Genomic DNA, 72,089 nt, shown 5'->3' with positions numbered 1-72,089 from the left:
AAACTGTTATTATATATCAATGTTAATATAATTATGTTAGCCATCAAAAGGGGCTTTTTTTAGAAATGGCTTCCTGCAAAATACTTCAAATTGAACTTGAATAAGCACTTCTCAGCAGAAAAGTGCTCTACTGGGACTCCAAAAGCAACTCTGAATTCAATTGCTCTCATAACAAACTGATGTTCCCTGCTACCTGACTTGGCTCAGCTCACTTGCAGACACTCTGGTTATTGTCATTCCTGCACTGTTCTCAAGCCCTAACAAAGACCATCCAAAATATCAGTATTGGGCAGAACTAGTAACAGAAAAATGCCAGCATTCTGCAGCTGTCAATGCAATAGAAAATAAGCTGCAGCCTTACTTTACTTCAAAGGAGTTTATTTTCTAGGTAAATCCTTTGGGTGATAAATCTTGTTGAAGAGTGTCTCCACAATGCAAAGCAGAGGCTCTCTCTGAGCTGCCCTTGGGATCCCCTAGGAAGTTGGAAATCCAGGGTAGGGGCCTGTGCTCAATGGGACTTCAGTGCTTGAATTATTCCTTGAGTTTTTCTGTTCAAGAATTCCAAGGTAAAACCAAGCTTATATGGCTTTGGTATGAAATCAGACCCTAGAAGTCTTCAAAGCAAGAACAGAATTAATCAAAATTATTTGTGATTATTTGGAGAATTCTGCTTTATGTGGCTTAAGATAACATACTGTGTGAGAAGTGGAGCTTCTGCTGTGAGTGAGCAGAATAATAAAAGGCATTTGAAGAGTCCTGCCAGCCTACTGAAGGACAAGATCCTTCCTCTTTTTTCAGCACTGACTTTTACCTCTCCAACAAGAGCTGATCTCTCCTGTGCTGCACAGTAACATGAGTTACTGACTGCCACAGAAAACTTTTACAAAGTCCCAGGTATTCATTAGGGCAATAACATTTTGAAAAGTGTAAAAACGTAGTCAGAACATAGGAAGTCTCCCTTAAATTGTGAGTATTATTTAATTCTGTTCTTAAATATTGAGTTCCTGCTGCTCTTTCAACAGCAGAAAACAAAGCTGGCAGTTTGCAAGTGCAGGAACCAATCTGAATAAACATGGGTGGGTGTCAAACCAATCTATTTACCAACAAATAACTGCTTCTTTCTAGAGAGTGAAAATTTGGTATTTCCAGAAATCACATTAGATATTTTCCTAGTATTAAATTCATATTTACACCTGAGTCCACCACTAAACACTTATATAATAAAAAAATGTCAATCCATTTTATCACATATAGAAAGTATTTAATTTTATGCTGGATGCAAAGGCAAATCTAAAGATTTTGAAAGAGTGAGTTTTTAAATATTTACTCTGAAACAAAGCATAGTAGACAGAAGCTGTGAATACATAATTAAAGGAACAGCATGCCATCCTACTAGTCTGGAAATTAACTTCCCTTCCATCAAACACCATCACTTGTTTAAAAAGAATGAAAAAACCCACAGGAGTTAATCTATTTTTTTTTTTTAATCAAAACAAAGAAAACCAATAATATACTGTTTTCTTAAATTTATACACTCAGGTCAGCTTTGTAGCTGCAGAGTAGTGCACAAATCACCCTTGCCCATTCCACACAGGTCTTAGTGAAAAGGCTGTCAAAATAAGTGGAAAATCATACACATATCTGATGATACACACTACAGATAAGAGAGTCAGGAAAACCTGATCTTCTAAAGACCTGAATTCCTAAAGTATTTTCCCAATTTAATAAAAAATAAAGCAAAAATGCAAGTTGATGTCAATCAGTTTTAGAACCACATAAGGTAAGGACACTAATTCAAAGTTGACATGCTACAGTCAAAGAAAATTAGTTCCATTTGAAGGCAATAAAAGAGTCAGTTATGAGCTAGAGATTGAACTCATTTGAGCTGAGACTCTCAGTCATATATAATTGTGCAACCACTGCATGCAGGTATTGCTTTACTGCCACAGTGCTATGGAAGAGTAATAAACACATCTGCTGGGAACTCTTAATTATAGATGACAAACCATAAATCACCAGCTTGTTGCAACATCAGAAGGCTCAAGATGTGATCCATCATGTCTGCATCCCAAGAAATGAATTAACCCTTCTGCTTTGTTTAGACCAAATAGATTTATTATATTTATTCATGAGCATGATACTACTTCAAGAAACAATTAGGGCCATGCTTGTCTTGAGTATTGCTTTTGTCCACTCCTCTACCATTGCCTGTACTGGTTTGCACTGATAATATTTGATACCCCCTCCTATGCAAGCATGAAACAGTGTAAGGTGCAAGGCAGTGGAGAAGCGAGTACTGTATCTCAAGACACGTGGAATCCTATAGGGCATTCTGTCTCTTTAAGAACAGTCCTATTCATTAACTTCCATGAACTAAAAAGAACCCACCAATATAATCCAGGCAAATAAATAAACATTCCCTGAGAAAGCACCAAGTACATATCTGTGTGCGTAAGTATCTGTATATATTCACAAACACATTTTGTCCAAGTGACTACTACTGTAATTTAGGCAAGTGGCTTTTCAGATGTTTGCTCTTAGATACTACAAACAAGTCTGAAACATAATTGGAAATTTATCTGCTTTAAGTGAACAGTGACAATCCCTGCTCTATGACAATAAGAAGAAAATCAGTTTGACAGGTGGAGGGGAGAAACATTGACAGCAGAAATCAGTTTAAATCCTGGGGCACTGGATAAGGACTTCTCTCAATTATTATATTTCACTACTCTCTAAGTGCACCCATGTTGTTTTACATTACAATGGTAATAAAAGTCAGACATGCAGGCAGGAACTTTTTAATGAAAGGAAAAACTAGCTGTGCTACAGGAACACTGTCATGGGGAACAGCAGGTGAACATATAAGTCTTTTGTGTGTCATAGGGTACTCTAACCACAGCAGGACTAAATTACTCTTCAGAAACACAATTTGATCATCATTACTGTGATCACCTACATACTATTTAATTATATAAACACAGACCTTTATAGACCATCTGAGCAGAAAAAGACAGAATTCTAGAGTAAATCTATGCAAATTAAATAGGTAACAAGGAAATGCTTTGTTTTCTCTTATAAGAAACACATTTATTATTGTTGGGGCAATCTTTAATTGTAGCAAATAGTGCTTAAGTCTTATAAATGCCTTCAGCTTTAAATGACAGTGCTTAGTCCTGTATTAATATGTTCAAGTGGTTATCTTAGCCTTGAAGACTGTGGGCCTAAGAAACATTTTCCAGAAGGTATTTATTGGCCAAACCACATCCCTGGGATGGACCCTAAGAGAAGAAAGTTTTTTTGGAAGCCTACAACCAATAAAGAGTAATTTGAGGAACAGCATGTTTACCAAACAACCACCAAAAACTCACAAAAGACCCCTACTCTGATGTAAATAAGCTTTGAGAAGTGCTTTAAATGCGCCAAAAAATTGCAGGAACGTTTAGCATATATGCACGAGTTTGGGGAAATGTAATGAATATGTATAAGTTAAAAAGATTTATGTCTAAGTTATATAGATTTCAACTATCTGTTAGGTAGCTGCTCAATGGGGATTAGGGGCAAATGTTCCCTCATACCCAATGTTGAAAATAAAAGAGATGCTGCTCTCTAATACTGAGATTACAGTGTTTGAAAGTCTCATTCCCAACTTTCAGTGACAGTATGAAGAGCATGTTTTGTCCTTCCTTTTTCAGAAGACTTTAATTGCCAGTTATGTGTAGCATTGTTCCAAATAGCACAGAGTTGTGGGTTCACGATAAACCAAAAGCCCAACAAACACAAGTATAGATAGATATATTCGGGTATTCCAACATTTTGACCAAAAAACTCCTGCTGTTTGACATAACACAGGTATAACATATTTGAACAAAGCTGCCATAGCATAAGAACACTGTGAAAAGCAAACAGCAATAACCCAACAGTTACTTACAAAACAAACAAAAAAGCTCTCTCTCAAGAGATCTGATCCTGCTATAGGTAGCAAAGAATTCTCACTGAAAAGGATCAGCAAAAATATGCAATTGAGGAAATTAATCCTCCATAAGGTATCAGGTAGGGGTTTTGGTTTCTCATACATCTTGTGAAGAAATAAGCTCCTGATTAGGTCAGTTTATAATCACTCACTAATTAAATTATAAGGTACAAATTAAGCTTTACTGCTTAATAGATTAGGTATTTCCAATACAGGGCCCAGGTCACTGCTGTCTTAAATCCAAGGCCAATGAAAAGAAAAAGGAAAAAAAAAATCAATTACAACAGCAATAACATTTACCTTCCCTCCCAGTTTCCCAGAGAACCAGAGTCTGCTGGCTAACTCACAGAACAAATACCCCCAGTGCTACACCCAGGTGCACCTGGCCTGCATCCCCAATTAAGGTTTGCCCCATCCTGTGGGAGGTAGCAGCTGACCCCTCTGCGCTCATTATCCACACCCTACCAGTTTTGAGAGGAGTGCTACGGAGGAGACAAACACCATTGTGCTGATCCTTGCACTAAGCCCAAGGAGATTGGAAGGGAGACAGGGCCTAATGCAATTGCAAAAGGCATCAACAGCTTATCCACTGCATTAAGCTCGTGTAAACAGCCAGTGTACTAAAAGCTGTTTTAACTTTCCTCAAATTGTTTGCACAATTGATCCACAATCATCTGAGTGCTCACTGAAGCTTAGCATCCTACTTTTCTCCATTGATTGCAAATGGCCTGTTTGGTTCTGTAATATGTGTTACAGTGAACATCGTGCTCAGTAGTGAGACGGAGTGGGGATCCATTCTGAATTAGGTGAAGTGCCTGGAAGAGGTGAGAGGTCTGTAGGGCCAAAGCTGAAGGAAAGGCCGCATTCCAGAGACAGCAAGGAGACAGAGAAAGAAAAACAGAAATTACCGCAAGGTCGATCTGCCCCAGACCTAGGAATTCCTCTGATAAAGAAGAACTAGTGCTAAATGTCACGCAGAATGAATATGTATGAACTTATTGTGAAACTGTATGCATATGCATTTGGGAGGGGGATAAAAGACGACCTGAGATCTTCAGAGGTACGCATGCCTTGTTGGGGGACTTGCGTCCGGCGCGTGTCGTAAAATAAACATACCGGGCTTTACAACTTTTATAAAGTTGTGAGGTTTCTTCTTTTCTCCGCAAAACAGTAGAAATGGCTGTTTGTTGGCAGTGCCTAGCTACCCTAGAAACTGTAATTCAATCACACAGGGTGTGCTGGTTCTGTGTTTTCTTCCAAACCCTGGGGGAATATATAAATGAAAAGCTTAAACTGAGCCCATGCCAGGCATCTATGAGATAGCAAGAGAGCTTGAAAACCGATATGAAACAAGAATTATGAACTTCCTACAATTAAATATCAAACTTGGAAAAAATTGTCAAATCAGCTAGAAAACCTGATAAAGAAGCCATGGATGTAAAAGCCAAAGAGAGAACTTCTCCAAACAGTGGTAAGGCCAGAGGCAGAGAACAGTCATTGTGGAAAAATATATGTCTGCTATCACCATCAATGCCTTTGCTTCATTTACTAGTTTCAAGTACTCTTCAAATACTTTAGCAAAATCCTTTTTCCTAAGAAGGCAAGAAAAATAGTAGCTGCAAGTTTGTAATTCACCTCCTGATGAGAAGCATATCCAGGTAGATAAAAGCCAAAAAGTCCTTTGAATTGGTATTTAATTGCAATTAATTTGCAAGGAAAAAACAGGTCTGTATGATTCTGTTAGTGGTGATCAGGGGAAGAAACAAGGTAAATATCAGATCTGTCTGAACTAAAATATTTTTTGAAACATTTAAACCATGTCCAAAAGAGAAACATAAAGTTTAAGAAAACCTATGTAAATTGCAGCAACAGTTTCAACACATATTTTAATACCCCTTCCAATGACATTACTTCCCCCAAATCAGTAAGCAACTGTCTAGCCTTTGAGGTAAGGTTTTTATTTGTTTTTCACAAAAAAGATTCAGTAACCATTAATTCCTCTCAGGTAAGAGGTTTCTTTATAGATAAGCCTAAGCAAGGAGTGGCCAGAATTTACTGCAATCAATGTTGTTCTTGGAAATATTTGAACTCAAACTGCTTGAGGTAAAACTTGCAGATTACTTCTAATAAACAGACATAGCACCCTAGAATGACACTAATAACAAGAAAATAGAAAAGCATGGTCTAAAAAGTTGATTCAGCAGGGTTTGGGATAGTTAGAAAGTACATTGCTACCTTGTATTTTCCCTAACAACTGCAGCGATCTGCAGAATAATGAATCCAAGTGAAAAAAGGTTTCATTTATTTCTTGACTAGCAAATGCAGAGTTTTCTTGAGCTCTTGCAAAAACGTTTTCAAAGAAAATCTCAATAAAGTGGAACATATGTTATTGTTCTTATTTCTAACAGAACAACAACCTGAAATTCTGAGTTTAAGTAAGCTTAAAAACACAATGCTTTAAAACAATCCACATGTACTTCTCATTCTTCCTTCTTCCATCTCTCACAGCTTGTTTTGTAAGGCTAAGAAAACCCTACACTCAGAGAAGACAGAAAACTTGTAAATCATTGCTAACCTGTAAGTGAGGCTATCTACAACTGCTTTCAAAAGATGCTAAATAAAGTGTCTGCCTTTTGCAAGGAACATTTCCATTTCATTGTATATGCATGTAACTTCAGAAAATGAGTAGTGCATTTACACTTTAACAAACAGCATGTGTGCTTAGGCATGGTGAGTACATGTTGCAAAATCAGATCACCAGTTTACTACTATCATTTAAAAGTAGTAAACTACTTCTATATATGTGCATATAAGCCTCCTCACTTAGGAGGAGGCAAAGACAAAAAAATCACGGCAGTAGTGATACATTTATGGTACTTACTATTTAGAGTAGGAAACTTTGGAAGACTTCAATTCCAAAGCAATTCAGGTTCCTATTCACTTCCCTAAATTAAAGTATTTTTGCAATTCTTTTTCCCTCCAGAAACAGAATTAAATTCACTAACTCAACACATTCTTCTTGAAACTGCAGACATTGGGTACACTAGTATTTCAACCTTGTTCTACTTGCATACAGCACACAATTATCTACTACAATGAGAATGACAGAACACAAGCAGAATATTCTACTGTGTGCAAACACTGAATAATACATTGTTTCACTGTTCATCCACTGTAATGATGCTTTTGAGGATGTTTATTCTTGTCTCTTTTCATCCATTCAGTGGTGTATGAATTGGTATCAGAGGACTTACAGGGGAGGCTTTAAATATCAGAGGAAATCAGGTCAGTGTCTTTCTCCTCAGAACAGCCCTGAAATCAGAGGTGTTGAGAAGTGTTGCTTGAGAGACTCAAAAAGAAATCTGCAACAGAAGGCACAGTGACAGTAGATCCTCCACAGACAGCTCCCTGACAACAAAACGAGCTATTAAATGAATAGAAACCAAATTCAGCTTTAGAAGTCCTACAGTGAAAATGGTTAGCGGGAGGGAGAATATTCTGTTAAATAATCATTACAGGCTTGCTCTAGCCTTCTGCTCTCCCTAAAACTCATTCTTTTAGCCACTGTCAAGGGAGAAAAGTAGAAGAAAAAAAAGACTTCTCAAAGACAGCCTGCTGAAAAAGACTTGGACTATAGTCAAACAATTCATTCCATGACCATGACCCTAATGTCTAAACGCACATCATCTCATTTTCATTTTCTTATTACCAGAAATTATTACTTTTGGAATAAATGCTGTGCAGGAATACAAATTCTGCCTTTAGCTAATGCATTCTAAGGCATAGACTTTTGCCTAAATATCATGACACAGATTTTTTAAAATGGAAACTTAGCTCAAAGAGTTCATTATAATTTAACGGGTATTACAGTAAAAGCTGAATAAACAAGAAACATTAGTACTGCATGATAAAATATTGTGATGTATGAACAAGATACTACTAATAAGATCAATCGGATAAAGGGGTTTTGCCTTAAGCTGTTTAATAAAATAAAAAACCCACACTATACTCTTTAGCTCAAGTCTACATAAACTGATGGAAAAAACTCAAACAAACCAAACAGGAAAGGAATAAAATCAAGCAGCAGCAATGAAGTTTATGAAGATCTGAGAGAAATGAGGAGAAAGTAAGTATTTATAAGCTCCAAGTATTATACGCTCTAAAATAAAAATTTGTGGGCTCTATGATCAGACTCTGACTAAAATCCAGCCCAAACAAGGTCTTGCAGCAAGTCCTGCACTTCCACTTTTATTATTGAGAACAGCTGAGAGTCTCACCTAAAACTTAAAAAGTGGCAATTCTGCAGTCCTTTTCCACCTCAGAAGGCAGTTCTGCCACACTTTCAAAGAAACTTCAGAGCTACCTGTGTATCTGCTCACATATCCCTTTCACTCCAATGGTTCTCCTGCATTTGAGCAGCATTGGAGGACTCTAAACTCAGCAGAAGTGCTGCCACCACAGTGACTACTTTACAAAGGCTGCAGGAGGTAACAATTTAGGATATGCAAGGCCATCAATTGATTGTCTTACATTTAGCTCCAGTAGGCCATTGTAGCTACATGCTGAGTCACAGCAGTTACTTTCCAAGCAAGTACTTTCTTAACATTCCTACACTTTCAAAAGTAACAATCTCTTTTTTAAATAACGTCATAAAAGAAAAAGTGGTTTCTTTTTCAAAAACTACTTCCAGCTGTGAGGATGTGTCCTGAATTATAAATTTACTAGGTAGCTATACCGCACAAACCAGCCCATATATATTCTTTCCCTTCTTGTTTGAAAATGCATCACCAGCTTATCTGTAGGTACCTTCCAACTTACTCACTGCTCTCCTCTTTCCCATAACTAAACCAAATTCACAAGACAGATATTTTGTGCTATGGAAAAAACTTCACCTTGCATGTAAGTCAAAGTAGAGCTTTCTCTTTGCAGCTCTTTAAGGGCTCATTGCAGCGGGCCAGGATATTTCTAATTCCTTTTAACTTATCTAAAGTATAATATTCCATTCCAATGATAAAAATCTTAGTAGATTAATATAGACCAAGTGTTCATCCAAAAAATCCCACATTCTGGAAGCTATTATTTTGACTTTAATTTTTTATTCCAATCTTGCTAATTTTAGAAATATCTCCCTAAAGCATTCCACAACTGACCTCTCATGAAAGCCTGTGAGAAATTTGCATGTTGTAACTTTGGAATTAGCAACGGATATAAATAGTACATTTCCATCACCTCTACATCTGCAGCATCCTGGCATGCCCAACTTGTCACTCAGAATGCCTTCACTTCTAATTAATTTTACTCTGACACAAAGCAAGCCAAGCCAACAGAAACTCAACTGGTCAAGTTCACAGAAGAAAAATACATGCATTTTTAAACAGCCACCATACAGCTTGGCATGTAGAAAATTTCTGAGTTTTAGAAATTTCAAATGAACTATTATAGTACTTGAATATCTGTAAGTAAAAGAAAAAGGGGGAAATATAGTACTTGAATATCTGTATATAGGCCTTGCCCTGATAAGCCCCAGTTGTTCTTGATGGGCTGCAGCTGCAATTTTTAATTGCAGTCTTTAACTGAGCTGCAGCTGTAGCTAGTGAAGATAACTGTGATAAAAGGGGGTGGGCTTGGCCAGTCAGGGAGAGCCTGGAAGGAGCCCTGACTAAGAAGCAGCAATAAGCAGAGGAGGAAGTCTGTGCTGTGAAGAACTGCCCCCAAGAAGTATAGCTGACAAGGTATGGGACTCTAGAAATATGAATACAATCAGTGGTGACCCTGATGTGATAGAAGATAGGACAGCTGAGAGCTCTGAAGAAACATGGCCTTTGAGTTGAGGAGCTGTGACAGCCAGGAGCTGTGAGAAATATGGCCTTTGAGTCATGGGGAAATGTATGTATTGTACTTGAGTATCTGTAAGTAAAAGAAAAGGGGGAAATATAGTACTAAAATATCTGTATATAAGCCTTGCCCTGATAAGTCCCAGTTGTTCTTGATGGGCTGCAGCTGTAGCTAGTGAAGATAACTGTGATAAAAGGGGGTGGGTTTGGCCAGTCAGAGAGAGCCTGGGAGGAGCCCTGACTAAGAAGCAGCAAGCAGAAGAAGAAGTTTGTGCTGTGAAGAACTGCCCCCAAGAAATATCACCAAGAGAAGGTACGGGATGTTAGAAATATGATTGCGACAGTATGGGACTCTAGAAATATAACAACAACAAACTATAACATGGGTTTCCACCTAATAAAGAAAATAACAGACTACAGATGTTTAATGGAATTAAACCAGGGAATTTTGTCAGAGAGAGGTTTTGCAAGTTCTATTATGACCTAATGACGAAAAATTGGGATCTTTTCTCATTACCCATTCAGGTGCTAGGGCGGGCTTCCTCTAGGCATTGGAGGGGGGATTAAAAGAAGGCTCTAGGGAGCAGGCAAACAGGGGCTTGGCAGTTTGCACAGGCAGGGCATGCAGGCAGGGTTGCGGTCATCCTCCTGCTACTGGGATATTTATTTTGTGTTGGCTTTTTTTGTTTGTTTCTTTTAAGGTTTCTTTTCCTTAACAGCAATGGTCCCCAAACAATCAAAAGCCATACCTAGTAAAAGTACCAACCCAAACAGAATCCCCCAGGAAGGACACATCTGTCCAGACCACTTCCTGTAAGGAGTGTTTGAGCCTGTCAGTAGTACCATGGGATGGTGCAAAGGACGCCTGCCTGCGGTGCATACAGGTGAATGACCTCCTCTGTCTGCTGGCTGAGCTTAAGGAGGATGTATTAGAGAAATAGGTAAGAGGTATTAGAAAGACTAGGAGGTATTAGGGAAAGTGAAAGGAAAATAGACTGGTGAAGTTTTGCCCTTTCAATACCTGTGAGAAGCCTACCAGGAGGCAGAGGACTCTCATACCACCTACCATCAGGCAAAAGAAGGAAACCTAGTAGATGAAGGGGAGAGAAAATGGGTCCCAAATGAGGGAGGTAATGAAAATTCCTTCTGATCCCCATCACCTATCTAGGTGCCACTTCAGAATAGGTATGAGGCCTGGATCCAGAGGGTCAGGCAGAAGACATAAAAGAAAATAAACTGCCCAGAGAGCCTCCCAGTTAGACTTGGTCTGCCAGATGGATCACTGTCTCTAGCATTAGCAAGAAGGGTTGTCAGCAGGTGACTCCCTTCTGAGGGAAACAGAGGGCCCCATATGTCAACCAGACCCATCCCACAAGGAGGTCTGCTGCCTCCCTCGGGCCCAGGTGGGATGTCACCAGGAGACTCCCTGAGCTGATTCAGCTTTCTGATTATTATCCACTGATATTCCAGGCTGGCAGTGATGAGATTTGAAAGAAGGACACTTAAAGGGACTTTAGGGCTCTGGGCCAAGTGGTTGATGGGGCAGGAGCACAGGTGATGTTCTGCTCAGTCCCTTCAGTGACAGGGACAAATGATGACAGGAACAAGAGACCCTGCATTATCAACAAGTGGCTCAAAGGTTGATGGCATCAGCAGAATTGTGGGGGTTTTGATCATTTTATGGCACCTGGCCTGGTGAAGCCAGATGGACTCCATCTATCTATCAAGGGCAAAAGGATTCTAGCCCATAAATTGGTGGGACTGACTGGGAGGGCTTTAAACTAGGTTCAGAGAGGGAAGGGGATGCAACTAGGCTCTCCATAAACAAGCCCAGGGGTCATAAGCCAGAGTCAGGGATGAAATCAGCAGCCCAGCTGAAGTGCATGTACACTAATGCACACAGCATGGGTAACAAAGAAGAGGAGGTGGAAGCCATGGTACAGCAAGAAACTATGACACAGTCACCATCATGAAAACATTGTGGCATGACTCACATAACTGGAATGCTGCAATGGATGGCTACAAGCTCTTCAGAAGAGAAAGGCAAGGGAGAAAAGGTGGAGAGATGGCTCTTTATATTAGGGAGATTCTCAATGTCATAGAAATTGTGATTAATGATGATAAAGTTGAGTGCCTATGGGTAAGAATCAGGTGGAAGGCCAACAAGACTGACATCCTGGTTGGAGTCTGTGATAGACCACCCAACCAGGAAGAAGAGGTGGATAACTTATTCTACAAGCAGCTGCAGGATGTTTCAGGATCACCAGCTCTTGTTCTTGTAGGTGACTTTAACTTGCCAAATATATGATGGGAATTCAACACAGCAGAGAAGAGACACTCTAGGAGCTTGGTAGAGTAAATGGAGGAGAGTTTCTTGTCACAGCTGGTGAGCGAGTCCATCAGGGAATGGACTACACCAGACCTGCTGTTTGCAAACAGAGTTGGGCTGATGGGAAATGTGGTGGTTGGGGGCCATGTGGCTTTCCAGAGGACAGAATTTGGCCTATTCAGGAGACTTATTTGGAGAGTACCTTGGGAAGCAGCCCGCAAAAACAAAGGAGTGCAGGAAGGATGGGTGTGCTTCAAAACAGAAGTCTTAAAGGCACAGCAAGAGACTGTCCCTATGTGCTGAAAGATGAGCTGATGGGGAAAATGACTGGCCTGTTTGGGCATGGAGCTTCTGAAGGAGCTACGGAAAAGAAAGAGGGTGTATCACCTTTGGAGGGAGGGTCAGGTGTATTAGAAAATGCATAAGGGATGCTTTTTTCCAACAATGCTAGGGCATGTTTGAAAAAACTTAGAAGAGCCAAAAGCCTAGTTAGAACTCAATCTGGCCATTTGTGTGGAGGACAATAAAAAATATTTTTATAAATACATTAATGGCAAAAGGGCAAGGACGACCTCCATCCTTTATCAGATGCAGGAGCGAATTCAGTAACTAAAGATGAGGAAAAGGCAGAGGTACTTAACACTTTCTTTGCCTCAGTATTCATCAGAAAGACAGGTTGTCCTCAGAACAACTGTCCTCCGGGGCCAGGAAATAGTGTCAGGGAGCAGAATTATCCAGGGAGGGAACAGTTATCCAGGAGGAAACAGTCAGAGATCTGCTGAGCCACTTAGATGCTCACAAATCCATGGGACCAGACGACATCCATCCTAGTGTGATGAGGGAGCTGGCAGATGAGCTTGTGAAGCCACTCTCATAATTTACCAGCAGTCCTGGCTCAGCAGGGAGGTCCCAGATGACTGTCAGGCTGGCCAGTGTTACACCCAGCCATAAGAAGGGCCAGAAGGTGTCACAGACATGTTTTATGAAAAATCCTTTCTTTAGGATTTTTTTCTCCTGGGAAGCTGAGAAGCCTCAGGAACAAAATGTAAACAATGATCATCTGCTGCTGCAAAATGCAACAGGTGCACCTGTAATTGGTCCATGTTGGTTTTCTCTAATTAATGGCCAATCACAGTCCAGCAGTCTTGGACTCTGGGTCAGACACAAGCCTTTGTTATCATTCTATTTTCTTCTTGCTTGCTTGCTAGCCCTCTGATGAAATTCTTTCAGTATAGTTTTAATAGGTCACTTTAATATAATATGTTGGGGAGGATGGAACAGGAAAGCCTTATAAATATGATTGCCTGGCAAAAGATTTTGAGAATATAGAAACTATAAGCGAGATTGAAATGAAAGCAAGTTTTGAGATCCCTTAGTTACTAAACAACTGGAAAACAATGGTGTGGCCAGCCAAAGGTAATCCCCTCTTGATGAAACAATACCCTCTGCAAGCAGGCAGGTCCAAGGGTCAGAGCAGACCCTGCAGCTTGGCAGATAGGGCCCAAAGAGTAAGATTTTGGGTTTAAAATGTAACACAGTATGGTAATGGTAGTGATTCTTATAGGTTGTATGGAAATGTTATAGGATATGCATGTTGTAGTAGATTGGTTGATGAGAATCTGAATATTCAACACTGAAGATGATTTATTGTACTGTAATAGGAACTTCGTGCTCTTTCCTCGCTCTCTTTTTGTGCGCTCTTCCTCTTCTCCCCTCTTTTTCGTGCTCTCTTCTCTCTTTTCTCACTCACTTCTTCATCTTCTCCTCTGTGCTTCTTCACCCCCTCCTTTCCACGTGCTCTCTGCTCTTAAACCTTTGTCTTTAACTCTCTTACACTTTAAGCCTCTCTTCTCTGGGGCCTGCTCTGAGCTGCAGCTGGCAGCATCCAGCAGGGCCCTGCACCCATGCCCTTTGCAATAAACCAGTAGTTCCACGACTTGGCTGCAGAGATCTCTCATCTCCGTCCATCCCGACTGTGCGTGACCCCCGTCACTCCTACAGACGCTCTTATGATAATATATATCATAAAATAATAAATCAAGCCTTCTGAAACATGGAGTCAAATCCTCATCTCTTCCCTCTTCCTGGGACCCCTGTGAACACCACTGCAAGAAGGAGGATCCAGGAAACTACAGGCCTGTCAGCCTGACCTCAGTGCCCAGCAAGATTGTGGAACACATCATCTTAAGTGCCATCACACAGCACCTAGAGGATGGCCAGGTTTCATCATCTAGTTATTAGAAATGCCTTTGCCTGAATTAAGGTGCAAGTAAAACCATACATCAATGGTAATAGTATGGGTTTTTATTTGATAGCAAATACAAGAGAAAGAGAGAAGAGAGAAAAAGCAAGAGGAAGAAATAGAAGAGGTCAGGAAGACAGAAAGAGGGTGACACAGAGCAAGGAAAATATCGCCACTCCATGGATCCCGGCTTGTGTAAGGGAGGATGGGTCACTGCCTCTAACCAGAGGTTACACCTGAAACCTCCTCCTCCATCACTGTTTCAGACCTGCATTCTATGGGCTGTGGTCTCCCCCACCCCAAAGCCAGACAGGAGAGAGTTTCTGTAGTGTTTGACTCTCTTGTGGATGCATTCCTTTCCCTCAGCCTTCTTGGTTTCTCCCCAGGCCTGAGATTGTTGATGAATGGGTTTCTCTTTATCTAATCTCAGCAGTTTGACTTACAGCCCAAAGTTCTTCAAGGAGTTTTCTGTGGTTGTAGCTTCTTTATACAGTTTTTTCTATAATGAGCAAAATTTTGTATCAATGTTTAAGGCATTAACTATTTCAGTCTCTTAGACCAGGGATCACACCCAGCCAGCATGGGTTTAGGAGGGGCAGGCTGTGCTTGAATGAACCTGATCTCCTTTTATGACCAGGTCATCTTTCTGGTCAATGGGAAATTCTGTGGATGTTGTCCACTTGGACTCCAGCAAAACCTTTGACACTGTCTCCCACAGCACACTTCTGGAAAAGCCTGGCAGCCCACAGCTTGGACAGGAGCACTCCTTGCTGGGTTCAGAACTGGCTGGGCCCAGAGAGGGGTGGTGAATAGTGCTGCATCCAGCTGGAGCTAGTCACCAGTGGTGTCCCTCAGGGATCTGTGCTGGGACCAGTTCTGTTCAATATCTTCACTGATGATCTGGATGAGAGGACTGAGTTCACCATCAGTAAATTTGCAGACGACACCAAGCTGTTGATCTGATGGAAGGTAGGAGGGCGCTGCAAAGGGACCTGGAATGGTTGGATGGATGGGCAGACTCCAAAACCACAAAGTTTAACAAGTTCAAGTGCTGATTCTTCCACCTTGGCCACAACAACCCCCTGTGGTGGGACAGTGTGGCTGGAGAGTACCCAAGCAGAAAGGGACCAGGGGGTGCAGGTGACAGCCTGCTGAACATGAGCCAGCAGTGTGTCCTGGTGGCCAAGAAGGCCAAGGGCATCCTGGGCTTTATCAGGAATAGTGTGGCCAGCAGGAGCAGGGAGGTCATTCTCTCCCTGTACTCGGCACTGGTGAGGGCACACCTTGAGTGCTGTGTCCAGTTCTGGGCCCCTCAGTTTGGGAAGGATGCTGAGACACTTGAGTGTGTCCAGAGGAGGGCAACAAGGCTGGGGAGGGGCTTGGAACACAAGTCCTATGAGGAATGGCTGAGGGAGCTGGAGGTGTTTAGCCTGGAGAAAAGGAGACTCCAGGGGTGCCCTTATCACTCTCCACAACTGCCTGAAAGGCAGATGTAGTCACGGGGGGTTGGTCCCTTCTCCAAGGGAACCACTGACACAATGAGAGGACACGGTCTTAAGCTGCACCAGGGAAAGTTTGGATTAGACCTCAGGAAAAAATTCCTCACTGAAAGAGTGATTGGGCACCAGAATCATCTACCCAGGGAGGTGGTGGAGTCACCATCCCTGGACATGTTTAGAACAAGACTGGACATAGCACTTAGTGCCATGGTTTAGTTCATGAGTAGGTGTTAGGTCACATAGGTTGGCCTTGATCTCAAAGGTCTTTTGCAACCTAGTTCATTCTGTAATTGCCAAGGAAAAGACAAAGCTTGTCATGCTCTCATTATAAAGTATGAGATTACAATCAAAGGAACAAATAGTTAAATGGCAGCTATAGTATATTGTTTTGAGCAAAACTTTATATAAAACAGGAAGTCTGTAAGAAAGCCTAGCTCTGCTAATGTTCTCATTTAAAAATGAAAGTTCTTTCCACTTTCCTCAGAGTAAAGTTTAGTATTTTCCTGAGGATACTTGGTGTTTATTCCCCACCCCAACATTGTTAATGAACCATATCTAACAAGGCCAAAGTAAGCAACTGTAGCTTTTCTATTATCAGCTGTGACTGATGGAACCTGTTATATAAACTGTTGTCTGTAGAACCTGATGCAGTAGGAATGTTGCAAATACCATGGCACTGCAGAGCCTGGTTGCAGTATAGCTTTTTTTGTTAAATCTCGGGTAAGTCTTATTTGTGAGATTTCACATCAGTTCTTCTGTAAACTGCAAAATCATCCTTCAAGTGAGATCAAATATGTTGTATTAGCAACCAAGTGAAAAAGCAAGAATGTGGAAGCAGCAGCTCTCCCCACAGGAGACACTTTGAAATGTGCTATAACCACAGATTAGAAGAAGTAATAAACACCAAATTAGGGCAGCAAACTTCTTTACTAATGCAGTGTTTTAACTGGGAAGGAGAGGAGGGAAGAAAGGGATATTGAGAAACAGGACTGGTTTCAACACTCAAAGTTTTAATTGAATATATCTGTGCCACCTTAAAACATTTATGCACTAATTACTGTATGTTTAGTATAAACTAAGAATTTTTGAAGGAAGAGGTCATGATGCCTAAATGATGAACCTGCTCAGAAATCACAACTTGTAGAATTAGCACAGCATTTTTGAGACTGAAATCCTGGTTTGAACTGGAAGATTTTGAGTCCTAAACTACAACAATTTTATTTTGCTTGGCTTGTTCAGGACAAACTTTAAGCAGACCTTCACTTCTTGCTCATACTTAGCAAGAACTTTTGTTGGTTAAATATCAAATATTCTGTGAGTCTTGGTGGCGTGAGCAAGTGAATACTATCAGAAATTGAAAGAATTGCAAAAAAAAAGTAGTTCTTACTAAAAACACTAAAGAAACTCAATTTGCATATAAATAAGATAATGCAGGAACACATATCAATATTGAGATCAAAATTCTAATTCTGCAGAAATATTCTGCTGAAACAATATCTGACAGGAAAAGTCAGAGAGCTAATGAAATAATAGGGCCTCAGAATGGAAATAATAAATAATACAGTTTTATACATTATTATGCAGCGTTGTGCAATAAGGCACTTTGTAGAAGAATTGATCATGACACTACATGAGAAAGTCATAAGCCATCAATCCGGCATCAAAATGAGAGATTATGATTGATTTGGAGAATATTCAGATGTGAGCCACATAAGTGTTCTGGGAAATGTAGTATAAAATATCCCCCAGCTGAAGTATTAATGCTGAGGTGAAAGTCATGGAAGTCATTCTGAAAATGTGAGTAATTGCCATAAAGAGGAAGATTGGCACAACCATTTTTAATCATTGCAACTACTTTTAATCTATTTGCATTCTAAAAGGTTCTGCACAAAACACTGGACTAAAATATGTACCTCTTATCAGTGAGCATTTCCTCAAGTTCACTCTTTTTCCTCAACTATTGTAACACAGGAATGACAAACAGAAGAATACATCTGTCACCTGCCTGTCAACATACCACTCCTGCAATTAGGTTCTAAAACCACAAGGTATTAAGCATTATGAGAATCTACCTCAACACAAATATTTTATTTCCTACCCATGCTAAAATACTGATTTTAATTGAAGAGAACTGTTGGCAATGCAAATAGAGGGTCACAAATACAAGCACTAAGAAGAGATCAGCTGCACTGATATCATGTACACTGTACTAAACATCAATATCTTATTTTTTTCTCCTCCAAGTCAGACTCGTTAGAATCTGTTTATCTTAACAAGGCAGCTTTTAATAGCTGAGCAGGTTTAATTAAGTTGATCTACATCTATCAAAGTATTTTTTCATTCTGACCACCCATATTTTTTAAATGTCAAGAAGAACCTGCATGGCTTTTTAACTTTGGATGGGCAAAGGAACAATTATGTTAGTCACTTTATTGTAAAGCAGTACCTTGCAAAAACAAAAAGGCAAGGTTGAAAAAGGTTAAATGAAACTCAGTAATATAAAATTCTGTCTTGACATTGCAGAAAACGGCACATTTTAAGAAGTGACAACCATCACCCCCAACTACTCCTATTTGAAAGACTTAGTATAACTCAAGTATTTCCTGTGAGGACACTGTAATATCTTGAAGGCATCAGAAGCAGTCACACAGGCAAAGTCAGGTTACAATAGAGCCTGGCCACTTGCTAGATTGACTGGATACAAGCACTGCAGTTATCACAGCCCTGAATCAGTTGCCATCTACAACCATGGGTAACAACTTTCTTAGGAGTTAACTTCATATTAGCGTTTATAAATTTCAAATAATTCAAATTGTTTGAACAAATTCAAACAATTTCCAGTCACTGGCAGTTTCATCATTCCTCTTAAAGGGATTATTTCCTCCCATGGATCCCAGAACAGTGATATACCTGAGGAAGTGGCAAAATAATTATCTGTACTCAATGTATGACATAGCAGCATATTCACTATGCTTTTAGAAGTAAACATTACTAAACAGAGCTACCTAGGCAAATAAAGCTTTCCAGAAAGTGGTAAAGGGATATTATTAATGTAAAATGAACAGGCAGTTCCTCCTCCCCTCTCTAGATTTATCCAGGTAGGAAAAAGACTACAAAGTACACTGAGAAAGATGCACTATGCAGTCACATTCTAAAACATGATGACTGCATAAGAGACTTACATGATTAGATTATCTCCTTTAGAGCAGTAATTTTTGGCTGACAGATGACTGTATTTTCATTGAGTCATCCCCCTACTCTGATGCGGTTTTTTGTTCTCTACAAATACACCTCTTCTCCACTGGCCAAAGGCAGTCTGTTTTGTGCTGCAGTTTTATCTTCATTCCCTGCAGTGCCTGACAATGGGGTTTTGAGACAATATTGTTTAAAACATTTCATGTAGCGCAGATAATTATGCGTTTGCACGAGTCTGTGTTGCCCATATTGATCCATTTATTCCAACACATACCAAAACCAGTAGGGTGCACTAACAAGATCCAACTGAGTGTGTAAGAATGTTATTATACCTCCCCTAGAATAAACATCTACTGCTGTGAACAATTCAAAGTCTTTAAATGCCATCAGCATGCAAGAAAATAGAAAATTACAAATCAATGTATACCACAGATTTAAGTGTATTTTCCAGCTGCCAAAATAAATTACTCTCATATGCACAGAGAACATCTGAAACAAATCAAGCCATGCAAATGTCTGATTGAGTGAAGTATACAGCATGCAACGACTCCCTAACACTAGAACACTGAGTGTGCCATTTTTCAGAAGCAGTGCAGCCAAACAGCTATTGTAATTTAGTAATACTACTACTAATAATATTTACAATAATATTTATAATCTATTCTTCAGAGCATTTTCTCTAGCACCATATTCATTTATCATTTTTCTATCTTATCAGAAATTTGCTGCTGAAATGTACATCTTGCTTTTTATTTCAGAAAATCATTTATTTCCTACTACCTGCTAGAATCATCTTTAAGCTATGCACTGGCATTGCATAGTACTTAAGGTTAATCTACTTACTGCAGGTTACATCCATTATGCCACATTACTGGGCTACAACATAAACGGGACAATTCTTGTCTATCATGTATAAGAAATATTGTATTATTCTGTCATATTACAGCTGTGCCTCATTTAACCTCATCACCACATAACAGATTGTCCCTTGGCTACCTTCAGATGCAGCACATCAATTTCAGAATCAGTGTAGCCTGCAGATTTAATTCCTTTTTTTTTAATTCTGGAGGAGGACTTTCTAATATCTCAGAATGCTTGCAATTTTTCAGCCTTGGGGCTGTTTTTTAAATCAAATTATTTAACATTTCATTGTGCGCTGTACAGAATAGTTAGAAGCAGACCCATGCTAACACTTTGCTTCCAGTTCCTAAATTGTATCAACAGAGTCCTATGCAAACACATTAGTTCTGTGTTGCCACAGCTATATTTTTCCTCAAACCTGTACACAGTTCTACAAATCTACACTAAAGAACCACTTTGCCAAAGGTTGCACTGCCAAAAGCTTAATACAAATTATGAAGTTTTCTAAACCCTATAATAAAAATAATGTTTGGGATTACTCTCCCAAAACTTTGCCTTTTTGAGGTTTTCAAGTGAAGCAGAACATTTTCTGAATCTATCCAGCTTCATGTGGTACAGAAAAGGGAGCAGTTCTAAGGGAAAACTAGACAAAAACATTGTTATGATACCAAAGACAAATGTCTAAGTCATTTGCAGAGCAGGGACAATGAAGAGTTTTAAAATCTATACAAATTCTTAGTTGACTAATGAACATCTGCTGGCAAAAGAAACACTCCAAAGCGATCTCTTGCTTCAAAATAGCTAAGCAATTGTTACAACCATAATAAGGAAACAACAGGAAGTGAAATACAAACCACTTTCTATGCAATCCTTAGAAGCAAAGTTCAACTCTGACCCCACTTAAACATTTTACAGCGGATCCACCCCAGCTCTTCCACCCAAAGTTTCTTTATATATCCTGTTAAAATTAATGCAGCAGGATATAGAAACACTGGGATTGGCTCAGGTATAATGAAAATAAGGAGCCTGGAATAGAATTCACTGAGGAGATGGGAGCTGCTAGAGGGTAGATGGATTGCTGTTGAAAAAGCTGTTTAGAGCACGGTACTAAGTAACAGCAAGATCACGGGTTCAATCCCTGCACAGGCCATTCACTTAAAAGTTGGACTTGATGATCCATGTGAGTCCCTTCTAACTCAGAATATTCTGTGAAATCTGTGAGGACGTTATTCAAGACAAAAATGCAGAATCCCCAGGGTCCACAATGACTGAACTAGAACTGCACACTCAATAACTGGCTCTTCAATAGCGACCCTAGGGCAGTGATAACCAAGCACATATCACCAAATAATCCTGACCTACAAACTAAAGACTGTTCATCACTGCAACCCTATGGGGAGAGCAGTTATGTAACCACATGGGGAGAGCAGATACCCAGAAAGGACATTTGCCTGACTAACCCTGGGTTTACTGCTGCAGTTTCAGGATACATTGACTAGAAAAAGGAAAATGGAAAAGGACATCGCTGCTTCGCTTTGCTCAGTTAACCCAGCAAAATTGGAGCAGCAGTTCAGCTACTTTTAGAATTCCTCTCAGCATCCATTTCCAATCATTAAACTTCACTTCTCAGGAAAAAAAGTGGTTTTCAGAGAGACCTCATAAAATTACTCTCTCACAATAATCTAATTGTGAACTGTTACAAGGAGATGCATTTCACCGTTCATTGTATTACATGACCACACTGCTTCCTACGTAGTGCTACAAAGATAAAGAAATTTTCCAATGAACACAGTGATACACCTTCTCAAAAAGTCAATGAGGGAAATGTGAACACAGAACGTAAATTATGTATTGAGTGAACTTCAGACATTTCAAATGTATGCTCACATGTTTAACTATGCTTATCACTTAAGTCCTGCTGGGATCAAACCCCTTTCCACAGATATTCTGTCAATATTCTCACCGAAAAAAAAACCAGGACCTGGGGAAAAGCAGATGATGAATTCATTCATAAAAATCTACACGAGACATATGCATAGATACTCAAAGATATTTTGTGGAAAGAACCTTTCAAGTCACTGGTTCAGTCAAAGAAATTCAACACAGATTTCTTTCATTATCAGATAAGATATGCTACCTTATAAACTTCAAGGCAGCAGAGTAAGACAAGCCACGTTACTGAAAAGCAGGCAACACAGGCATGAACTGCTTGCCCGTCAAAACCTATTTCTCCCCATAGTTACCTGAAGAAATGTGAAAGTAATGAAACTGCAGGTTTCTACTATTGTGGGGTGGAATTTTTGGATGACAATGATGATGCTAACTTGCTGCATCATCCTTACTATCCCTGGAAGAAGCAAAGCTGAAGGGACATGACTGGGGAGCTACTTGCCTGTGTCTGAAAGTGACATTCCCAGGGTGAAGTTGCTGATGCACCCTGCACCATTCTTGACCCACTTAGAATATCTCTGCCTAAAGGAAGCACTTTCCACAGCCTTATACTCTCTTAATATGCAAACTAGGAAAAGCACCACCTATAACATCAACAGGAGTTTTCTAAATCTAATGCATAAAATTAACCGATTTCAGTGTCAATTACAAAATTCCTTTTAAGCTAACTCATTAAACTCATTTACATGCTTTCATTTAATTCCCCTTCATGCTAATGTTCTTTGGTGACAGAACACAGACACACACACAGACACACTGAGGCTCAGAGAAGTTTATTGACTGTTACCCTGCATGACCACAAGCCCCAATCTGACCAAGTTATACACACCCTGCCAGAAACCTTCCTACAATGGGGTTTTCCTGGGAGTAGTGAGTCTCTGAGGGGAAGCCCTACCCTTGGCACTGGGATGCCAGGCAAGGACACTTCCTGGGACTGAATGCCTTCAACACTTCTCTTGTAGGAGTGATTTTTATACTGGATTTTTCTACCCTTTAGTGACCATTTGGGCAAAGCAAACCCAGGCACCCCCGAGTGAGAGGGGCTTGGTGAAGGGGGGATGTTGTTGCTTTTGTGTACCTCCATAGCAATCAGTGCCACAGAAGTTAAATTGAACTTCTTCACAAAAGCACCCCATCTTTTCTTTGCTCCCTATTTTATATCCTGTTCTTCTAGATGAGATAAATCTCACATGCCTGGGTGACTTCTCTTGCTGCCTCTCAAAGTTTAGGGAGTAAAATGTGAAAATGAGCATTAGTGAAAGTTTAAGTGGGGAAGTTCTGATTTATGATTTATGTCCTTTAGAGAATAGATGACTAGAAAGTTCACTATGTACCTGTTGCCAGATTGCAGCTACATATTAAATTAATGCTTCAGTTCACATATTCCTTACAAATGGCTGAAATCTGTTCTATAACCTGTCCAATTCTGCCAGTAGTAAAAATATGGTACTTAAGTGACATACTCTGTATAAACTTTACTGTTTTATAAGTTTATACTACCCTGCAATCTTCTGTCTCTCAGTTGCTGAAATCCACTGGGCAGCTACCATTGTTTTCATCAAGGACATCAGGAATTGCCCCCATGAATGCTTAAGATAGTTCCATGCTTGTGGGAAGAGATCAAACAAGATTTATGGTAGTCACTATGTGGCAAGACAATTTGCCTGACACTGATGAGGCTAAAAAAGATAAGGCAGCTCCCAGCAGCAAACCTGCCAAATAATTCAGCAGATAAATGAATCTTTCTATGATCCCTCTATGAATATCACTAGGATTATGATATGACCAAGGCAGAAGTTGATGCAAGTGTAGGAAGAAACATGTAAAGAAGTAAAAGCAGTAAAGCAAAATAAGAGAAAAGAGATAAAGATTCAAGTACAAAACTATTTTCCACTTTCAGCTGCAGCCCTTATGCATGTTGTTACACATGGTGACCTGTATCTTGCAGATTCCTGCTGCAGTTCCCAAGCTGCAAAGAGTAGCATATGTTGGCTACATTTGTTGTATCTATCCTATACCACATTCCCTGAATCCTTAACAGTAGCCCACAGCAAAGGAGACAGGTCGGTAGTAACACAATCAAATCATAGAAAGGCTCGTCAAAAACTCCATCAAATTACTCAGTAAACTGCTCATGGGCAAACTTTGTATTCTGAGAGTTATGCTGAAAATAAAAGAAATTCACCTCTCCATAAGGATTACAACAGACCAATGGGTTCCACGGGCTATCCAAAATTACTTTCTGCTTCTACTGGAACTCCATCACTCTTTTGGGACTTGTCCCATGACAAGCTCTTTACTCTAATTTGGTCCAAGAAAGTTCATGTCTAAGGTTCAAAGGCCTTAGATTTATCTCACCTGTTTCCATGAACCTCAGTGAATTCCCTGTTACTGCAGTTGTTTGCTACCTTCATGGGAAAGAAAGAGGTACCTGAAGGAAGCCAATGAGGGGGAAACATTCATTTTCCTCCAAGAGACCAGAACCTTGGAACTTGAGCTCTTCAGATGAAGTCTTAGCATGCCACGTGGGAAACACTGGTAGCAACCTGCATCTAAAAGTTATTAGGCTTTGTCTACACTATAACCCCTCCGTAATAACAAAGGTCTTTGCTTTCTCATACCAACATCTTTACAGGAAATAGCAAGAAATGAAAGTAGCAGGCAAGCATCTGCAAGACAAAGGTATTCACTGGAAAGAGTTACAAAGATGGCCAGACCATCTTATCTTAGACCATTTATTTGGGAGTCTTACAAAGCACCCTAACAGTAGAAAAAATGCATGCTTAAGCTGCAGGTGACCTTGCACAGAAACAGAGTGAATGCCATGGGCCATTCTCTATGAGCAAGGCTTGGTGTGCACATTAGTGTATGTTACACATCACATTGAAACAAGAAAAAGGGAATGAAGGGATTAGGCTGCTTTACATGAGACATGCTGGGAATGCCTAATGCTTGGTGCTTCTACAGGACTAGAAGAAAAAATCATTAAGGCAATAAAACAAGAATTATTTGCTACAATGATGTGACATAGACCTCTAGAGAGAGAACAAAACAAAACCAAACCCAAACAAGCAAACAAAAAAAAAAAACAAAAAAAAAAAAAAAAAAAAAAAAAAAAAAGGAGAGAGAAAGAAAAAAAATGGGGGTGGTAGGTAGGAGACATAGACATCTTGTAGTTTAAAATCACATTGGAGTCTTGAAAAAAAACTACTTCCAAAATCTCAGTCCTTGGAAAAAGATTTGAATTGCAGATTTAAAGAAGGCAGCAAATTATTTAGAGATAGAAAATGCTATAATTACCTGTTCATCAGTTTTCAAAAACAGATACACATATATGCTCTACCTAGGTAAGAATGTCTACATTATGACAATATAAGTTTACCTAGAGCCTGATAAAAAATATTTTATAGTTACTAATTAGGGGTAAATCAATTTCTGTTATTCTTTTCTTTAAAACAGAATAAATTACTCTTTTGAAGAGGAATCTCAGAGAAAGCCATAGTAGTTGCTACAACATTTGGATGATATGCAATGCTTTCAGTTGACTAAGTCATAAATTTGAGGTAGTCTGGTAAGTTTCTATAGAGATTTTGGCCAAAAAAGCAAGAATCAAGACTGGTTTTATGTGACTATCCAAGTATTAGTTGGAAACAAGCCATTTGCTTAAATAGAATTTTCAACAGTCAAGACAAAACTACCAACACAAATCAAAAATTTAAAGCTTCTTCTTCTTCTTCTTTTTACTGAATGTAATTCTGTCCAGTTTCACTGCAAGACAATTTATTTGAGCTCTCGCAGAGATAGGCCATTATAAAGGCCATCTACACTGGAAATCCTTACTGCTGGATTAGTAGGAATAAACATAAAGAGTTGAGCTAAAGCTCCAACCAAAACTCCAGCTTTAATAAATCCTGGAATAAATGTCCCATGCAATACAAATAGGGATGTACAGTCTGATTTGCAGATGGGGCTCTCTTTGAATTTCAAAATTTGCAGACATTTTCCTCTTTGCACTGTAATATTATAGTACACAATTTCCACAAAATTACTGCACATGCAAAATGAGGGATCAAGGCATAGCAGAAGAAATAAAGGAAAGCTCTGTGACAGTAAATTTAAATTTCACATATAAGTGCACCAAGCAGCTGAAATGGAAGTCCCCATGTAAATTAGCAATTATGCTGTACTTGCCAAGAGTGATTGTGGGGAGATGCCAGAAAAAAGCCTCTGTCTCTCAAAAGTAATAAACTTTGTGGCAGTTTTTTTACAGTTCCGCTTGCTGGCTAAGGAGAATTAGGCAGTGTATTTATCAGTAATGGATACATTTGGAATTTTTTAGAAAGAATTCAGTTTTTTAGAAAGAATTCACTGCAGGTTGGCTCTTAACAGAACAGAGCTGCATAAAACAATGCAAACTTTTTCACATACTGTTCAACAATCAACAGTTTAACTACCTCAATCCAAAAGAATACCCTAAATCCACAGACAGAGGTATCCAGCTGCATGAAAGCAGAGTTTCAATCCTTACGACAGTTATGATCCTACAGAAATATTGAAGTATAAGGGCAAGAATCCTCATGTTCCACAAATACTTACATAGTTACAAAAAATAGTGAAAATTGAAGGCGAAAATAGCTGCCTTTGGCTCATGCTTTGAATATATAAGTTGTAAACATGAAATGATGAGTTTCTAAAAAAGAGTATGCTATCAATTACTTCTACTACTTCCTAAAGACAGTGTTATTTCCAGCTCAGTCTTTACAATGTCTTCTACAACATTGAAAGCAGGTGCAAAACTTGAAATTAAAAAATTACTAAGTAATTCTAGTACACCATTACTTGTTCATTAAATGTCTCTACAGGATGGATGAACGCTAGTCTTACAAAGTTCTGTCTTTCCTCACACACAAATATTCCATTCATTACTCCACAGTAGCATTAAAACTGAAATTTTAAGATCCTTATATACATGTGTCATTAGAACAAAACATGGTGGACATGTGGTATAGTTATATGATGAGGGTTTTTTCTCAAAAATATTGTTTTATTTACTATCTCATCCAGGTAGCAAACCCAGAACAAAATTATTTAGTTACAAAGTACTTTACTTCACTTTCAAGGTTTTTGTTAAACATTTTCACTAGGTACACACGGGTGCCTCTCTTTGCACATTTCTATCAGAAAAGGCAAAGTTGCAAATCAAGGTGCTAAAAACAAATGAGAAAAAAATGAACAAAGAACCGCTGATAATCACAAGTAAGAATAGCTTTATTCATTATTTCCAGATTTTTCCAAACATGGAGAGCTTTCAGTATACTTTCTAAGGTTTTAGGGTTTTGTTAGGGTTTCTTAAATCTATAATCTTTATTTTCAGATTCTTCTAAAAAAGGGGTTTTCTGCCCTATTTCTAAGTATATTTTTTGCTGGATACAGGAAGGGATATTGATGATTCTGAGCTCTGATATGCTAAGCATTTGCATTAGCTTGAGGGGTTTGGTGGTGGTATTTTTTGTTCAATGGTTAAATAGTTTCTAACCCCTACAGATTAAACTGCTTTGTAGTATTTCAGCAAATAAACAGGGCATAACAGAGCTATTACACATTTTTCTCTACCTTGCATTTTTTGGATAACATTTCATCAAGACAGCTGAATTTAACTTTATGACTGACTCAGGACAGAAATAACAGTTAACATATATTCTAAGTGGCCTATAAGCAGAACAGAAGTACTTCTACCTACCAACAGATGATCAGTGTCTGACTCAGAAGTGCATCTCCCTTCAAAAGGTTCATCATTCTTCAAAAGGAGATTAGCAACTTAAATCCAGAAAAAATAACTCCCATTTTAGTTTTTTCAATACATTTAGAAACCTTGGTTTTCAACTTCATTATAAACCTTCCACAACTGAAGTGCATTAACAAAGTATCATTACTCCTTTTTCACCAACATTTTTAAAGGCACAGCATGAGAAAAAATTTTAAACCATTTAAGAGTCAGAGAGAATAGAATAAGCACTGCTTTGACATTCAGAATGATAAATTCCTCACCACACTCTAGTTATCCCTGTTGCCACCATTTCCCCCTCTGATTTATGATGCTTGCAAGAGACAGGCTTTAACTTTTCATACCAATGTCCTTCCAACTCACTACACACAGAGTATAAAACCCATCACTTGTTCTCATTTTAACTTCTTGAAGCACCTTTTTCTCTGTACAGTTTCTAATGCAATTATGTTTGAGTTCGATTTCAGTTATCTCAACTAACTTAGACACAGCAAATCAGCTGAGCCACAGTAGTACACAACAAAAGCAGAAAAGCAAATGCTTTTACCTAAATCTCCTCCTAATTGTTTGAATACATGGAACAGTCCGGTAAATACACCGTAGGCTACTACATAACTGTTGCCAGGCAGTACATCATTCAGATATACCTAACATATAAAACTTGATCACTTGCCTAAATTCTTAATCTGAAAGAGAATTAATCCATTTCAGCTGATGGTATCCTATTCATATACTTCTGCTAAGCACTCAATCCCTAGTATCAGGTAGCCATGTACCTGGGGGGGTGGGAAATAAAGAAAAAAAGGAAGATAGTCCTTGTTTCTAAAAGCAAGCACATGACAATGAGAACAGTTTCAACAAAACCAAAACCATACCTAAACAACCTAGTGGATGAATACAAATCAAAACATATTTGATAAACAGGGAAAGAGGCCAGACAGAGAAGAGTCAATGACTCATTCACATACATAGGGAAAGCATACAATTGCTTTCCATATTAAATCAGAGATACCAAAAAGCACATTGCAAGTGAAATGTATTATAAGAGCAATTGTGAAAAGAAGGGAAGAAAAACCAAAGCAACTGACAGGCCAGTTGGAAGAAAAATAATGTCATTACTTGCCTGTGCTACAAAGACTTCAGAATCTATAGCTGCTATTATCTTCCCACTATGGTAAGCCAACTGCAGTAAAGAGCTAGGATTCCATAGTGGCACTGGTAAAATTAAAGACGATTGTTCAGATGATGTAAACCAACAGTTCTAGCTTGTATCACTGGAAGATCACATTAAATACCCAAAAATATTAATGAATTGCTCATTGAAGATATTTTCCCTTTAGAAATACCTCCTAAAAATATTTTTTAAAAAATAAAGAAGAGAGAATACAGAAACATTTAGGTACACAGCAGACATCTAGCAAAACAAGGATAAATACCAGGATTAACATTTAGATGTAGTTCTATTAGATGACAACTCCTCTACTGCTACAACAATCTCATGAAAGCCCTTTCACTAAATCACTTTCACACTGATTCCTTTTCAATGCAATTTAAACTCATTATGTTAAATGAGCACTATTATATCTGCACTAAAATAAGCATAAGTACTGTTTTTATGCTTGCCTACCATGTAAATCACCCTCTAAAAATACCATAGTTCTGTCTGTTGCAGAGTACTTAAACATACACATTTGGAAGTTGGTAAGGGTTGCTCTATTTTTAATTGGATGAGTTGGTACCTGAAGTGCACAAGTAAAATCTTTAACTTACAAATGTTTATACTTCTCACAGAAACTGTCTTACAACTTGTATAAAGCATAAAATTACAACAAAAACATTGTTCTATCTTCAGTATGTACCACAAAATTATTAAAAACGTCTGCAAGAAAAATCTTCAGGCATTAAAAGAAAAATGTGCTGGTAAGGCTTATTGTCACAACCAGTTGTGACATGACAAGATTTCAACTGGTACCTCCATCTTTCCTGTTTGTTCTAATAATTGTCTTTTATATAACAAGAATCTTTTACTGTAGAATGGTACATGCAACTCACTCTACCACCTTTTGCACCAGGTATATAAAAGGGGACTTAGAAGACTAGGAGATGATTTTATCAAAGCATCAGTTTTTGGAACAGATGGGATCTTTCATGAAATAGACCAGTGCAGTTTACCTAATGCAAACCCCTTCCTTCCTGGAAGTTCAGTCTGTGTCCTTACTTATATAAAGAAAAGAAGACGAGAGTTGAAGAAATGGAAGCTTGAGTTAAGGCATATGTAACTTACCAGATTTGATCATACAGCTGGTGGCTACTGAATTTACTTCTGTTGTGCAAGTTAAAAGCAACTGTCAGCTGAAATCAAAGGAGTGGCATAAGCATGAGATTAAGTTTAGGTCCATCTGAGGCCTATTTCAGGACATATCCTTCACATCTTCAGAAAGGACACAATTATAGCCAGTGAATATACAGGAGAACAGCTCTGCAACATTTGGGTCCATTTTTTAACATCTTGGAACAGTTTGCTTGGGTTTGCTGAATACATGTTTATGCACAGCAGAAATAAGCCAGCAATAACCTGACAAAACTCCTCTGCCTTGTATCATCTTTTAGGTTGACAGTGCTGCTAAAGACTTACTCTCATCCTAATCAATTCAGATAGTAAACTTTCAGGCTACTAGATTAGCATGTCAGGGGTAGGGACAGCCTACTCTCCTGTTCCACTTCCAACAGCGATGCCAGCATTTTCTATAAAGCAATTCAATTGTATAAAATAATCAAATTAATCAAATAAATGTATGAAATAATCAAATTAATTAGAAATTGAAATTGCTTATTAAAGGAAGTATTTTATTTTTATTAAAAAAACACTAAACCCAGAAATATTGGAATACAATAAAAATTCAGCTGGAATGAACAGTGACAGACCTTTCAACATTTGATGGCTGCTGGGTGCCCATTGTCCCTGGTACCTTCACAGCAGGGAAGAGAACATACTTGCACATTTCAAAGGAACAATGTATCCCGAATAATTCTACATTTTTGTTTACAAGCTTAGCAGTAAGGCCAACGACTAAGAAAACTTTGGGATTGAGCCACTATTTCCTTTCTAAAACTAGTAACTCAAAAACTAAATCTAGGCAAAAACAAAAATATAGACTGGCCACTTGTCAGCACAGATCACTTTCAGTGTCTGTCATTCTGGCATTCATCACACCCAGTCCACATGTTAAAACCTTTATATCACTTCAAGGGATCCCTGTCCCCATCAGCAGTCAGTAAGAAAGAAGACAAAATGCAGCTCATCGCTCTTGTTAGTCTGCTTAATGACAAAATGCAGAAACATTTCCACTGCTTCTTTGGGTAAGGTTAACAAGGTGAACTAGAACTGTGTCAGCCTCAGCTTGTTGTCTTTGAAACTTAAATTAAGAAACAACTTTATGGCTGTAATATCTATCTACCTCTGTAGCACAGAAGACAAGTACTTACATATGAACATTGTCTGCCCAAATCAATTAATGTATATAAACAAATAAAGAGAGAATTTATTTTTAAGGAAATCACTACCATAATAAAGTCAGAGCAGGCAGCAATGTAATTGTCCTTGCTAGGTAATGACACTAGACTCACAATATCTTGTAATTTAGAAAAAACTATTTTAATACAGAAAGTATAAAATTTGATTCTAAAGTTACTCCATGGAACTGGAAAGATTGGACACATATATTCAATTTTTATATGGATTCATATTGTTAGATAAACAGTATCAGATATGCATTGTTTCCAAAACAACTGAATGTTCCAAACATTCCGTAAGAGCAGACATCAGCTCAGGTTGGCTGATAATTGGGACACTTATTCATAGGCCAATATGTAAGGCAAGTATCTAGTCTCAATCAGACAAGGTTAGAACACGGGAAAACAGAACAAACAAGAATTTAGAGAAACATCATAAACAGATTTTACACAACTTTCTTAACAAATGCCTTGACTGACACATTTTCAGATCTGGCTTCCCATCTAGCCTTTCAATCTTTTACTAAAATACATTTCAGTGAAGTTTTTCTGGAAAAAGCGTTTAACAAAATGTGTTTAACAAAACTTCTCGTTTACCAATTACACTCCACAAACCTGGAGGGAACAGCACACACACTGTTTTATTACTATGCATAAAAGTCAATGTTCTCAAAACCAGTGTTGCTTATGTAAGGTAAGGCATCTTCACAGCATGGCTCTCAAAAGAAGCAATTCCTTAACCATAGTAACAAGTGTCTATAAAGAAGTCTTCCTGAAAATAATTTCAATATAGCCAGTGAGAAACAGACTAACCATGTAATGTTCAACAGAGAGGAAAACCTCTCACTTATATCAATATGTCTCTTTGATTCCTCAATTGCCTATTAAAAAATTTAGGCAATTGCATTTGTTACTGCAAACCTTGCAGGACCAGTCTTGCTTGTTGGTGTCAATCTTAAGCATCACCAGTTTACTGTGTTTTTTGTTGTAGCAGGGTTGTTTGTTTGGTTCTCAAAACAAGGAAATTAGTGACCTAATTAGTTCAGTAGTTTGTTCCATACCAGCTATTTACCTTTTTGGTGCTTACATAAAGCACCAAACTGACTATAATATATTCCTTGGTTTCTTCCAACCATACAAACTCAACACAGACTTTACCCTCTGAATCTGCATAGTCTGCAGTATAGACATGACCCATGTAGTCATAAAGGCCGGATGACTTGGTAGACAATTCCATGCGGACTGGATCACTAAAACACCAGAAGGGCATTCCAGTTTCATCTAAGAGAGTCAGATCCATCACAAAGCAGTCCTACAAACACAAGCAGAAGAGATTATTTCCCTATGTCATGGCAAAGTAAGTAGAGGTTCAGAGAGTTTTGTACAGAGGCTAAAACCTCAAAATACAATTGATAGTGCTTCACTGACCTACTGCAACAAATACTTACTTAGAGGTTTCCTGCGGAAATCGAAACTGCAGCCTACACACATCAAATGCTGTGCTACAGAAGGTACCACTGCCAAACCAAATCAAACATTACTTCTTGAACATTTTTAAGCCTTTTACATCTATTTTTCTCAACTATTCGTTACTTTACCACTCAAAGAATGATGGTTCCTTCAATATGAGAAAGTAACCTAAGTTTAAAGTCAGCTGCTAAACTTGTGTGAATGCAGCAATGCTTGCAAAGATACTCAGGGACCACCCAAGGCAGTGCACACACAATCACCCTTCCAAGCCAGCTGTATACAGTACTCTCTTTTTGGGAACTGAAGGCTCACAGCTTCAGTTCTCAAAAAGGTAATATAAAGAATCTTGATGTAATTCCTCTGCTTACAAATTCTTGAAAATATTTCTTTACAAGATTACACAACTAGATAATTTAAAAATGTTAATGCCAATTCCTTGGTCTTGGCAAACTGATAGTTTCACATATCCCTTGGAAGCATAGGAGTGATGTGTCATTGTTAGTATCAGCTGTTCCTTATTCTCATGAGTTCTGAATCATTAAATGAATCAAATTATCTTAATTATGTTGTATCTGTGCTCCAAAAGCGTAAACAAACCAACACCACATATTCCATGCCAAAAAAATTCATTTGGAATGCTTTATTTCTCTGTACTACATAGTTGTGCTTCTGTTGCTCTAACATTGCTTTCACTAATACTTACTTCAATCAAACAACACAAGGGCAGATGGCACAAACATGAGGCAATATGATACACATAGTTTCCCTAAACTTTCTACTGTAGACTATGCTGAAAATACAAAATTCAAACTGAACCTAATGATGGTGTAATAAACTTATATGAGCTACAGAATCACTGGAAACATGAAAGAATCACTGTTTTCTGGTCTGACAGCTTGCATATGAAAAGCTAATTATAAATAGTAAAGTGGGATGGCGTTGGGATGGTGGGGTCTTCCCATGCATTTCTGTCCTGGTTCTGGTCAGGATCTGGTTAATTTCTGCAGTATCCAGGAGGGAGCATGGCTAAGAGGCTGGTTTTTCTACACCGCCTCACCCCATTTCCAGGGCCAAGGAAAGAGCTTTCTTCTCCTTAGGGGTATTGCGCCATGGTCAGGTTGTGCTCCATGGTGAGCATTTGCACATGAATCACTCCCCTCTCTTGTACATTCTTGTTGTTAATATTGTTGCTGTTACTCTCAGTTTTCTTATCTCATTGCTGCTCTTATCTCAACCTTGATCTTTACCTTTTGGGCCTCCACCTCTCCACTCCAGCACAACACAGGGGAGAGGAAGGGGAAAGCAAGCCAGTGGAGTGTGATTTGGAGTGGTTACAGTAAGAACACTTAATTGGAAAATACCATTCCTATGACAATTTCCAACTATCTGTACTTTGGCAATTAATTTTTTGTAAAAAACCTAGAAGTGCCAAGGAAGTTTTTAGGTTTTTTTTGTTTCTTTAAAGTATTATCTAAAATTCAAATAAATTCAAAGTAATGGAATGTCCTACTTTTGTGGCTGATGTTATCTGGCCTTCACATGCTTCAAGAATTTTAGAGACTTTTGGTAAAAACTACACTGAATTCGACCCACAGCTACCTGCTGACATATTCCATCTCTCATCACAAAATGAGGTTTAAAAAAAACACTGTACTCTTTATTTTGTCCTAGAAATAAACATTAAATATAATTTATGCTGTAAGCACATAGAAAAATGATTAAAATTGAAAAAACTAAAGACTACAGCCATAGCTCTCTGTTTCCTCTGACAGATAATGTAAATTCTTATGTACTACTCAGGATTTTTTTCATTAAAAAAAAAAGACTCTGCCAAGCAGCTGTTAATCCTATAAAATCATAGAATTATTTGGGTTAGAAAGGGCCTTTATAAGTCATCTAATTCCAACTCTCCTGCCTCCCCATGCTCAGCATGGAGTGTCCAGTTTAAATCTACTCTCTTTCAGTTTAAAAACATTGTTCCTTGTTTTGTCACTACATGCCTTGGTAAAAAAAGTCTCATCAAACAGTATTCCATTCCAAATTTATACAGGATTGGCAGAAACAACATTTTTATTAATTCTGAAGGTTTTTTCCAAAAGAAGTGCCGAAATTGAAATCAAATGTTGAACTAGATGATTTTTCAGTAGTGCTTAAATCATATTTATCAGAATCTTCACAGCTTCTGAAATATTCGTGCTGATAAAGTATATTTAAAAATATGTGCCCTCACCACTATTGCAAAAGCTACAGAACCACTCTGAAACTTTGTTTGAAATAATTCTTTTAGGAATTTTATCCAATAGAATGTGTGAGCATTCCTCTAAAATAAAGAGTTAATGTAGCTGACTGATGTACCTGACTGGAGCTGGTGCTGACTGTGTGGATGTGGATGTAGTTTCCTGTGTCCACTGGAATTTTAATACTCCCCAGCAGTTCCTAACTTTCCCTGCACATACAGCACAGAACTGCAGAGTATTTCCCCAGAGGTTCAAGGCTTATTGCTCACAAAAAAAACCCCAATCAACCAACCAAAAAAATCAAACCAAAAGAAATAAAAAACACAAAACAAAAAATAACACTCTCACACCAAATTAAAAAAAAATCCTCACAAAAAGTACATCTGCAGTACATTTTTTTGTCCAGCATTTCCATGGGCTGGTCAGTCACAGCATCTTTGCTGAGAGGAAAGCAATTACACACAGATAATGGGTCTATCATGCAATCCAGAGTCTATGAGAGAAAGGAGAAAACTCTTTTCCTGAAAATTCACTTTTTTTTTGAATATTGGAATAGAGGTTTTGTCTGGTTACAGACAGCTTCTACAAAACAAAAGGTTGTTTAAAAATTAGCCTATTTAAGATGCACAAACACAACTCTGTTTTGAGGTAAGCATTTCCAGAAACAAAGAATATTTCTGACCTTTACATTGCCTTTAAATACATCTGTTTCCCAGCATATGCCAAGTGTCCCAATAATAGGCAAGTGCTTCCTGTTATCCTTTAAGTTTACAACTACGAGCCTCACGTAGCCATTTTCAATGTCACCTGAAAATATAAACAATATACAACATTACAGCAGCATAAATCAAACTGAGCTCAAGTACACTGTAAATGTTCCCTTATCTCCTTTCCATGTCTTTTTCTTCCCACTCACCAATAAGAAACCCTGGCATACACCAACAGCTAAACATCAAGCACTTTATAGAGGAATCAAATTGCAGTTTGGAGCTTTGATTCTGTGATTCACAGTAGAAACTGCAGGTAAAAAAATCTTTTGTATTTTTTTACTACAAAAATAGGAATGCTACCTAAAGAACTTACACAAGGATGCAAGGAGTAAATTTCACACCCAGCATTTCAATTTCATGCCACCAGTGCCTCCATAACTTCTCATTCCCCAGAAGTCAAGCTCAACACTATCACACAAAATAAAACAATGAGATACCTCCCCAACCTTGTTTTTTTCAAGTTATTTAAATCTCTTATGTCTGACTGGAAACTCAAATAACCCAATACAAAAGGCACACAGATAACTATTCCTCCTTAGAAAGGATAATGCATCATTTGAATTGACATGAAGTATGATTTGATTTGAATCAAGTTTTTAAATTATTGATTTTTTCATTTTTTAAATAGCTTTCCAAGGCCCCTGGGGTTTTTTGGCAGAATAACTATGATTTGTGATTTTTTTTATTACTACATATAACCATATTTCTTTGGAATCTCTTCCTCTCCTCTCAAAAGAGATTGGCATTTTTTTTTAATTTTTTTTTCTTTTGCTGTCAGAGAAGGAAAGTTAACCAGGGAATCCAACAGTCTAATTATAACTTGAGGTACATCATAGTGAACATGATCTGACTACAAAGAAAAGAAAAAATAAAAGCATCACATCATGACACAAGCAGATTTCTTGGTAGGACATCCCTTAAACAAGTTTCCTTGAACAAGACATAATCTCTCAAAAGAGCAAAACAAAAGCACTAGAGACCTCAGTAGAAAAAAGAAAGTATCTAGCACATGCAGGAGACAGATACAAAGGGAGAGAAGAATTCCCAGGAACACAATGCTTGTCAGGATCCAGTAGTAGGTCCTGGATGGTAAGGTAACAAGTGAAGGGACTTGCAGAGATTTAAGATGCAAGTGACAGAAGTAAAAAAGGCAGAAGTGTTTTGCCTGTGATTCTCCTTCAATCAAGCCCAAGCAGCAGCATGAGGCTACAGAAGCAGCAACATCAGGAAGGCTGGCTGTGAGTTCTGTGGCTGCATCCAGCATGCAGTGGCAGCAAAACCTCTGCTTGGTGGCTACTTGAAGCAGATAGTTGGAGGCAGTGATGGAGAAGGAAAGCTCACACTTTAACACAGAGGCCAAAACCTTCTCTGAATTGGTACTGCAGATCCAAGCAACTCCCAAGATACAGCTGGCTGCAAACCAATGCTGGAAAGGCATCACTCACCAGTGGGGAGTCCAAAGAACAGTTACTATGGAAAGCAAGCTGCCCAGCACATGACAGAGAACAGCTGCAGGTTTTTCAGTACAGACACTGTTTGGAATAGGAGTGTGAATACAGTGAAACCAACATGACTATGCCCAGGAAATGTTTTGTAGGAAATACTTCGTTATAGTTGAAGGAAAATGCAATCCTCCAAACTGTGATACCCAATTTCAGTGAAGTGCAAAAGAAGTCAGTGAGAAAAATGTAAGCAGAATTCATTGCCAGGATCCAGCTCAAAGTAGAAAAAGGCCATAAGTTACCACGTGTCCAAATGGTCCAGTTCTAAAACCTCAGTAAATCAAATTCAATGACAAAATTTAATTCAAGAATGGAAACAGGCAACGGATCATGCATCTGATGGCTAATTCTTAATGGGTTGGTTAATCCAAACTTTATATATATTTTTTAATATAAAAGCTCTATTTCAGTCCTCACATTCAGGAGGAAGGAAAAGCCTGCCTAGAAACAAGCAAGAAACTGAAGGCTAAGTAATGAAATCTCCCCTTCCTCACCCCAGTAAGATGAGAAAATGAAATTAAAGGGCAAGATAAGCTATGTTAAACATACAAAGAGAAACACAGAGGAAGCAAACTGGACAGGGCTTTCCTCAGGCTGAACCAGACTTTGTTTCATTGTCCCCTTATAACATCTCTAGTCCTTGATTCATGCAAGACACGCATAGCAACCACAAGCAAAGCAGCAGAGTAAATTACAGGGAACAAATATTTCCAAATAAAGGTAATACCAACAAAGAGAACATATAACATGTAGACAAACCTCAGGGGAATGAAACAAACAGACCAATAGTTCCAAAGAACTTGTTTAGCTAAAAGCCAAGAAGTTTGTTTTGCTAACCAAGTCTTTCTTGCAAGTTGTCATTTGATTGGTATTTTCAGAGGAAAAGCTATGCTTAACACTTATTTGGGAGCCAACAACAGCCTTATCACACTAAAATCATTATTCAAACTTGCAAATCAATCTTCAAGGTCAAGCAAAACATTTCAAATGTCTGATATGAAATTTTACAAACAAAGCTTAACAGTTCTCTAAATACACCAAAATCAACCCTTACATTTTGCAAGCACAACACATCATTTTACATCAACAAGAAATGACATTGAAAAGCAAAAGCTTAAAGTACCATGAGGCTACAAAGCTGTGCTTAAAAAGTTGAAAACCTAGGTAAATACATTTCAAAAATATTTATGAAGAAGTTGGATCATGGCTTCTGGGAGTCATATGAAAACCTGTCATAACTTCCTGAAAATAAGGAAAGTTTTCTAAATATTTTCAATTCAGTTACAATATATTTAACATATTCATCCTACAGTACCTGTCAATGAGACCATATTACAAATTCTGTTTACATGAAAAGGAGCATAAAATAAAATGCTAAACCCCAACCAAAACAATGAAAAAACAGATAGTTACTGCAATGCAAATATAATAACAGGAAAAAAATCTGTAGCCATACACATTCCATCTGCTTGGTCCAATGAAGTGTGATATAACCTTTTTTAATTTAATATTAAGAATTCAGCGAAATGAACTAAAAATGGAGTAGCAAAGTGCAGCACAATATTAATATATACTAACAAAAAGCAGACAAAAATTAATCTTGAACAAATCCATTATTCTGCAAAATACAAATGGGCATTCTCTGGTAACCCAGGAATGCCTAAAGCTTCTTAGTGAAAACCAATAAATAAGTAAAACAACAGAACTAGCTCACAACTGGTATGTGCCTCAAGTTGTGGAAACTGCCATGGGTATGTTGCATCTATAATTTAAAATAAAACTGGACTGGGTAGAGAATTTTCAGAAATAGCAAGACTTTCCAGTATGTTGCAGGACTTCCATGCTTCAGAGTCCTCTCAGAGGATGGGACAGAGTGCATTATTAAAATGGATCCTAAAAATAAAACACAAACCATCCAACACAACCAGTTTGGATAAACCTGGCCACATTCAGCAACACCATGTTCACCAGAATGAGAAAAATGAATAACAAATCACAATGAAAAATGTGACAGCACACAGCCATATGCTGCCTCACCACACCTTTTTGGAGGAAGTCAAGCATTTTCCAAAAGAAATTATTGTGCAAGCACATGGAAGGGATTAGATGACAAATGTGCTTATTGTCTGCAGAACCATGGCTTCAGCTGTCTGATGTCCTTTGAGACCAGAATCTGATGGCTGTCACATTGCTGAAGGTCACAAAACCAAAGCAATTCAGAAAACACTTGTGAACATAAAACATTCTGTAACTTGCAAAGTGAGATGGCATCACAACTGTAGCTCATGGACATTTGCTTCAATTTGCATAAACTTCAGCTTGATCTTTTGTGGAAGTAGCTTCTAAGCAGCAAGAAAGTGATACCAAGAAAGGAAGTATGCCAAATAATACTTTTTCTTGTGCAACTGTATTGCTAGAAGTATAACATTTTCATTTTAGAAAAATGTGATATTCAGCTTAACAAGAAAAACCCACTCCTCTGGCCAATTTTGAGAATATTTTTTTTTTTTCTGAGAGCATAAAGAGGACTCTTGTACTACATAACACTTCAGGTAAGATTTCTTGCTACTTTCGCTGTAATTTTATCCTTAGAAGTCTTCCTTTAATTCAAGCTTGGCGCTTTTCTAAAATCTGAAAACATGTATATTTCAGGTTCAAGGACAACAACACTCCACACTGCATAAGGCTGCAATCTAAAGCACAGTTCTTGGAATCACCAAATACAAATAAGAAAAACCAAACCAAACCACGGGGAAATTCCGCAGCCCTGTAAAAGAACTCACGGCTGACAACAGCGCCCTCTACTGACAGAAAAACAATATGTTCTGAAACCCACACCGCTCAGGAGTGCCGGTATCAAACAAAAATACTGGGGAGCAATAGTTAATTTACAGTACTTAATTCTAAATTAAATTAATGGCAGTGTACAATTTTAATATTTGAATCTATCTTTGATTACAGAAAGAGCTGTGTAGCTTATGAAGTTATGCTGAAGTTAAGTCAAAAGAGAGATCACCCATGTATTTTTCAAAACCCCAGTACAATTATAAATTTGGGCTGTATGAGAAGAACAGGGATGGCCAATTATGTCTCAGGGAAAGAAACGCTGAGAACAGAATGAAGCAGCAGAAGAAGACTGAAACTGTTTTCCACACAATGAAAGGGTGCCAAAACAGGCAACCTTAAGCTCACTAAAATAGAAACTCTAAATCTTAAAGTTCACAGTAACTTGTACAAATGTATCTATACATTTAATCTGCCTGCTCACCCAAAGTATACTTGAGGAGAATTCTACAGAAACAAGATTCTAATACTTATCCCTCTCTCCTTTATACAATACATGTGAAAGAAACATCAACCTGCACCAAGAACTGTGCCAGTGTATTATTAATGTAGCACAGAACTAAAAGAAAAGACCCAGAAAATCTGCAGAATTTGTGTGCCAGGCTGACAGTGTCAATTAACAGCAGGCAGACTTCTTACAGAGCAGGCTTAGGATGCCACACAAAGCACCATGCAGATATAAAGAAACCACATCACAAACAGAAAGATAGCTTACTCTTAAAATTCCATTTCAGTTTCACCCCTTAAAACAGAGAAACTGGATATAAGAAGGAAAGATGCAACAGCAGGGATCATTTTTAAAACAGACATTATTGCTCCATCAACTTTACGTTTTCTGCAGAAGAGGCACTTGAAGGATCCACAGAGGTACATGCAGTTTCTGCCATGCAGATCAAGATGCAGCCTGTAGTCATGCAGTCCATATTCTGAGTCAATATCATCCAGTAAAGGTCTATTAGGTGGAGGAGAATATTGACTTGAAAAAAAAGAAGATAGAATTTAGCAAGGGAGGATGACTTAGTAAAGATATAACACCTGGGCCAACATTGAGACCGTCATCTTAAGACGGTTTCAAAATCAAACATCTCTAGTTCATCATGCTTCTTTTAAGATACTACAGTGTCTAATATTGCTGATCAGCTGTTCAGCCTACCCAAAGGCAGAAAATACAGCAGTCAACTTTAAAAGGTACATCTGGTAAACTTCAAAACATGGACTTGTCTACAAAAAAAAAAAAAGCATCACTCAACTGCACATATAAAAGTCCACTAGCTCTAGAGACTTCTCTGAAATAGCAAATATTGAAATAATTTTGTCTGAGGCTAGCTAAATAAGTACTGCACACAAGTTACCTAAAGAGACCACATGCCAGAGGCAACTGAGCAACTTCTACATAGGATTCAATTTGTTACTAAGGGAGATGGTGTTAAATCTTACATTCTGTGTAAGAAGAGCCACACTAAGTTATAGTGGGCATTTAAGACTACTGGTAGATACAACAGTATCTGACCAGAAAGCTGAGTGGGAAATAAATTCCCCAAATACTATTCTAAAGCTAAAAAAACATACAAACACTTCATAGGAAACCCAGCTACTTTCTCAAAAGGATTAAAAGATTAATGCAGGCACCTCACCAGTTTACCAGAGTTTCCCCCCTCTTACACAAAGGTCTCTCTCTCTTTTCTTTCTGTTTCAGATAGAAAGAGGAAATAAGAAGACTGCTTGTGGACAGGGAGAAAGTGTGCGCAGTTTATTTCTATCTTTCTCAATATGGCAAGTACCAGTACACTTGTATAACTAAATTATCTTCTTAATAGCATAACAATGGCCACGTTTTAGTATGAAAATGCTTCTACAGTTTTTTATTTAGTTACTGTAACTGTTGTTTATATTAAACAAGAATAGTTAATTACTGCCTAAATATAAACCTCTTACCAGCAGCCAATTTTAACTGTAAAATTCAAAGCTTTATTCAAAAGGTTATCTTTATTACCCACAAAGGAAAACTTACACAGTAGCAGAACCCAAAATGCTTCTACTTACACAGTAGCAGAACCCAAAATGCTTCTCTCAAGAAGGTGATTATAATGAAGATTCGCCATAACAAAAGCAATTTCATTTTTCCCCTGAAAAGTTAATTAAAGTAGATGTATTTTCATCTGGAAATGCTTTTTTTCACAAGGTCTTTCTGAGCATTAAAATTCATAGATAAATTCTGCTGCTTATTACTCTGTCAATTACTATAATAATGTTAGTAATGGCTTGCTTTAACACTTGGACTCGTAAAACCTTTACTGTCTTTTCACAAGAATACAGAATAGTTAGAAAAGACTGCAACACTCTTGTATTACAGGGAAAGAGAGAGAAGCCAGCTATGGCAAGGCAAAAATTTTGAGAGCAATCCAAGAATTCTACTTCCCTAGCTTCTACTGACCACTTTAAAAAAGATACCTAAAAAGAATCAAACAGCACTTATTCCTGACTACTGAAGCATCAAGTTTATTTTCATGTCTAAGGAACTATTTCCAAAGAGGGCTAACATCAGTGAGGAACACAGAAGTATTTAATAGAAATTGTGAATTTCAAAGTAAAAATTGTGTCTTCACCAGATTATTTACTCCTGGGAAAACATTAAAAACATAACCTTCTATAGTCAAAAAAACATCTATGTGACAACTAAATAGAGACAGAGGCACGTATTTACTTCAACAACACAGAATGCTAAGATCTCAGGTTTTTTTCTTTAAATGCATTCTTTAAATCCTACATTTACAAACACCCAAGTAAATAGGAAAATTATTCACTGCCATACTTTCCTGAAATATGGGCAACTACTGTTTTCATCTCTCTGGGTTACCAGAAAATTACATCCTCTATTCAAACTTTTGGCTTTTTAACTACTCCTGTATATTCATTGTACAAAATTACTGCTATAAAGGATTTAACTAGGGAGGTCTATCAATCACATAATTTCTCAGTCTTTCTCTATCCAAATACCAGGAGGCCCACATAACCTGCCCTTGGTTTCTGTTATGCAGCTATGTACTAAAAAACAAGATGTGTGGCATTTACAATTATTACACCCACTGACACATAACTACCTCGTATTACTGGGCCTACACAGAGAGTGAGAACTGCTGTTCAGAAAAACAAGCAGGGACAATATACTAGATTGAGGCACTCCATTTTCAACAACTATGTGGAACTTGGTTATGATTGAACCATTTCCAGGTGCTGAAAGAGCTCTCTTTCCAAGCATGGATGGGGCCGATGCATAAGCAAGACCACAGAGCCAACAATACAGGGACACCAGTCTACAAAACTTCTGAAGATACGAAAGAAACGGTTGCTCATTTAGCAGAGCTTTTCACAGACTGAAACAACCTGTAACAGGTTTATGCTGGTCAGGCAGTCTCAAGTTTCCTAGGAAATGGACTTTCACTCTTAAGAGTGAAAGGATAGTCCTTCTGCAGTTTCAAACGTTGCCTCTGGTGATTGGGCACACTTGAGGTACCATGCTTGCAGATGGAAATTAGACAACTTCCATGAATTGTTCACAGCCTCCCCATGGAAAGTTCCTTGCCAGTGCCAAATAACCTAAGTCAATGTCAACAGCACGACTGAGGGGAGGAAAAAAGAGCTGCCACCTCTGAATTGAGATCAAGAGCAGAACACCTGAGATAGGCTTCCATAGCACGCAGCCCTGCATAGCAACAGGCAGACACAGAGGTCCCTGTGCACCCCATGCAAAGATGCAGACTCCTTTCATGTAGAAATCTACTTTAGATGTTCTGCACTGCCCTCTAAAGAGACTCATATCTACACTCACCCTACAGAGGCTAACTGCTTAACCTAGACTCTTAATACAAGAACTTAATGCCCCCAAAAGGGCACAATTTACAGCATTCCTACTGGTGGAGCAGGATACAGCTACCTGGTGATGTAAATCAAAGTTAAGTCGCTATGTGGGAACTCATCACTTTGAGTGATATGGACAGGCAATGGCATGAATCACAGGAAGAAGCACTTCTCAAACCATTCTATTGAAAATTACTCTAGGATATCGAACTTGGGCATGTGAAGACTGCAAAATAAGTAAAATTGAACACAGTATCTAGTATAGAATGATACATAACTGATCTTTTAATTAGAAGTAGATTTCTTTATGCATTTATACTCCAGTGACAGCTCTTTAGGATACAATAAACAATCCACTTACAGTCCCTACACGTGTTGCATGGTTACTAGTTTAGACAACATCTTTCAAAATCCAAATGGAAAAAAAAAAGAAAGATTTTTTAAAAAAACCCTCCCCAAACCCAAAAAAAAAAAAACCCAACTCTTTTCCTTCAAATAGTAAAATACTGAAACAAAATGTTATCTTACCTTCCACATTCCTACTAGCAGTCCTGGACTCAGACTGAAGAGCTGGACAAGCTCATCAGCACCAACCACTACACTATTTTCAGTCAGGTTAGCAAGATGGTATTCAGCAATCAAGGAAAATCGACGAGGTCTTTGAAAAGAACATACAGAATGTAGCAAAAGTTTATGTCTCCTTAATCATGTAAAAGTTCAGCCTAATTACATTTTTAACTCTGAAGTCTGACCGGCAAACATGATGAAAATGGTTTTGAAAGCATTTGGCATGCAGAGTCATAAACTATACATTTGAACAACTACAGTGTACTAGCAGGATCTGAACCCTTAACAAGATAAGAAACAAAAAACACTATATGACCTTCTAAAATACTCTTTTAAAAAACTTATGTGCTTGCCCAACTTTTCAAAATACAGAATTACTTTACAATTTGTTTTTGATAATTTATTGATACTATACGGAATCACTGAACATTTATCACTGTGAAGCAAAATTCAAAGGAAAGAATCAAATTGTATATATAATGAATTAAGTTTGTGTTATTTGAAACTTTCCTTTTTTAGATTTTTTTTATTTTTTACCTATAATTAAAGCCATTTAGCTCCAAAACACTCTTAAATATAAGTTCATGGACACTCTTATTAACTAATGACACATTTAAAAAAGAGCAGAGTTTGCATTACCTATTCAGAATGAAGAAAGTCTTTCTAAAATCCTTCTCAGACTTAGGCTCTTATTGTATTCAAAACAGTTCCTAGATTTCCACTGGTATCACTGTAGTATCACCTACAACTACACACTGAACACTGCCTGGGATGGGGCATCCACAACCTTCCTGGACAACCGGCTCCAGTGTCCCACCACCCTCACAGTAAAAAATTTCATCCTAATCAACATCAACCCTTTCCCTGCACTTACAGTCTTAACAGCCATCAGGCCTGTCCCTGCACTTACAGTTTTAGCAATGACCAATACTGAAACTGGTGAATCCACTGCCTTCATCTATAATCACAATTTGTAAAAACCTGTAACTCTGTGAAATAAGTATATCAATCGCCTGCAAGCTTTCTTTTTTATTTTCTACATATGAATCATCATCTTGGCAAAACAACTACATTTCCTATATAATTTGACTGCAAGACTTGGTCAGCTAACTTTATACAAAAGTTTCTCTTGATTTATTTCTTTTTTAAGTAAATACTTTTCTTCTGGTTGAGGAACCCAGTGTTTTGTAGGTGAATAATTCTGTCTCTTTTCAGAGCTCTATGGCTAGGGGCTTTGTGTAAGAAGCATGTACTTGACACTGCACCTACTATACACATAGGCCCAGATGTGTGCTAAGCTCCTTGACAGCAAATACCTCAAATAGACACTTTTCATTTAAATACATTCTTAGACTGTAACAAGAAAAACCACTGTACAAATTTAAGTTATAAAACAAGGGACAGGCTGTGGACTGTGTGACTTTATATGCATATATATGCTGAAGATTGCATGCATAGTTAAACACCAAGTTCTCTAAATTCACACACACACCTACCAGACAGAAAATAAACTTTAGCAACATAGATTACCTGACTGTAGCCACATAAATACTGATGAACTTTTCCAAGCTAAATTTCTCACAATAAATTCTCCTAGATTTACATTTTTCTTTCATGCTCATTTGTGTCTATACCTTAGATTAAGCTTTCCAAGTCAGGACCTATTAGTCTGCATATCACATGCCAATAGCTACATTAACCTATGAATTAATTTCATAGCTTGCTGGATTATACTATTTCTTGCTGAAAAGCTCTACCAAAGAAGAGAAGAACATAGAAAATTGCAGGGAGGCTTTCAAATGAAGAGTTAACTTCTTGAGTCAAACAGATGTCAGATAGCTCATACAGACACATTATCAACCAGTTGCACCCAAAAAAATCCTCAAAAATCCTATGTCAAAACTCACCCATTGTTGTTGGGAGGTATGCTTTGGTCAGGAAGCAATGGTGTAACTCCAAATAGCTTCAGGGTTGACAGGATGTCTAAGCATGGCCAGTCTGTACCATGCCAAAGTACAGTAAGAGATGTGTCCTTAAATGATAGGTTTGGCTTCTCTACTACATGTTCTTTTCCATTTTTGTCCTTTAAGACAATTATCCAACTCAACCCAGAGACTCTGTTATTTAGGAATTGAGAGGGGAGAGGGGTGTTTAAAAACAAATTCCCAAAGTGATAAAACTTAAACTATGCTGTCAATAGAATTTTTTAATTTCTACTAGCTGCTTCTTATGTTCCTCAGTTTCAGTCATTTATAATTATCATTGTATCTTCCCATTATGATACACATTTTTTAGCTCTAATTCTATACCCCCCCCAAGTCATTAATATTTTATACATTGTTCTCAAGTAAATCTTTGTGACAAGGCATTGCTTACTTCATAGCTTCTTTGTTTTTACATGGAAGACCTGTATAAGGATCTAGAAATTTAACGAGCCGCATTACTCTAGTTTTGAAGGCAGATGTTTTTTTGAAGATGTATTCTTTCTTCCAGTACCCAGGCCCTTTATCGTGTAAAGCAGCACAGCCCAAAGAAACAGTTTCTGTTTGTTTAGACTTCATTTTCCAAATTGTCCGTTTTGGGTGCAAAGAGCTGGAATAGAGTTTCAGCCAAATTCCACTGAAAATAAAAACAGAATAAAGAGGAATAAATTTCAAGAATAGTTACTTCATTTTTTATATGCACATCTCAGCTACCACCCAGCATAGTGTTAGCACAAAACAAGTCTTGTCTGTCTTTCCAAAGATATGGGAGCCAGCATGAAGCTCTATGATAGCACAGTCATAGTCAGCAAAGTAAGTGAAAACTGATAAAGGTTAAGCAGAAAATTTTGAAAATTCTACCCCAAAACAATGATTCATCCTCCTCATAGAAAATCAGCTAGTGGGAAAAGTGGTTTAATACCTCCTATTCAACAAATAATCTGTTCACTTCAAGTTTCACAGATCCAGCTGAAAGTGGTGTGGAGGAGGACAATTCAGAATCACCTTTGTTTGGTGGTATCAATGTCATGTTGATCCCTTCTGCACTCTCTTTGGGAAAGCCCACAGAAGACATGACTTACTGAAGTCAAAGAAATGTGACTGTAATGATGGGCTCATCTCTTTCACACCAGGGAAACTATGAGGTCACATTTCAGCCTCTCACGCCTCTCACCAGTATCTCTAGGACAGTTCACAGAATATCGAGTACAGGAACCTACAAGAACTCAAACAATAATCTTGAGAATACAGGTTGCCAGTAAGTTTTCTCATTCTGAAGTGAGCTAGACACATAGTGTACTGCACTAAAAAAAATAAATAGCAAGGGCAACAAATTCTTAAGAGACATTTTCTACCACTTATCAGCAAGATTACCTTTACCAGTTCTCACTTATCCTCAGGCAAACTTACACTAGTGAGTATTGTATGGCATCTTCCCCTCTCCTCAAAGCATTCAAGGACTAGATCCATCCCACACTGCCTCCTACCCATCAAAACTATTCTCAATTCATCAGCCACTGAGAATAAGCCCCCACATGCTGAGAGCCAGGCTCTGCTTATTGATGCAAACCTATTCAGGGATTTTGCAAAAACCTTCCAGCCTGCTGCTCTGCAGATACATACAGAATTCCCCACTGCCATTTTTTGAGATGAAAGTGTCTAAAACACACAAACCAATAAGCTACTGTGACTTGTAAAAGTGGGGTCACAGTCAACATGAGTTTTCAACCTTCCTTTCACCAAAAGCAGGGTGGAAAAGGTAACATAAAGGATAATCCCATAACTGAAACAAAGTTTTAAGATACTTCTATTTTAAGACCATAAAAGGCAGCCAAGTTACCAGACAGTATATGATGGAGAAGGAAAATTCTTCCTTAACTACAAAGCTGCTTAGAATTGTCCAGTGATGAAAAAAAAGAGGGATGTCCTTAATACAACACCACCAGGGGAATTTGAGCTGTGTATCATCCAACTGGTCTTCATCAGCCTAAAAAGTCCTATAAAACTCTCCTGTTAACTAGAAACCCCTTCCCAAGAGAGACATCCTTTGACGGAGGGAGATACTCTGCTGAATTATGCTGAAAAGACAGGGATTAGTAGTAGGCATCTCCTGCATTTTGGAGTCGCAGACTCAAGCAATTTGGTTGACTGAAAACAGACTATAACAAATACCTAACATCCTCATACTCACTCTCAGTAATATATTGCTTCTTCCTTTCCCAAAACAGTGTTGTGCAAGCAAAGAAATTAGTTCAAGAAACTCAAAAATTCAGCTAGGGCAGAGAGACAGAGAACAAGATGAAGGAGGACTAGAATCACAAGTGTTTAGGAAGGTATCACTGCCCCTTTATCCTCAACTTCTGAAGAATTCAGGACAGATAAATCAAAAAGGCATCCAACAGGGAAGCACAAGTTTGCCTCTTTCACAACAGAATATAAGCCCTTTTTGCCTCAAATTGTTAATATTCATCTCAAGACCTCTTACTGGACATTAATTACTACAACAAGCCTTTAACTCAAATGCCAGAATCAGGCACATCATCATCAGCCATCACTTGACCACAATGCCCAAAAGACCCTGTGCTCTCGCTTCCTCTCACACAGGCACGTTCTTCTGGTGATCAGAATCCTCAAGTTTTTGCAGGCAGACCATACCTGTGAACTTCCCACACTGCATGATAGGAAGGCTGGAATACCCCATACTGGGGCACAGAGGGTGCAGAAAGGAGGGGGGGGGTCATAAACATCTTCTTGTCTTCAACAGCTATACTGGAGACATCAGTGCTAAGAACTGCTCAAGCACACTCATTATATGAGCAGCCAAAAGACAAATCACTGCATTAGGCAGCACAGACATACCACAATGAAAGACTCATGGTCCTGTTGCATCAAGGACAGCAGAAATATCCTAAAAAAGACACTCAGTCTAAAAACCAAGATCAGATTTGTCACAGAAATATGCAGGGACTCCAATTAAAACTTCTGTTCATACACTGCAAGACTCAGGGTCTTAAGAAGATCCATTAAAATCCATCAGGAAGAAATGACCTGGGTCCCACTGAACCAGTCAGGCTCCTAGATAAGGGAAAGTAACTCTTCCTCAAGTCCTATTTGTGCCCACACACTAATCTCTGTTGAGATTAGAAAATGGAAACAGAGATCGTTGAGATGGAGACAGATGAATCATCTTCCCCTGGACAGCCACAGTGATTTTATCCTGCCTTACCAACCTGAAGTGGAAAACACATGCCAAGACTGGTAATTTGTGTCAACTATGCAATTTTTATCTACTCTTACCTGCTGACAGCCTCAAAACCTTAATCTGGACTACAGATCTTCCCTTTGAATTCATCAGTTCTAAAGGTATAAATGCCAAGGTGAAGAAATTGATGCACCATACAAGTTTCAGTAAATAAGGGAGAAATAGATTAATACCAGGTACAGCAACCTCCTATAGAGGAAGACATTTTCTCATTCAGACAACACTAATGCAGTAGAATCCTAGAAAGAAAAGGATGCCCGGATCCTAGTTACCACGTACCAACCTGGGTATCTCCTCTTTACCCTTTGACAAAAATTATCATCATATTGGAGCCATTTATGAACTCTGAATAAGCAATCCTTATTAAAAAATGTGTCGGTATTTATCTTTGTCTCTTTTGTCCTCATTAGAAATCACCAAAATTTCAGAAACAGAGCAACAGACAAAAAACACTAGTGGGTCACTTGATTGAATCAATCCTTCTGTAAAAACCTGATGAAAGAATTAAGTAAGTAGGACTCCAAAATTGTGAAAGCTATGACAATTTCATAAAGCTGCTGGAGACACACCATTAAGGATCACCGGAACTGAGAAGTTTGTGCAGGTCCATGTGAATTCAGACAGAAATTTTAAAACAAAAAAAAAGTGCTAACAGCAACATTTCAAAGTACTAGATTTAGTTTTTACCTCATAACTCCCATTAAACAACAGGCCCTACACAGCTAGAACTCCATGCAACACATGCTGCGGGCTGTGCAGGGCAATTTCAGCAGAGTAAGTGCCCATAGGTGCATGCATCAGCGCTCTAGCATCAGAGAAACTACATTAGAAGGACTCATAATTCAGGCAAACACATCTACTGCACAACTGAGACCTTCCCTCTTCCTTACTTATCATTGGCCAGCTCATGGAAGCGCTTATTCACACAGCCAACAGCCAACAGGGACACAGCATCCAAATAGGAAAATATCTTCAGCAGCATTTCTGATGGCATGCTGGAAAAGAAAAGAAAAATGAATACTGTTAGACATGCCAGCAAACTCCAGAAATGACAATGGCAGAGAATTTAAATTTCAAACCAGACAAAAACAAAAGAGGTGAAAACCAGCAGGTTGTAAACAGATGAATCAAAAATCACCTGAAGAGTTAAACTGTGGAGTTTGGGTTCTAATTTCATTCTCTGGTATGTGGCATTTTCCTAAAATAATTCATGACAACTTATTCAAGTGGCACAGCACAATTACCTGGAAAGTTTTGTGCTTGCACTTTCATTAAATTTTGTTAACTTTAACTATGTTTGACATGAAACTACCTTGTTTTGCTTCAGTTTCTTGCTGTTTGTACTATTATTTTAACATTTATTCCATAACCAGCATTTGCAAAACTGCAGATATATTCACCCTCCCTTTTGACTGCTGTGTCAGGTGTCAGGAAGCACCAGGACAGAAATGCCCTGGTCTAACAGCAAGATCATGCTCTACCTCATCATAATCTTCAAACTGTACATGCTCAAGTGTCTTGTGCAGTTTTTATTTATGTTAACAGAAAGATGTGAACTTCAAAGTAAGAGCCAAGTGATATCTTGAAAATGTCAATGTCTCTGTGCATGTGGAATGCTGCACGAAATGCAGGTGCCAGTCTAAGCATGGCAAGCAGAATATACCCTGGAGATGAGCCAATGTGATTTCTGCATTAACAGACAGGAACCCCATACCATTTGAGCAGTACCTCATAACTGCACAGAGTTTAAAATACATGCATTTTATACTCTAACGTCCTTGAGCATTGAGTATGGTCACATCAAAATCACCACTGAAAATAAAAGGTGCTTTGAAAGTCAGTGCTCCAGGTGTGCCTCTTGTCCTTTTACAACTGGGCTATTTGCAACACTTGTTGATTTATAGCACTATTTCAGAAGCAGAGAGCTTTAAAGGGTAGCATGATAATGCCAATATCTCAGTGTTTGTATTAAACTCAGAATCTTAGTTGCATTGACATAGAAGCAACATGCCAAAACCGGCACTGTTTTTATGTGAAATAAGTTATACACTGCCCAAAGCCCAAAGCAGTTAGTGCACTCATTCCAGAGATAATTTAGAAGTGATACCTTAAAAGGCATTAGATTAGCTAAAATAACACACTTGATCCAGAATTTTCAACCATATTCTTTTTCTTCTGAAGGAAGCTGAAAGGATTTTTTTCCTTTTTTCTCTCACCATTGCACCCATCTGACAGCACTGAAATATTAAACTGGCCATCCAATGCAAAACAGAGAAAGCAATACACAGAAAGCTATCATGTAGCCATTATATTTTCTGAAAAATCCTTTCCTTAGGATTTTTTCTCCCGAGAAGCTGAGAAGCCTCAGGAACAAAATGTAAACAATGGTTATCTGCTGCTGTGGAATGCAACAGGTGCATTTGTGATTGGTCTCATGTGGTTGTTGCTAATTAATGGCCAATCACAGTCAGCTGGCTCGGACTCTCTGTCCAAGACACAAGCCTTTGTTACCATTCTTTCTTTTTCTAGTCTTAGCTAGCCTTCTGATGAAATCCTTTCTTCTATTCTTTTAGTATAGTTTTAATATAATATATATCATAAAATAATAAATCAAGCCTTCTGAAACATGGAGTCAGATCCTCGTCTCTTCCCTCTTCCTTGGACCCCTGTGAACACCATCACAATATCAAATGTATAAAACAAGGAAAACTAATTAGTTTTTCAGGTAATATATTCTTAGAAATTTTTTGTGTAAAAATGTAACTAATTTTCAAAAAGAAAACTCTCAATTGTACTGAAAGTGCCTTTTCACCATCAAACAGGAAGAGAAACATTTACCTTGTAGCAAATATGCAGCAGCCACTTATTCCTCTCCCCTCATCCAAATCCACCATTCTCAGCCTCTCTATACACTAAGATCCACTTGATGACTACCAATAACCAAGAGAAACAGAAGTAGTTTAATTCTGAACTGGCTTTCATTGAAGGAATAAAATACCAATTTTTATTCTCAAGGAACAACATTGCCCATGACTTGCAAAGGAGTTGCTGAAGGCTTCACATGGCTTGGAAAACGTACATATTCCTTATGAACTTAGAAAACACAAAGGAAAACCACACCAGAAAACGTTAGAATGTGGACACAGAATCCTAAAGTAGGCCAGGAAAGCAAATCTTTTCAACTCAGAGTATCTGACCTAGAAATCGCTAAGATATGAAAATAATTACTGCAAGCAGTCAAAAGATAGCTTACAGGGGGACTTCCACTCTTACTCCTAAAGACATACTCACATAAAGACATACTCACCTCTCAATGCGCACACTTGGTTTCGGTTTTACGGGAGGTGTCAAGTACAGACTTTTAATTCCAGCATTTACAGTTTCAGAACATTCCCTAGGCCTGGCAGCAAAGGTCCTTAACCTACTTGTAAGAAGGAAAAGCTGTTAAGAGTCACATATTCACAAAATGAAGAAATACACATACTGTGCACACTTAGACACAATATTTCAACCAATGCAGGATGCAGGGAATACATCACATGACAACCATTATTATTTGAACAATTACACCCAAGTTAAAATACCTGGCATGAGGAAGATTCAGATTTAAACTCACAGCTGTCAATCCTGTGATAGATCTCTCACAGCAGGCAAAGGGAATAATAGTGTTCCCTCAAATCAGTTTGAATCCTGTGGAGATCTACTATCCTTAGACAGCAGCACCACTGCTTGGCCACCACAAACAAGCTCCCACTGAGGCCCCTGCAGTAAGTCAAACTCACTGATTAATCTTCTGTTTCACAACATTAATCCAGAGACATTTTTGAGCCACCCAACTCTGCTAAATTATTAAAAGATACCAGATAAAAACAATATGTTGAAACTTCCTCAGAAACGCGGTTAAAAAAGAATTTGTATACTTTCATACTATACCATCTTCTTTACTTGCTTGAACAGCAAGGAAGGAGATTTAATCCATGAAACAGAGGGCAGCTAGCAAGCTCCAAGGGATGTCCAGATGTTAGACAGATAAATTACTTGTGGGTAGAATTACTTTGTTAAGGTTTAGAGCTTGACATGCTTCACTGATTTCAGACCTAGGGGGAGGTTAACAAAGCTTGGGAAGAAGGATGGCCACTGCTAGTGGCACAAAGAATGCAGAATTTACAGGCCACAAGGATACCTGGAACAACTCCCAAGATAAGGAGGAAACTATTACAGCCAACTCAGCAATTGTGCTGAAATCAGCCCCAGCTTCCAGAAACGTGAGATTGCAGTCACTGACCCAAGAAACTCACTGGCTCAAAAAAGATAAAGACTGAACATGCAAAGTAATTAGCATGAGAAGGAAGAGAATCATTATCCAATAGAAGACAGAAAACTAATTAATAAGATAATTATGTAACTGGTAGCCAATGAAAACTAATTCCTTCCTCAGCTAAAATGTATAAAATAGTAAAATGTTTCGACAGCTGGTGTGCCGGCTTTGTGGATTCACCACCCAGCATCCCCTTCTGTGCAGAACTGTAAATATATCAACTACCTCAACCCTGTGTCTGGACTGGCCTCTTGCACATCACACTGAAAGAACCTATTTTGGAAACACTTCCACATCACAATTTGGATAGAAAAGAAAGGAACTTTGCATATTTCTAACACAAATTCTCACAATCCAACTGCTCATACATTTTTCCAAGTTTTCTGATAGGAAGGACTTCATAAGCTGTAATTGCAAACACATACTATCATTAATCTATAGAGAAAAATGGAGACAGAGTTTCAATCTTAAACCAAATACACCAAGCAGGCACTGCTCCCCATTCACTGCATTACTGATGTTCTAAATTGCCAGCAGATTTCCAACACCTGGCCAAACCAGCTCGGGGTTTCTAAGAAAAAAATCCATATGGGGGAGGGTGGAATAGCTATTTTTAAACTATATGGCTACCATATAAATTTAATACCTACTGATGTTGATTTAAGATTGATTTAAGCTCAAAGAAAAATAAAATAAAAAGAAATTAACAACTCTGGTCTACATTGTCAACTGCACTATGCAAAAAAAAAAAAAAAAAAAAAAAATCCAAGACATTTTACTGAGAATTGTTATAAGCTTAACAAAAAGACATGCACATTTCAGCCTGGGTGCCAATCACTGACAGACCAACTAAATTAACAACTACAAAAAAGTAGTCTTATAATAAATATAATAGAACCTGGAGATCAAACAAGGGTTTTACTCATGTATCATTATCAAGAACTCCTAGATGATGAGGCACTAACAAACAGCCATTACAGGGATTTAGAGACACAAGTTGTGATCAACAGCAGCAGAGCTATCACTTCTGTATGTTTCAGGGCAGCACATCCCAGGCTATTCTGCCCTGAATCCACGCTGAAAGCAGAGAGTTTGGGCACGCTCTATAGGGACACAACTTCACAGACTAATTCTGATAAGAAGCTGGATTCTGGATTTTAAAACACACTAACTTGGACAAGCATAACCTGGATAGCCTGTATTCAGTCCTTATTGCTCATTTAAACCACCCCCCCCTACCTTTACCCCAGGGAGAAATATCTGAGGAAAGAAACATTTTGCCCACACATGCCTCAAAAAGTTTAATGTAACAGCTATTGTTTTTGTAAGCTTCAATTAAAAAACAAAAAAAACTGCAGAACTTTTGCATCTTCCAAAACAAAAATATTCTCAAGGTGTGAAGAAACAAACAGCAAACCCAATCCATAAATTACTTTTCAAGTACTGTGTGTGCTAAGATTTTAAATTAGCATTAACAGAATGCTTTTACATTGCATTGACACAGCTTGGGCAGATAAGCCTAAGATAAAATCAATGACAGCTGTTACACCCCCTCTTTAGAAACTTCTAGAACCACTGAGATCATCTTATGTAAGAAACATAACTTCAATTGCTTTTTCATTAGCTTTCAACCTGTGTGGCTCAGTTTCATACCAGTATTTCACTTTCACACTTTCACATAATACTTGCAATGTGCCCTGGTTTTTTGATGGTCAGCAAACCATTGTCTTTCGAGTAACATTTCAAATAACATAAAGTTTTAAGTAGTGATAACACCTGTCTCCTCCACGTGTTAGAGTGTATCTGGGGATAAACAAAAATAACAATAATGTTTTGACATGGGTTGGTTGGGTTTTGTTCCCTCAGCTAACCATTTCAGTCTTTTTAAAAGGTGGGTATTACCTCAATCCATTTGCAGGTTAAAAAAAAAAAAAAAAAACCAAACACAAACAAAAAACAGCAGGGGGAATGAAACTGCTCTGAAACTCAAGGTTGAAGAAATGGGCTAGCAGAAAAATCTGCTTTCTCAACTTGGCCTCTCAGACTGATGCTTTAAAATTTTGAAAGCTAAACCTGCACTGTAAGAATTAAGGTAATCACACCTTCCACAGTGAAATCCTCCTATTTATTACAGAGACCTAACCACATAAAGTAGACATTAAACTAATTTTGTGTATTCTCATTATAACATCTCCTCCAAGCTGAAGCACATATCGAAGTTTAAGCTCCCTCTTCCAGGCAGAAAAAAAAAAAAGTGTTAAACCTAAACCCAGGCCTCCGTGCACCTGCAACACCAGCGTTTTCCCGCTGCAAGGCGTCCATAGGGCCAGGGGAAGGGAGGGGAGAGCCCTACGCCCACAGCCCTGGCCGTGAAGAGTAAAGAGCTAGAAACCAGAGCCTTGGTGCAGGTGAACTAACTTTCCCAGAGGAGCGATGGGAGCTGAGGGAAAACAGCAAGCCACCCTCCCCAGAAAAGGTGAAGAAGGCCGAGCAGGCAGCCCCGGACCGGCGGAGTCCCGCTCGGCGCGCTCTCGGTTACCTGCCACGGCCCGTCGCCATGGCCGCTGCGCCGCGGGACAGCGGCGGCCTCGCACCCCCGGCGGGGAGGGCAGGGGAGGAACAAGCGCTGCCGCCTCCCGTGGTACGCCCTGGGGCGGGGTGGGACGGCGGCAGCCCGAGGGAGGCGGTGCCCGGAGCGCGGGCTGGGGAAGGCGGGGCTGGAGCACGGCCGTGCGGGGACCCGGGAAGCGTTAACGTCCCGGGAACGGCGGTGTTGCCGCCATGAGCATACGAGCACCTACCCCGGCCCACAGGGAGCTCGGGACTCTCGGGCACTGTGTTCTCAGGTCTCAGAATCACAGAACTGGTTAGCTTGGAAAATACCTCTGAGATTACTTAGTTCAACCTATGACTGAGCACCACCATGTCAATTACACCACAGCACTGTGTCAATTCGACTATGTGTCAATACCAGTTTTTCCTTAAACATCTCCAGGGTTGGTGGTTCCACCACCTCCCTGAGCAGCCCATCCCAATGCCTAATCGACTTTTCTGTGAAGAAATTCTTAATGTCCAACCTAAACCTCCCCTGAAACAACTTGAGGCCATTTCCTCTTCTCGGAGAGCAGGCCGTCTCCCACCCGGGCACAGCCTCCTTCCAGGGATTTGTAAAGAGTGATGAAGTCCCCCTGAGCCTCCTTTTCTCCAAGCTAAACATCCCCAGCTCCCTCAGCCACTCCTCATAAAACTTGTGCTACAGCTTCACCAGCTCCATTGCCCTTCTCTGGACCTGCTCCAGCAGCTCAATGTCCTTCTTAAATCGAGGGCTTCAAAACTCAACACAGTACTCAAGGTGTGGCCTCAACAGTGCCAACTACAGTGGGACAATCTCCTTCCTAGTCCTGCTCACAACACAGCTTTTGATACAGGCCAGGAAGCCATTGGCTTTGGCCACCTGGGCACACACTGGCTCACGTCCTTTTCCACCAGCACCGTTCCAGCCACTCTGTCCCCAGCGCTGCCTGGGGTTCTTGTGAGCAGGACCCGACACTTGGCCTTGTTGAACTTCATGCCGGTCCATCTCAGCCCATCGATTTAGCCTGCCCAGATCCCTCGAGCCGTCTCCATCCGCGGAAACCTCAATGCATCGCTTTAACACATATATGTGTGCAAGACCAAGAAAAATACGTATGAAAACACATCTTTACAAGGGTGACCGGCACCGCATGCGCGGAGAGCTGCCCGCCGCCTTCCCACCCCAGAATGGAGCCGGGGGTCCCCGCCCGCGGAGGGCGGGCTGTGCCGGCGGCGGCGGAGGCGCTGGGCATGGCGGGCGCTGTAGTGACCTCGCTGCGAGCCGCTCCCAGCGGCGGGCGGGAGAGGGAGCCCGCTCAAACTACGGCTCCCAGCGCCCGCCGCCGCCGCTCTCTGCTCCGCCGTCCCAAATATTTCCGCCGGGGCAGCGGCCAGCGGCGGCTGCCGGCGATAAAGGTTCAGGTGGGCTCCTGAGCTGAAGCAGCGGCCGCTCGGAGCGGGAGGCTGCCCAGACACTTCCCGGGCGAGCGGCACAAACTCTCCGTTCGTGCCCCGGCCGTGCCGTGTGCGGGCGGCGGGAGCCATGCCCGGCGTGCTGCCCCGGACGCTGCCCGCGGCCCTCGGGCGGGGCTGCCTGGGCCGCTGGCTGCTCGCCACTCGCGGGTGGGCCCTCCTGGGGCCCGGCACCCGCTCCTGCTCCTGCTCCTGCCCGGGCTGGCGGCACCAGCCCCCGCTGCTGCTCGGCGCCGCCCGGCAGAGCTTCGGGACGCGGGCGGGAGGGCTGAAAGCTGCAAAACCGGGAGGTAATAGCAAGGATGTGTCCGTGCAAAGGGCGCTGAACGAGGAAACGCTGGTGTCGGCGGCTCAGAAAGGTAAGGCGGAGGATGCTGTGTGCTGCTCCGAAGGGCCGGAGACGGTTCCTTCTGCAGCTAAAGTTTTGTAGTTCCAAACATCAAGTATCTAGAAAAAAAAGATCTCAGCACACCAAGCTGCTTTCCTTTCCCATCATATTGTTTGGAGCAGATGTTACACTTCTCTGTATGCATTGCATAATCAGAATAAATTATATGACTTCTTCTAAATAGCCTGTTGATGTAAATAATTATCAGGGACAAGATATAATAGCGTCTCATTTTCCATTTCAGAAGGAAAACCTGTCACATGCGGCCTGTCTGTACAGCTGTTGAAATAAGTTCACCTTCAACAAAATTGTCAAAGCTCTACATGTGATGGTAGTTTCCTTATGGATTGCCTTCACTTTAGTTGGTCTCATTCACTTCAGTGAAAAGTGGTTACTACATAATTAGCCTCAGAAAATTTAAGCACTTTGAAATTACTTACAAAAAACACCTTCAACTGATTAGAAGACTGCAAGAGAAATAGTTATTAATGTTTCCTCCATAACTTGTACTCCACTTTATCGCTAAAAGATAGTAGTCTCTTTCCAAGTACTCAAATAGTTTGAAATAGAGAATCTCCTATGACTTATTTTGTGGTATATACTGACACTTGTACTTTCGATCAAAATTGAAAGATAAAAACTAATCAGACAAACAGCAGTTAATGTTAAAAATTATTTTGGTGTAATATTCCCCTTTTTATTTTACTGTTGATTGCAAATTCATAAAATCAGTTCTTTTCAGTGTGTGCAACTTATAAGCTTTTACTTTTTTATTTTTACTTCTTTTCTTTGCATAAGGATTTTTCAGTGGTTGTGGGTTTAGGTGGTAGCATGAATACTGCAGTGCTAAATCCCTCATTAGTTCCTGAAAAATCTGGCTCTCATGCACCCAAAAAGTAGCAGTAATTGCTACTTTAGATCTTGAAAACATCTGGCAAACAAAGTAATGAGGCTTAACACAGAGATGTAAACATGCCCTGTACAATATAAGAGATGTTCCATGGTCTCTTTTACATCAATGAGGCATTAAGGAAACTGTTACTGGAATTTTTTCTTCTGCTAAAATGTTATTTGAGCTACAGACTAACAAAAGAATATTTATGTAAGAAAGTCATACAAGTGTTATTATCCAAGGTTGTTACTTATGTGTTGTTTTCTGTTTAATTTCAGTGAAAGAAGCTGGAAGAGACTTTACCTATTTTATTGTGGTGCTTGTTGGAATTGGTGTTACAGGTTATTCTTTTAAATTACATTCTTTATTAGAAGACACTTTTCATTAATTCCACCTGGTTTGAAAAGTTTACATTCCATCTGATGTTGTTTCTGTTACAGGTGGTTTGTTCTATGTGATTTTTAAAGAGCTGTTTTCTTCTTCTAGTCCAAATAAGATCTATGGAGATGCCTTGGAGAAATGCAGATCTCACCCTGAGGTTGGTTTTTGAACTTTAGTCCTAAGTTTTTGTTTCTCAGTAGTTACTGTCTCTCTTCAAGTCAAAAGTTTGTGCAAGGAATCTCACAAGCTACGTGAAGCCCCACGTGGTGCTTGAGCAGATCTGCCAGTGCTTTTAGCTGGCATGGGGTGGCTCAGCTCCAGAGCCAAGCCTCCCTTAGGACAAGTCAGTGCAAGCATTGAGCTTGTCTGAACTAGCCTGCTAGAAGCCAACTAACTGTGCCACAGAACAAAAACTGATATAAATACAGTGTGCCCTTCAGAGCATGTGCTTGTGTCACCATACAGAAAGTCTTGGGGACTTTTCTGATTGCCTGCTAAATGCAGCACTTGAATTCTGCGGGTCAGAGAGGCCACTGGTCCCACTAAGCTCTGTAGATCTTACCTGCTGCCTTTTCTCAGCACACTTACTCTATTGTGACGCCTCACTATGGTTCTGTCACTCTGTGAGGCACTGTGCTGATACCCAGGAATTTAAATTTTTCATTTGGAGCACAATTAGCATCCTTTTGGCTAACTGTAGAACAGTCATGGGATCACACAGTTTTCATAGCTATGTGTAAACAAAAACCAGTATGAAACCAGATTTTTAAAAAAAAAACCTACTTCAGACAAAACATCCTTCAAACAAGGTTGCCACAGATGCCTTTGAGGATAACCTAGAAATTAAGAGACAAGTTGTTGCTCAAATAAAAAAGAAGACTGCTTTAGAACGAGTTTGTAGAATTAAAACTTCTTTCCAGTGCTTTCAGAGTAAAGCTTAACCTCCCCTTCTAACCAAATTAAAAGTACATTTACGACTAAGTTGTTTTACTCTGACTCTATAGATCAGAAAAAAGATTACTAAATTTCTTATTCAGTAGTGGTTTTTAGATAATATGAAGGGGAGTGCATTTGCATTTTCAGCTTTGAAATATAGTCTCTTGGAGGAAACGTGAGCAAATATTTTGGGCTTTTTTTTTCTTTTTACACAATACGTCAGTTTACATGTCTTCTTCTTAGAGAACAAATGGAGGATATCAATAGGATTTATTTTAGACATCTAATACAGCACTGTAAAGAATAAAAAGGACTGGAATACAGAGGTGTTTTCCTTAAACTGTTTTCTTTCATAAATGCTTCTATTCTTGACATGTTAAATTCTCCAGGGGCATTTTGTTAAAAGAAGATGCATTTACAGCAGAGGCAGGAGCTGATACTGGAATACCTGTTTATATGTGATCCTTTCTGACAGCTCAAACCTCTTTTGTCTTGTAGATAATTGCCGTTTTTGGTGACTCTATCAAAGGTTATGGAGAGGCAACAAGAAGAGGAAGACGACAGCATGTCAGGTACCCCTTGGTGTTTGCCCCATAAAGACATCAGTTTTTGCACAGCAAAGATATTTTTGGATCACAAGTTAGTTCTGGAGTGATGAACTGTATGTGACACATCCTGTCACTTTTGATTGAACAGAGAAGTTTTTTCCAGTACCTCTTGTGTGCTGTACACCACTAAGTACAATGTATGTAGAATATAAGATGCCAATTCTGAGTGCCTCAAAAAAAGCTATATCATTGTGGTAGACACAGAGCTCTCCAAAAAACAGGATGAGTCTGAAAAGAGTAGTACAGAGGCCTAGGCTTGCATGGGGGAGCAGTAATCTGACAGAAGTTTTCAGTCTGAAACTATACTGAACTGATACACAAAATGCTTTTTGGTACTTGAGGCAACATCTTTACTGTGTATTTAACAGAACATCTATCACCTAAACCTTTCATGAGTGTCTCTATTACTTTCCTTTTGAAAGAAACAACAGAATTATTTCTTACAAAACGTAAGTTCTCCCTGCTTTATTGGGTTATTTAGCAGGAATATATTCAATGAGGTTTTATATAGAACGAGACACGTAAACCCAGACACAGGTTGAACCATGAAATTGAGATTTTTTTATTTTGTCTGATGAAAGTGTCTTTTACTCGTTGAAGCTTTATCTCTTCACCAGACTCTGTGAAATAATGTTTAAAGTGAAGCTGCTAAATTAAATTGATGTGCACAAACATTCTGAGCACATGTCTGTAAATAAGTAAATTTACTATGAATCAGCTTTCCTAGTATTTAATTTCCATAATTTTGAATGCCTTGTATTTTAAACAAATTTTTGAGCTGAGAACTGGGATATGATTGTAGAGTTTGCATCTGCAGTATAAGAATGATTTCAAATATTTGTCTCAAAAATCTACAGGGTTTTTTGTGTATGAACACCTTGAATGTAAATTTACTGCAGTAAGGCTCTTTGTTCATATTTGTTCTCTCTACCCCATCATGTCACTTTAAATTGTATTGGAAGTTCATTTCACAGTGTGTACCAGGGCATGCCTAATAGAAATAAAGATTGGTGCTAAACAGCAGTTAATAATTTCAGTAGGAAACATAAACTGGCACCAGAACCCTCATGGGATCATTAGTTTCCCAAAGTGGTCACTTTGAAAATGATGTGCTATTTATTTAATAAGTGAGCATAACCCAACTTCAGTCTAAATAACAGCATTTAGGTTGGAGATCTCAAACAGTGCCAAAGTTACACAATTTCAGCAGAACAAAATTATGGCCAAAGTAAGTAAAGCACATAGTAAACTGTTCGTTTTGATGTGGTTTAACCAACCTGATAATTAATTTGGAAAAACATGCTCTGTATGTTTTGGCTTGACTTAGTTTTAAGTGCCTAAAAGAACTCTGGAAGTCTTGGTGATGTGGGGTCCCTTTCTAGATGTCGGGCTCCAAATCTCCAAGTCAGGGTTTTTTTAGAATAAATACAAGGAATTTCCATGGTCTTCAGCAGTGGATTGCTTTTCAGTTTTGAGGGGAGGCCTGGGGTGAGGACATTTAAGCATTTAATCTCATAATGCTCAGCAGCTAATTAGCTCTTCTAACTCCACTAGTCCTTAGGCACTCACAGTAAAGCTTGAGAGGAGCAGTAGAGAAGGAAGCCAAGGTAGCATAAGGACACCACCGGGATACACTTTCTTACAAAATAAGTAAGCAACTCCTCTAAGTAAGTTTAAATTTGAAGTCTTAACTAGCATATAATCTGTATTCTTGCTGGGTGGTTGGGTTTTTGTTTTGTGTTGCTGTTTTTAGTCACATTGAATACGTAAAGGATGGACTGAAACACATGCGTTTGAAGTTCTATATTGAGGGCACTGAATCAGGGAAACAGGGAACAGTCCATGTGGAAGTCAAAGAGGTATGTACAATTGCTTGATACTCCTGACAAGCTTAGTCTTGAATTTAAACTACCAAAGAGAAAAAAACACTCTGAAATTCTTTTCTTTCCAGAATCTTGAAACAGGAAGATTTGAGGTTCGCTACATATTTGTGGATGTTGAGACCTATCCAAGAAGAACCATTGTCATCGAGGACAACAGATAGCCAACGATCAAAGCTGCTGCCTTACCTCTCATTGGAAAATGTGGTTGTAGCCAGCCTACGTATGGATTGTGTGGTGTTGCCAATTGTGTCTCGCAGCTTCAGGGCTGTGTCAAGGGAAGTAGCCTTTCAGGGCCTCCACTAAGGACTTTTGATAATAACAGATATGGGATTTAAAGTGAAGCCAATGAAATATAGCCAAAGGATCATGGTAGATATTCTTGACATAGGAAAATAATGTCTCCTAATAAACACTTTATTGCTGGAAAATACCTCTGCACACCCAAGACCTGAGTTTTGCAAGGTTTTAGGTTTGGATGGGGAGTTTTTGTCTTCCTTGGCTTGGATTTCCCACTACCACTGCAATAAAGAAAGGGTTAGTTTAACTGTAGACAGAAGTCTACTGTTTTCATTTTGGATACCTTTGTAGGTAAGAAGGTAAAATGGTAGTGATGCAAAAGAGATCTGGGCATGTAAGGGTAGGAATGGTGGAGGCACACACCCGTAACAAACAACTGAAGACTTCAATATTGGTGTCTTCTAAATAAATTACCAGCAAGCAGAACATCACTACTGTCTGCTCTTTCTGATGTTTGCCATTCTGCTCCACATGGTTGTAGTAAGATGAAGGTTGGCCATTTCTCCCAGGCAGCTAGTGACAGGACAAGAGGACATGGCCTCAAGCTGTGTCAGGAGGGATTTGGATTGGACATTACCTTCAAAATATTTTAAAAACCACAATATTCCATTTAAATTTCTGTCTTTCCCACCTTGCCTGCATCTACATGTGATAAACACACATGTGGTGTTTATCAGGGCATGTCTTTCGTCCGTAAAGTGTTCCACATTATTTTCTTTTACTGCCTGCATAACCTTTCTAGCTAAGATTTACGAGGATGTTTGTGTATATTTCATGAAAGGGGGACATAGCTGCAAAGGACATCACTTCTGTGTTGTGAAAAAGCTGAGAATATGCTTGATAAAATGAAGACAAAAGGTAGCAGAAGAAATCCACCTTTACCTGACCTTAGATGTGTTAGTGTTCTTAATTTGAACAAATGATAAATACAAGGCTCAAATGCTTTCCAATGTCAGTGGGAGAAAGCTTTTTGGAATTCTTTTTCTAGAACATCTCATCAGTGAAGAAAAAAAAAACTTCATAGCTTGATTTATCAACTTTGTACTGGCTAGATACTTATCACCAGCAAGATTATTTAAGCCCCTCGAAATTTCAGGAGTATTCAAGCTTTGGGAACTCATAACTTCTTTCCATTTTCGTCCTGAGGTTGAAGTTCTCCTGGTCTTCAATGGAGTGGGCTGGCACCCATGCTTACAAAATTTTCTTAAATTCTGTTATATGCAAACATATATGGAGATACCTTAATCAAAATTAGGTGAAGATTAGTTGAACAAGACATCTGGAATAGAGAACATTGATCTCTTGTGCAGTATCATCTTTCCTGGTGGTAGTTTGCACTGGAGGGGAACAGCTGCATTCGCTGAGTTTAAACATGTTTTGTAATTTTACTTTTTGTAATTCTGATGTGTGTTAGCCTCAGTTTTCCTTATGAAGCTGCCCCTGTTTCACTCAATCAGTGCGCCAGCAGCAAGTCGTGCAGAGATCCTTTTCCATGGCAGGGAGCTCAGTGTTCCTTCCTCTCACTGGAGGATGTGAGGCTGGGGCATAGCAAAATATCTGAAAGGTTCACCTTCAGTTGTGGGTAAACACGAGCAGTAACCATTTCACTGTTTCCTTTTTAAAGCTCTTGCTTCATTTTCTCCTGGGAGAACACAAAATTTACAGCACGTGCCAGCTACTTTCTCAAGTAAAAGTGTCATGTTAATAAAATGTTGGGAAAAAAAATCACTGCTAGCAAGTCAGAGCCAGAGGAATGACATTTTCATAGAAATTAAACACATTTTCCAGAGTTCAGTTTTGATTGTTGCAGAATTAATAAAAATATATGTTCTCAAAACCCCTCTCTCCTTTAGGGAATTGATATATGTCACTCACCAGTGAAAGGCTGTTTTTCCAGAAACACTGTGTGGCAGACTATTCAAAACATGTTTTGGGTAGGTGTACAACTTGGTCTTAACTTTCCCATCTCTACATTATTTTTTGTGGATAGCAAAACCTGTGTATGCAGCATGGCAGCCAATGTCCTTAGAGGTGTTTTGTGAGAATAATATTACTGTGTCATCTGTGTTTTATTCTAGGTCCTGTGTATAGTTGCTGTACAGTGACAAAAAGAAATATCCCTCCAGGAAATTTACTCAGTGGAAGCTTAAAAATATTAAAAAAAAGAAATCATTACTCTTTCTGTAAGTTTCAATAAACAGAATCTCTTGCAAAGAAAAAGTAGTTGTAGACAAGGAAGCAAAGGTGTTGTGCATGACTGAGTTTAAAAATAACCTTGATACCTAAATATTTTTTGCACAGAATTCAAATTTCAACAACTGATTTAGGCAGTAGAGTCATGATCTTAGAAATGGTTGCAAACAAATGCACGTCTGGTACAAGAAACTTCAACAAACTCATTAACAAGCAGAGAAGACAGGAATGTGAGTGAGACAATTACTGTATCACATGCCAGCTGCAGGGATAAAAAGCCAAAGAAACCGTGCTGGGAGTTTCCACAATTGCAATTCACTTTGCTCTCAGTCTCATTCACACAACGGATGCTATCCACCCTAATACTTGTGGGATTATTCCAATATGTATATTGTCAGCAACCTAGAGTGTTGCAGGTTTTGCCCAAAAAACATTGAGAACACATTTTGAGTTCAAGCCTGCTTTTAGGATTCACTGCAGCTTGTAAACTGACAGAAGTACGTAAGGTAAGCACAGAGACTGGGGAGAAAATTTCAGAGGAAAAAGGTTTGAAGGAGCAAGCTTAAAGGTGGCAGTAAGGGCTGATAACTGCTCTCTCTATATGGGGTTGTGAAGTCTGCTTGAAGATCTGGAAGTTGGCACTGGAAAAACAAAAACTTGAAAGCAAAAAGATCTTTCCCCCCCTTTTCTGAGAGGGGAAATTTGCTTAGTCCCTAGAGAAATGTTCACTTGCTCTGAATAGGGAATAATAGAACTCCAGTAGAAATTTTCCTTGGGCATCTGGGAATGTATATTGTTATTATATACAGTGATTCCAAACAGTGCTATAAATAATTGAGCAGCAGAAGTATTTGATAGTTTTTCTTAGTAAATTCTCAGGAGTTTTTATTCTGTATGTGTTATGTAAAATAATCTGTAAGTAGGAATTATAGAAAAATGTGAATTAATACCATCCTGTATTCAAATTTAGTATATTTATATTTTAATGATATATCATTAAAAGTTGAAAATATAGCAAAAATGTTTCACAATTTAAAGGAAACATAAACAAAATAGCTTTTTGGACTTCTGGTTGTCCTGGGAGGAATATGCTGTATTTGATTCCCTTCATCTCATATAGGTTATTGTGGAACATTGGTAACTCAACAAATAAAAATATTAAGCACTATTACCGCGACCTGTGTGGGTCGCAGTTGGTGAGAGAGAGACGGTGAATCTTGTATCTTGATCAGAAGGCTGAATTTATTAATATATGATATAATACATTATAGTTATACTAAAAAGAATATAGAGAGAGGTTTTGCAGAGCAGCTAGCTAGCTAAGAAGAGATAGCAAAGAACCCACAACAAAGTTGTGGCCAAGGACTCAGTCCCCTGGCTTGAACTGGTGATTGGCTCTTAATTATAAACATAGAAAATGAGCCAATCAAGGTGAATCCTATTGCATTCCACAGCAGCTGATAACAATTGTTTACCTTGTCTTCGGGGGCCTCTGGCTCCCGAAGACACAGAAATGTGAAAAGAAAAGATTTCTGTGGAGAAATGTCTGCGACATCTCACCTTTCTAAATTGTATAAAAATAAAAGAAAAATGCTGATGTGGAATGAACAGGAAATTCCTTCACCTATAAAATATAGAATACTAATAATTCACTAAAACAATCCTACAGTATAAGAAAATTGCAAGAAACAATGCAAAGAGAATTCAAGTCCATGCAGCTGAGTTTCAGGAACAGTCCATCAGCTGAAGTTGTTTCTTTTGGACATCTGAGAGTCCTTTTTGGTCCTGAAAACAACTTGCTGCAAAAGGAGTTCCATCAATAGTTATCAAAAACCATTGACAGTCTTAATACAATTTGAAACAATTTGAAACAACTTGAACAATTTTGAAATGTCCTTTCTGGCCTTTCAGTGCTTCAGCGCTTCAGAGCTGCTGCCCTCTTTTTTTTTTTTTTTTTTTTTTTTTTTTTTTTTTTTTTTTTTTTTTTTTTGATCAAAAAGCAAAAGAGCAGCAGCCGAGCAGAGCAATGCCAGAGAAGGAAAGGCCCTGGGGGCCCTGGCCCATACTGGACCAGGAACCCCAAAACTGGCTCACACAGGGGGGACCCGGACCGGTAGGACAAACCAGAACCCCTAGAAACACAAGGAGGCCAAATGATGGCCCTGGCCCAGGAACCTCCTGAGCCCAGCATCCCAGGCCAAACCCATAAGGAAGGCTCTGCATTCCCGCAGGCCTGAACTTTTCTGCCAGCACAATGGCAGCATGGGCAGTGAGACGCTTCCTTTCCCCTAAACCACTGAGGCATGCCAGCAGCAGGGAAATAGAAGCTGCCCCGAGAATCTTCATCTCGGGTCTGGGAATGTTTGTTTCCCACAGCATCACGGCACCACCCCCACTGGGCTGGGGACCAAAGGCAAAACTTTCGGGAGCCCCCTCCCCCTCGCCGCTAGGGCACAAGAGAGGCGGCGGCCTCCATGGGACAATCCCCGAAAAACCACCCCCCAAACCGCCGAGCTTGAAAGCCGGCAGCCGGACTGCCACAACAGTGAGCTGGCGGGCAGCCCCTGCTCCACTGAAGGAGAGACCAGCCTCCAGGGCGGCTGCTGGGACGTCCGGTGGAAGCAGCGGGGACGGAGCCGGAACCGGGGGGGGAACTGCGCTGATCGTGGGATCCGCGGCGGGCTGCTCCGAGGGTCCCGCAGGTTCAACGGCGTTTTCAGCCCCATCCTGAACAGGAACTGTCTCGGCTGGAGGCGGCGGCAGACACGGCACGGGCAGCATCGGAGCTTGGAGAGACGGCGGAGCGTCGGTGTTGCCTAGCAACAGGTCAATCGACGGAAGTGCTGTCTCTTCTGCCGTCTCCGACACAGGCTCTGGCGGGGGCAGGGAGGCCGATGAAACCGCGGGCGGGACCTCCTGGAGAGGCGGAGACGGGATCTCCTGGAGTGACGGCTCTAGCAGGGCCGTGGAGGAAGCCTCGGAGACCGGTGCCGCCCCCATATCTGAAGGCGGAGTCTGAGAGGCCGGCGCTGGCTTGAGCGGCCGCTCCCATCCCCCCGGAGAGAGAGAAGGGGGGGAAGGAGAAGGCTCCATCTGAGCATGCTCCGGAGCAAGAGTAAAAAAATCTTCTTCGCGCCGTGAAGTTTCGGCCCCCCCCCCCGCCGTGAAGCAGGGGGGGGAAAAAACCCAAAGTCGTCACCCACCGGGTCTTCTGCCAAGGGCGGTGGAAACGGAGCTTGGCCATAACAGTTAGAGATCCTTTGAAAACAAGCTGCTCTGCGCTTCAGGACTGGGAAAAGCTTTATAAATGCTGGGTAGATGGAAGGCAACACGCGTCCCTCAATGTAGACACACTGGATAATGGAGTCCATGCACTCCCAGACAAAAACATCTAAAGCATATAAGACATCAGCAAAGAACCCAAAAAGCTTTGCCCATCTAAAGAACCCATAGATATCTGTTTTTGACAAAAAGCAACCATCTTCTCTGCACCAATAGTTCCAGAGGGCAATAAGCTTTTCCTCTGAAGAGGAGAATTGAATCTCTTCTGGCAAGGCATGTGTTTGCCATACAAACAGCCACAAGCTACGAAGGGCTGGTTCATCAGGGATAGAAAAGTGAACAGTACCTTCTGAAAGAGTCCAGCTTGCTCTGGCCAGCTCCACAGGTCTGCTGCTCTTTTCCATCATCTTTCCTGATGGTTTTCCAGAAGAAAGATTCTGTTGTGGTCAGCCTTGGCTGTGAACTCTGTCCAAATCAGGATCTTCAGTTCTTCAGCTCCTGGCTTGAATCCACTTTCTGAGGTCACTTCAAAGCAACCATCAAATGCCACACATACAGGATTTTTACCCAGTGCAGCAATTTTGCTCCTCTGGTCTTATCAGATTAATTTTTGCTCTGACACGTCGGGTCACCAGATATTACCGCGACCTGTGTGGGTCGCAGTTGGTGAGAGAGAGACGGTGAATCTTGTATCTTGATCAGAAGGCTGAATTTATTAATATATGATATAATACATTATAGTTATACTAAAAAGAATATAGAGAGAGGTTTTGCAGAGCAGCTAGCTAGCTAAGAAGAGATAGCAAAGAACCCACAACAAAGTTGTGGCCAAGGACTCAGTCCCCTGGCTTGAACTGGTGATTGGCTCTTAATTATAAACATAGAAAATGAGCCAATCAAGGTGAATCCTATTGCATTCCACAGCAGCTGATAACAATTGTTTACCTTGTCTTCAGGGGCCTCTGGCTCCCGAAGACACAGAAATGTGAAAAGAAAAGATTTCTGTGGAGAAATGTCTGCGACAAAGCACAGATACTAATTTCAGCAAGATCAGTGTGGAAAGCCCCTGTTTGTCTCTCAGGGTTCAGTATCGAAATGCTGCACTTCATTTTAATATCTGTGTAAAAAAACTTATCAGTTCTGGAAAAAGCATCGTATGGGAGCGGTGCCCTCACCTGCTCCACCCACAGCCATCCTGCAGCAGATCAGCCTTGGCCAGCACCCAGAGCTGCTCCCCTACAGCAGGATGGGGGTGGAAATGGGCACCAGCAGAAATCAGAAGAGCAAGACAGGAAGATCACTTGCCATTGGTGTTGCAGGTGAAGTAAGCTTCAAAATGAGCTCAATTTATTGTCTTTTGCTGGCCAGAGCAGCAGCGTGGGCAGCATGCCGCAGTGGTGAGCACCCAGCAAGGCTGGCAGCAGCAGTGCCTCTACTGCCAGATCACGTACAGGCGTCTGCCTCCAAATCTTACACCCTCACAGTACTGTGCTGGGAAACCTTTTCAGGATAATCGTGTTTATCCAGCTTCTATTTAATTACAATTCCCCTTTATCAGAATCACAATTATCTCTTCTAGCATGAGTTGCTGTCTTGTATTACTCCCCACAATTAACTCTATTAACCTTTTATCCAAGCACATTTTTACTTTTTATGGGAACTAGGTTGTTTTTCAATTTCAATTCTAATTCTTCTTTTTTCCATTAAAAACATAACAATCTCAGCCATAACAACATTTTATTACAGTTATACACGTACTAAATCATGGCTATATTCTCTGAGATGTGATTTGCTTCATTAGTGCTACAACCTCCATAGAGGAGCTGGAAGTGAATTACTACTTTGTGCGCTGTCTGGGGCCATGCATTATCCAGTGTTTTAATAAAATGGAGACAAATGCCACTGTTGGAGGGCAGGTTTGCAAAATGCCACCAGTTGCTTTTTGCTGTGATAGCTGGTGAGGTACAGATGCCCTCCCCTCCTCTGTGTGGCTGCAATACCACCACATTCAGGGGTCTGACACTGGTGTGGGGATAATAGTGGTGGAAAGAAATAACTGAGACATCTCAAGATTTAAAACAGTGGCTTTCTATCAACTGCCTTGAGCATAAAAGCCTCCTAAAAAGCCACAACTCTTTTTACCTGAAAACATCCATAAAAAATGTCCTGCTGTGCTTTTTTTTTTTTTTTGTATTTTTCACCTTATTTTTCTTGAATTTCTCTTTTTTTGTGGGGAGTCCTACCAGCCTTTGCATATATTTCTCTTTTCCTTCAAAATACTGTGCTTAACTCCTGTGTCTGCATGTCTTTTCTTTACCTATACCTTATTTAGCAGAATAAAAGCTATTCTCCCTCAACTTCTCATCATAAGACATTTTCTAGACCCTTCACCAGCTTCATTGCCCTTGTACATATATAGCCCTAAAAACCACTATAAATATATAATGTGGAGCATATATGTTATAGAATAAATATTATGTAGATAAAATAATGCCTATCTACACATATGTATATATTTGTGTTCTTGACTTCATCGTGGAAACTTTTCAGGTAACACCAAAACAAACCAGTTGCTAGGGCCATTCCAGAGCAGACACCTTCCATTACTGTCCAAGTCATGTTGCAGAGCTGGTCTCCAGGGATGTTCCTGAGAGCACTGTGATCCTCATAAGCCACATGGAACAAACAAGTCTTGAGTTCTGGGTGGTGTGTCTGATTGACACCTTCATTTTTAACTGATACCCACCACTCCATCCAAACCTTCGATGACTGACAGGTACAAACATTCCAGACATCTCTCAGTGGCAAATACTTCAAGGTGAATTATGAAGAAATCAGATAAGCAAAAGGATGTGACTTGTGCCAAGATTAGAGCCAGTCAATTCTAATCTCTTCTGTACTGAGCGAATCATGATGGCAGTTCCTTCCTGATAAGCCATCCCACATTATGATGTAAAATAGTAAAATAGTCCTGCCATGCTGGTGGTTGTCAGCCTTTGCGATGGAATTAGAAGTGGAAGTATGCTAACATGGCTTTTGTGCTTTTGTAAAAACATGCATTTTTTATGTGGGAAGTATTAATCCTAAAGCAACCATCAATGTCACAGTCAGCCCCATCTACCCACTAGGCCATCATGCTGTACTGCTCACACAAGGGATGTGACATAGGGACTTCCTTTTCACAGAGGACAAGC

At 39.4% G+C, this 72,089-nt stretch overlaps 2 protein-coding genes across 2 annotated transcripts; one reads left to right on the top strand and one right to left on the bottom strand.

Moving 5' to 3' along the window:
- Window positions 1–30,545: 30,545 nt before the first annotated feature.
- Window positions 30,546–56,560, bottom strand: FBXO15 (F-box protein 15). The gene is made up of 10 exons (XM_059481458.1): window positions 56,528–56,560; window positions 52,978–53,091; window positions 50,561–50,665; window positions 46,803–47,045; window positions 46,334–46,543; window positions 44,388–44,517; window positions 42,045–42,127; window positions 40,832–40,977; window positions 35,568–35,692; window positions 30,546–32,490 (listed from the first exon to the last, which is right to left on the bottom strand). Exons 1-10 carry the CDS (start codon window positions 56,545–56,547, stop codon window positions 32,221–32,223), a joined length of 1,446 nt encoding a protein of 481 aa, XP_059337441.1. The 5' UTR covers window positions 56,548–56,560; the 3' UTR covers window positions 30,546–32,220.
- Window positions 56,561–57,951: 1,391 nt separating this feature from the next.
- Window positions 57,952–63,679, top strand: TIMM21 (translocase of inner mitochondrial membrane 21). The gene is made up of 6 exons (XM_059481446.1): window positions 57,952–58,394; window positions 59,594–59,656; window positions 59,756–59,853; window positions 61,131–61,204; window positions 62,994–63,099; window positions 63,192–63,679. Exons 1-6 carry the CDS (start codon window positions 58,106–58,108, stop codon window positions 63,282–63,284), a joined length of 723 nt encoding a protein of 240 aa, XP_059337429.1. The 5' UTR covers window positions 57,952–58,105; the 3' UTR covers window positions 63,285–63,679.
- The last annotated feature ends 8,410 nt before the right edge of the window (window positions 63,680–72,089 follow it).

Source organism: Ammospiza nelsoni, chromosome 1, assembly GCF_027579445.1.
Source record: "Ammospiza nelsoni isolate bAmmNel1 chromosome 1, bAmmNel1.pri, whole genome shotgun sequence".
NCBI lineage: Eukaryota > Metazoa > Chordata > Aves > Passeriformes > Passerellidae > Ammospiza > Ammospiza nelsoni.
This window is presented reverse-complemented; position numbering and strand designations above follow the sequence as displayed.

Excerpts from the sequence above, each read along its gene's own strand:
- FBXO15 (XM_059481458.1), bottom strand. The coding sequence starts at position 56,547 with ATGGCGACGGGCCGTGGCAG. Across the intron at positions 53,092-56,527 it reads ATGGCGACGGGCCGTGGCAG|GTTAAGGACCTTTGCTGCCA; the intron begins GTAACCGAGAGC and ends TCTTACAAGTAG. Across the intron at positions 40,978-42,044 it reads ATTTTGGGTTCTGCTACTGT|TCAATATTCTCCTCCACCTA; the intron begins GTAAGTAGAAGC and ends TTTTTTTTCAAG.
- TIMM21 (XM_059481446.1), top strand. The coding sequence starts at position 58,106 with ATGCCCGGCGTGCTGCCCCGGACGCTGCCCGCGGCCCTCGGGCGGGGC. Across the intron at positions 59,657-59,755 it reads TGTTGGAATTGGTGTTACAG|GTGGTTTGTTCTATGTGATT; the intron begins GTTATTCTTTTA and ends TTTCTGTTACAG. Across the intron at positions 59,854-61,130 it reads AATGCAGATCTCACCCTGAG|ATAATTGCCGTTTTTGGTGA; the intron begins GTTGGTTTTTGA and ends TTTGTCTTGTAG.